Genomic DNA, 72089 nt, shown 5'->3' on the forward strand with positions numbered 1-72089 from the left:
TCGCTACCCCAGGGCGTGAATAAAATGGAGATTGAGTGTCTCATTCAGTGTCTGTGGCAGGAGGTGTGGAAACCTCCAGAGTGTTTGTGCTAAAGGACACTGACCGTGAGCGTGCGAACCCGCCATATTGTATGGATTATTTATTTTCTGTTTTGTTACACTGTGCTGGACAAGGCGGTCTTTTATTTACTTCTAAAAGTGCGGTTTATGAAGGCATAATAAACCGGCCTTGGAAGTTTTTAAAGAGACAGTATCCTCTGCCTACCTCTAACCCAGCTGAGTGAGTACCAAACCCTACACCCTTGTGTACCTGAAAAATTTGCAGCAAATACAATAATTACATTTTTACCACTAAAATGTTATATTTCCACGTCTTATAAATTTCTGTGAGGCACCTATGGGTTCAAAATACTCACTACACCCCTAGATGAATTCCTTATGCAGTGGAGTTTCAAATATGGGGTCACCAGGGTGGGTTTCTGCTGTTCTGGCACCTTAGGGGCTTAGCAAATGGAGCTCACAATCTATTCAAACGGAATCTTCATTCAAAAATTAGCGTTCCTTCCCATCTGATCCCTCCATGTGCTCAAACAGTAGTGTACATCCACATATGGGGTACTGCCACATTCGGGAGAAATTGTATAACAAATTGTTGGGTCCAATTTCTCCCATTACCCCTCGTGTAAATTATAAATTTGGTGCTAAAACAGTATTTTAGTGGACAAAAAATTTTTTTTTGTTCTCACATCTAAATGTTATAAAGTTTTGTGAATCACCTGTAGGTTAACAATGCTCAGGACACCCCTAAATGAATTCCTTGAGGGGTCTAGTTTCCAAAATAGGGTCACTTGTAGGGGGTTTCTGCTGTTTTCGCATTTCAGGGGCTCTCCAAATGTGACATGGCATTCACAATTTATTCTAGACAAATAGCGCTATTTCCTTTCCTCGCCTGCCATCTACACAAACAGAAGTTTTTGACCACATATGGGGTATCATCGCATTTGGGAGAAATTGCATAAAAAATGGGGTCCATTTTCACCTATAATCCATTGTGAAAATTACTAATTTGAGGCTAAAATAACATTTTCATGAAAAAAATGAAAATTTTCCATCTGAAGACCTAATGTTATCAAATTCTGTGTAGTACCTGTGGGTTCAAAATGCTCACTATACCCTTGGATAAAATCCTTGAGGGGTTTAGTTTCCAAAATGCGGTCACTTGTGGGGGGTTTCCACTGTTTAGGCACATCAGGGGCTCTCCAAACGCGACATGACACCCACACACCATTTCATCAAAATCTGTGTTCCTCACATCACTCCTTCCTTTTCGAACCCGGCCATACGCCCAAACAATAGCTACATATGGGGTATCGGCGTACTCAGGTGTAATTGAACAACAAATTTTGGGGTAAATTTTCTCCTGTTACCCTTGTGAAAGTAAAAAATTTGGGGCTAAAAGTACATTTTTGTGCAAACAATTTGAAATTTTTATTTTCATGGCTCTACGTAATAAACTTCTGTGAAGCAACTGGGGGTTCAAGGTTCTCACCAGACATCTATGTACATTCCTTGAGGTGTCTAGTTTCCAAAATGGGGTCACTTCTGGGGATTTTCACTGTTTAGGCACATAAGGGGCTCCTCAAACACGACGTGGCGTCCGCTAATTATTCAAGCAAATTATACATTCAAAAAGTCAAATAGCGCTCCTTCTCTTCCGAACCATGCCGTGTGCCCAAACAGTGGTTTTCCACCACACATGAGGTATCGGCTTACTCAGGAGAAATTGCACAACAAATGGTTTGGTGCAATTTATCCTGTTACCCCTATGAAAATGCAAAATTTGGGACTGAAAAACATTTTTGTGGAAAAAATGTGAAAATTTTATTATTACGGCTCAATGTTATAAGCTTCTGTGAAGTACCTGGGGGTTAAGGTGCTCACCACACATCTAGATCAGTTCCCTGAGGGGTCTAATTTCCAAATTGGTATCACTTTTGGGGGGTTTCCACTGTTCAGGCACATCAGAGGCTCCCCAAACGCGACATGGTGTCCACTGAGCAAATTTTACATTCAAAAAGTCAAATGGCGTTTCTTCCCTTCCGAACCATGCCGTGCACCCAAACAGTAGTTTTGCACCACATATGGGGTATCTGCGTGCTCAGGAGCAATTGCACAACAAATTTTGTGGTCCATTTTTCCTGTTACCATTGCGAAAATCAAAAAAATTTGGGTCTAAAGTAAAATTTTTGTGAAAAAAAAAGTTAAATGTTCATTGTTTTCTTCCACATTCCAAAATTTCCTGTGAAGCACCTGAAGGGTTAATAAACTTCTTGAATGTGGTTTTTAGCACCTTAAGGGGTGTAGTTTTTAGAATTGTGTCACTTTTGGGTATTTTCTGTCATAAAGGCCCTTCAAAGTGACTTCAAATGTGATGTGGTCCCTAAAAAAAATGGTTTTGTAAATTTTGTTGGAAAAATTAGAAATCGCTGGACAACTTTTAACCCTCATAACTTCCTAACAAAAAAAATGTTGGTTCCAAAATTATGCTGATGTAGAGTAGACATGTGGGAAATGTTATTTATTTTGTGTGACATATCTCTCTGATTTAAGGGCATGAAAATTGAAAGTTTGAATATTCCGAAATTTTCAAAATTTTGGCCAAATTTCTGATTTTTTCACAAAGTAACGCCAGTCATATCAAATAAATTTTACCACTATCATGAAGTACAATATGTCATGAAAAAAACAAACTCAGAATCAGTGGGATCTGTTGAAGCGTTCCAGAGTAATTACCCCATAAAGTGACACTAGTCAGAATTGTAAAAATTGGCCTGGTCATTAACGTGCAGACAGCCTTCGGGGGTAAAGGGGTTAATATAATATTGGGGTTTAGTTTTGCACACTTCACACTTTAGAATTTTTCTACTTCAGGCTTCTTATAAGAACTAACTGAAATTTTCATTAGGAAAAATAAAGTCAAGTGATACTTATTTCTGCCACAGCTACAACTGCTCAATTTTGGCCACATAACCTAAAACACAAATGGAAAGACACACATTTTTCTGGAAAGACAATTCGCAAATTAAAGAGAAGACAGAACTTACAAACATATTTATTGGAAATAATCTAAATAAGAATTTGAAAAAGCAGTTTTGTAAGCAGTTGTAGTTCCGAGCAATTTTATAAAGTCTCCAAGGTTATTTAGGGGCTTTAGTAAAGATTGATTTTGAACATAATTTTAAAACCATTCTGAAGAAGAACAGATATTTTTATTCCACTATTTTACAAACTACGAATATGTATCTGCACTACAATTAGGCAATTCTCAGCCCTGAGAGCACTTATGTATTAAGAGTAGGCCGTTTATTCTATCTGCATTAATTCAGTTAATTTGATAGGAGAACATTATATTTCTTTAGCCATTGAGACTAGAAGATGAGAGCAGTTAGTAATGAAAAGCAGAGCAATATGAGAAAAGAACTTACATTATATGGACAGGGAAAAAAAATGTATAAAAGAACTTCAAAACTCAATGACTGGTAATAATGTAGGAAATTTAATGGATCATATGTTTAAACCAGCATATGTAAAATTCTCCAATACAAATATTTATGTTGGAGGAGAATAAGGATAATTTATAGCTTTCAGTCTTAGTGATTGTCTCTTAGCTGTCTGTAACATCATGTCCTCTACTTATCTGAAACTGAATTTTTGAAATACTGAACTTCTTGCATTTCCACCTTATACCTTCCTAACTAAACCTGATATTTCCATTTCAGTGTGTTACTGCTATATCTACTAGTTAGCACACCCATAGTTTTCAGGTTATATTTGACTCAGATCTATTCTTTGATCCTAATACTGAATCACTGGCACATACAAGTTACCTGTAAACTCTTGTTAGGCTGCGTGCCCACTATGCGTTTTCAAGCGTTTTTGCTGCGGAATTTCCGGAGCGAAAATGCTTAAAAAACGCTTGGTAATACGTGCCCCATGGTCCCCAATGATAATTCACATGTGCTGTGCACATGCTGCGGAAATTTCCGCTGCGGATTATCATTGCGGAAAAATACGCAGAATGTCCATTAATTTTGCGGACACGCAGCGTAATCGCCACCATTGACTTGCATTGAAATGCTTGATATCCGCATCACTACATGTGCACATGCGGATATGAAGCGATTCAATGTGCGGATGGTACCCGGGTCTGGAGAAGAGGAGACTCTCCTTCAGACCCGGGTACCATGGTACCTGTAAAAAAAAGAATTAAAAATAAAAAAGATTATACTTACCTTCCGATGTCCCCCGGCCTCCTCAGCGATGCGTCTGGTGTGTTGGGCGTCATTTAGTCATGTGACAGGTCACGCGACCGCTGACGTCGGCGGTCGTGTGACCTGTCACATGACTCAATGACGTCATGCCAGGTCCTTTTACACAACCGCGAGACACCGGGGAGACCGGACGCATCGGAGAAGGAGACAGCGGGCCATCGGAAGGAAAGTATAATCTTAATTTTTTATTTTTTACCATTCTTATTCTTTCTTTTTTTAACTATTACTTGGTCACACTATATAAATCCATGCCGATTGCATGGATTTATATAGTGTGATCAAGTTGTCAAGCACTTTTCCAAGTGATGCTAAAATCGCTTGGAAAAGCGCTTGATAACCCGCATGCAGAAATGCATGCAAAAACGCTTGACAAACGCTTCTACCTGGCGGGAAAAACGCATGTAAAATCCGCATGCGTTTTTCCTGCCAGGGAGAAGCGAAAAAAATATGCAGCATTTCTGCATTGTGGGCACATAGCCTTAGCCTGATTCATTCTTGTCTTGATCACGGCAAGTCACTGCTAATCTGCCTTGTCCCCACTAAACTCTCCTCCCCAATTGATCATGAATGCAACAGCGAGGTTAGTATTTCTGTTCAGCCACAACACTGATGCCTCCACTATGTGACAGTCATTGCACCGGTTGCCCCTCCACTTCAGAATACAATGGTAAAATTATCACTCATCTGCCAGTGCAGGTAAAGCTGTCAGCTTTATATTGGCTGGTTATCAAAAATAAAGGGGTCCCCATGCCATATTTTTTAATTAAATGAATAATTTTAAAAAATGGTGTGGGGTCCTCCCATTTTTTGACAACCAGCCAAGCTAAAGCAGACAGCTGGGGGCTGGTATTCTCAGACAGGAAAGAGGCCATGGATATTGGCCCTCCCCAGCCTAAAAATAGCAGCTCGCAGCAGCCCCAGAAAAGGCGCATCTATTAGATGCACCAATTCTGGCGCTTTGTCCTGCTCTTCCCACTTGCCATGGTGGAGTAATACTTATGGGTTTGATGTCAGCTTTGTAATGTCAGCTGACATCATGCCCAGAGGTTGGTAATGGAGAGGCATCTATAAAACGCCCCCATTACTAACCCCAAAGTCAAATGTAATAAAAACACAGCCAGAGTAAAGTCCTTTATTTAAAATAAAAACACAGACTCCTTTATTTGAAAGAAACACTACCCACCCTCTTTCACCTATTTATTAATGTAAAATTAAAAATTATAAAACACCATGTTCCTCACCAATCCATATGTCCCACGATGTGGTCCAACTCAGCTACATCTGGATTTCATGGCTGAGCGGTGGCATGATGCGACCACTCAGCTGTGAATCCAGGAGACAATGAGATGAGCGTAAGAGCGCAGCTTCAATGACCTGCGGTGACGTCATTGAGGTTACCGCAGGCCACAAGCTGCGGTTCTCACATGCAGCTCAGTGTGAGAGGGCCGATAAAGTGTGGTGACCTCAGATCACCGCTAGCACAGTGAGAAATTTCACAGCCACCGGGTCTCCCATCAGCTTTGAGGCCTGGAAATCTCATGGGAAACTTTGAGGGACACTTTAAGATTATTTGTGTTTCCAGCTGCTGGAACACCTGGAGGTTATGAAGATTACCTTGGGTGTGTATTTTACTGTACTTGTTAATAAATAAAAAACTTAATGAGAAAACTGGCGCGAGATCCCCTGTATTTTTCATAACCAGCTGAGGGAAAGCCAACAGCTGCGGGGCTGATGTTAACCGCTTCCCGACCGCCCACTGTACATAAACGTCGACGCTGCCTAGGCTCTGTGCAGCGCTGACGTTTATGAACGGTCGGTGGTCCTGCAGCCCTCAGGACCCCCAGAGTCCTGCAAGTGCTGCGGTTGCGGTTCAGAGCAACAGCTCTGACAGGGGACATCATCGGGACCTGATTGGATCAGGTCCCAATGATGTTAACCCTTTGCTATCTTCTATATGCCACGATCTATAGTGATCGCGGCATATAGAAGATAGTGAGAGGAGAGGGGGTCGTCCACTTACCTCTCCGACGGCCCCCTGATGTCTTCCAGGACCTGCCGTTGTTATGGCAGCTGGAGGTTACATGACCGCCTCCAGATCTGCCATATATGTTGTCCTGCTGAGCTCAGCCTGCAGCTGAAGTCTAGCAGGAGACAGACAGTGTGAAACTGTCAGCAAAGTTCTTAAAAAATGCAATACATGTCTATTGCATTGCATGAGAACAGTGATTAGAAAAATAAAAATTAATGTCCCATACAGGGACTAAGTAAAAATGTAAAAAAAAAGTCTAAAAAATGTTTTCAAACTGTTAAAAAAAAATCACAAAATAAATAAAAATAAATAAATAAAATATTAAACCAATAAATCCGTATATTTATGTAAAAACAAAAAATGTACACATATTTGGTATCGCCGCGTCCGAAACAACCCGATCTATAAAACTGTCACACTAATTAACTCCTTCTGTGCACACCGTAATAAAAATAAATAAAAAACGGAGCAAAAAACGATGCTTTTTCATCATATCGCCAAACAAAAAATGGAAAAAAATGCGATCAAAAAGCAAAATGGAAATATAAATGGTACCGCTAAAAACGTCATCTTGTTCCGCAAAAAAAAGCCGCCATACAGCTCCATCAGCCGAAAAATAAAAAAGTTATAGCTCTCAGAATAAAGCGATGCAAAAAAAATATTTTTTCTATAAAATTATTTTATTGTGTAAAAGCGTCAAAACATAAACAAAATATACAGTAATTGTAGTATCGCTGTAAACGTACTGACCCGAAGAATAACGCTGCCTTATCACTTTTACCACACGCAGAACGGCATAAAAAAACCTCAAAAAACAATTTCTGAATTGTTGTTTTTTGTTAATTTTACCTCCCAAAAAACGGAATAGAAAGCGATCAAAAAATATCACGCACCCAAAAATGGTACCAATAAAAATGTCAACTCATCCCGCAAAAAACAAGCCATCACATGACTCTGTCGGCCGAAATATGGAAAAATTCTAGCTCTCAAAATATGGCGATGCAAAAACTAGATTTTGCAAAAAAAAAGCGTCTCTTAGTGTGTGACAGCTGTCAGTCATAAAAACCCGATATAAATCTGGTATCTCTGTAATCGCACAGATCCGAAGAATAAAGTAATCTCATCACTTATACCGCATGAGGAATGGCGTAAAAAATAAATAAAACCAATTCTTCACCTGCTGATTTGTTTATTATGTCTTCCAAAGATCGCAGTAAGGCTCTGCTCACATTTATCCTGCGCTCTGCGCTAAGCACTTACACCAGAGTTTCCGTGTAAATCTCTGAAATACGTGATTCAGACGGAACCCATAATGGAAGAGTCCCTGTAATGAGGCAGATATAGGCCACTGTGGACGCCGTCTAGCCTGGGATCCCACGGTGTCATTTGTTTTAGGCGTGCATAAAAGTGCGGTTGGCCACAGATTTGTGCACTTCTGGAAAAAAGGACACCGCTAAACAGAGGCCAGACGGAGTCCAGAGTAATTCTGCTGCCTCATTATAGTGAATGGATCCTGCAGGGGTTTCATCTGAATTACTACATCACTTGGAAATTTAGATGGAAACCCCAATGTAAGTGCTCAGCCTAGAGCGCCAGATAAATGTTACGTAAAATGTTTCTAATAAAAGCTTCAACTCAGTCCTCCAAAAAACCTAGTCCCCACTCAGGTCCGTCATCTGTTAAAAATACAAGGGACTTCGAGTTACTGGTAGCAGAAAAGCTCTGGAAAAGCGAAATGACCCTTGCACCCCAAAAGAAATTCAGAAAATGTTGTGCTCCCAAATCCAAATGCCTATTCTACAATAATTTGTTCTCCAATTGTCAAATAGCGCTCCGTCCCTCCCAGATCTCGCCGTATGGCTAAGCGGTACGATACAGCCACATATGGGGTATTGCCACTTTAAGAAGAAATTGTGTGACACATTTCGGCACCATTTTTACCCATTGCCCTGTGTGAAAATGTAAAATCTGAGGGTAAAACATTTTTTTGTGGTAAAAATACAATTATGTTTTCTTCACTGCCCAATGGTATAAATTTAAAAATAAAAAAATACTCACTACTTCCCTAGATGAATTCCTTGAGAGGTGTAGTTTACAAAATGGGGTCACTTGTGGGGGTTTCTGCTGTTTCGGCATGTCAGCGACTCTTCAAATGTGACATGGTGTCTGCAACCTATCCCAGCCAACATAGCGCTCCTTTCTCTTCCGAACCCTGCCGTACACCAAAGCAGTGGTTTTCCCTCACATATGGGGTATCGGCGTACTCAGGAGAAATTGCACAACAAATTTCATGGTGCAATTTCTCCTGTTATCCTTATGATAATGCAAAATTAGGGGATGAAAAACATTTTTTGTGGGAAAAATGTAAAAATTTTATTTTTACGGCTCAATATTATAAACGTCTGTGAAGCACCTTGGGGTTCAAGGTGCTCACCACACATCCAGATAAGTTCCCTAAGGGGTCTAGTTTCGAAAATGGTGTCACTTGTGGGGTTTTTTCACTGTTTAGGCACATTAGGGGCTCCCCACATGCAACATGGCGTCCGATAATTATTCAAACAAATTTTACATTCAAAAAGTCGAATGGCGCTCCTTCCCTTCCGAACCCTGCAGTGTACTCAAATAGTGTTTTTTCCCCACATATGGGGTATCGGCATACTCAGGAGAAATTGCACAGCAAATTTCATGGTGCAATTTCTCCTGTTACCCTTATGATAATGCAAAATTAGGGGATGAAAAACATTTTTTGTGGGAAAAATGTAAAAATTTTATTTTTACGGCTCAATATTATAAACTTCTGTGAAGCACCTGGGGGTGCAAGGTGCTCACCACACATCCAGATAAGTTCCCTAAGGGGTCTAGTTTCTTCGAAAATGGTGTCACTTGTGGGGTTTTTTCACTGTTTAGGCACATTAGGGGCTCCCCACATGCAACATGGCGTCCGATAATTATTCAAACTAATTTTACATTCAAAAAGTCGAATGGCGCTCCTTCCCTTCCGAACCCTGCAGTGTACCCAAATAGTGTTTTTTCCCCACATATGGGGTATCGGCATACTCAGGAGAAATTGCACAGCAAATTTCATGGTGCAATTTCTCCTGTTACCCTTATGATAATGCACAATTAGGGGATGAAAAACATTTTTTGTGGTAAAAATGTGACAATTTTATTTTTACGGCTCAATATTATAAACTTCTGTGAAGCACCTGGGGGTGCAAGGTGCTCACCACATATCTAGATAAGTTCCCTAAGGGGTCTAGTTTCCAAAATAGTGTCACTTGTGGGGGGTTTCCACTGTTTAGGCACATCAGGAGCTCTTCAAACGCAACATGGCATCTGCTAATTATTCAAACAAATTTTACATTCAAAAAGTCTAATGGCGCTCCTTCCCTTCCGAACCCTGCAGTGCGCCCAAACACTGGTTTTCCCCCACATATGGGGTATCAGCGCGCTAATGAGAAATTGCACTACAGATTGTGTATTCCATTTTTTCCTGTTACCCTTGTGAAAATAAAAAAATTGGGTCTAAATTAACATTTTTGTGAAAAAAAGTTAAATGTTCATTGTTTTCTTCCACATTCCAAAAATTCCCGTGAAACACCTGAAGGGTTAATAAACTTCTTGAATGTGGTTTTGAGCACCTTGTGGGGTGTCACTTTTGGTTATTTTGTGTCATAAAGGCCCCTCAAAGTCACTTCAAATAAGATGTGGTCCCTAAAAAAATGTTTTTGTAAATTTTGTTGGAAAAATGAGAAATCGCTGGTCAACTTTTAACCCTTATAGCTTCCTAATAAAGAAAAATTTTGGTTCCAAAATTGTGCTGATGTAAAGTAGACATGTGGGAAATGTTATTTATTATTTATTTATCTATTTTGTGTGACATAACTCTCTGATTTAAGAGCATTAAAATTCAAAGTTTGAAAATTGCAAAATTTTCAAAATTTTCGCCAAATTTCTGATTTTTTCACAAATAAACGCAAGTGATATCGAAGAAATTTTACCACTATCATGAAGTACAATATGTCACGAAAAAACATTCTCAGAATCAGGGGAATCCGTTGAAGCGTTCCAGAGTAATTACTTCATAAAGTGACAGTGGTCAGAATTGAAAAAATTGGCCTGGTCGCGAAGACAAAAACAGGCTCTGGCGAGAAGTGTTTAATATTCTGGGAAGGGGCCAATAGCCATAAAGGTTCCCAGGCTATTAAAGAGGTTGTCCACTACTATAGAACATGACCCCCATCGATGTAAATGGCAGATATAAGATTTTTAGCAAATACCTTGCACTGTCAATCTTGCCTGTGAGTGGCGCTATCGCTGACCATTCACAGACATCAAGTGAACCCGGCTGCAGCCGGCTCCGACATCTGCTGATGTCATGGCAAGTTCCGTCTGCAGCCGGGGTATGACACAGTGACACGCCCACCCACCGCGCTTTCCCTCTCCTGTATTAATTGGGAAAGCGTTCAGTGGATGCTGGGCTGTGACGGGAGGGGAAACCCCGTCCACAACCCATCAATTAGGGTGGGAGTGTGTCACTGTGTCATACCCCGGCTGCAGCCGGAACTTGATGTTACATCAGCGGTTGTCGGAGTCAGCTGCAGCCGGCGTCACATGATGCCTGTGAGCGGTCAGTGATAATGCCGCTCACAGGCAAGATTAACAGTGCAAGGTATTTGCTAAAAATCTTATTTCCACTGTTTACATCGATGGGGGGCATGTTCTAGAGTAGTTGACAACCTCTTTAATATCAGCTCACAGCCATTTGCTTAGCCTTAAGGGTATGTGCACACGATGCAGAAATGAAGCAGAAAATTTCTGCATCTCCCTGGCAGAAAAAACGCAGGCGGATTGTGCATGCGTTTTTCCTGCGGAATACATGCGGATTCACATGCGTTTCCACATGCGTTTCCGCATGTGGATTGACAAGCGCTTTCCAGGAGATTTTAGCATCACTTGGAAAATGCTTGACAACTAGGTCACACTATATAAATCCATGCAACCGGCATGGATTTATATAGTGTGACCCGAGAGAATGGTAAAAATAAAAAATACATGTATACTTTACCCTCTGATGGCCCGCGCTGTCCTGCTCACTCCGTTCTCCCGGCTGCCGGCAACTTTGAATTGAAAGACCTGCCGACGTCAGCGTCACGTGACCCGTCACATGACTCTGACGTCAGCACAGGTCCTTCAACTCACTGCAAGTGCCGGGAACCAAGCAGGAGCGCTGCGCGGGCCGACAGATGGTAAGTATATATATATTTTTTATTTTATTCTTGTTTTACAGCTTTTTTAATGGTACCTGGGTGTTGATGAGACTCTCCTCTCCTCCACACCCGGGTACCATCCGCACATTAGAACGCACCAATTACGCAAGCACAGATGCAGTCTTGCGGAATTGGCGCGTTCTAATGCAAGTCAATGGTGGCGAAAACGCAGCGTTTACGCAAAATTAATTGACATGCTGCGGATTTTTGAGCGCAGCATAAACGCTGCGGAAAAATCCGCATCATGGGCACAGCACATGCGGATTTCAATTGGGGAACATTGCTGCCCTTCTACCATGCGTTTTTAATGCGTTTCCACGGCGTTTATGCAACTGCAAAAACGCCGCGGAAACGCATTAAATACGCATCGTGTGAACTCAGCCTTACTGGTTATTATAGGGCAGACCCCCCCAAAAAAATTATCTGGGTCCCCCCCTATATTTACTAAGCAGTAAAGGCTATGCAGACAGCTGCGGACTGATATTAATAGCCTAGAAAGGGACCATGAATATTGGCCACATCCTAGACTAAGAACATCAGCCCTCAGCTGCCCCTAGAAATCCATAAGATGCGCCAATTCTGGTGCTTAGCCTCGCTCTTCCCACTTGCCCTGGTATAAGTTGTGTAATAGTGGGGCAGCACGGTGGCTCAGTGGTTAGCACTGCAGCCTTGCAGCGCTGGGGTCCTGGGTTCAAATCTCACCAAGGACAACATCTGCAAGGAGTTTGTATGTTCTCCCCGTTTTTGCGTGGGTTTCCTCTGGGTTCTCCGGTTTCCTCCCACACTCCAAAGACATACTGATAGGGAATGTAGATTGTGAGCCCCAATGGGGACAGTGATGATGAGGTCTGTAAAGCGCTGTGGCATTATTGGCACTATATAAGTGAAATAAATAAATAATAGTTGTGGGGTTGATGCCAGCTGTGTTATGGCCTCTGACATCAAGCCAACTGGTTGGCAATGCAGAGACATCTATCAGACGTCCCCATTACTAACCCCACAGTCAAATGTAATAAAAACAGAGACAGACTATAGTCCTGTATTTGAAATAAAAACTCCCCGACCTGACCAATATGCTGTCCAGTTCCGCACCCTGTCTTCCGAACTTGGCTGGAACGAGGTGCTGGTAGCTGCCTTTTGAGAGGGTTTGAGGGATTAAGGACAAACGGGCAGCTTTTGATGACCTTATTACCCTGACTATTTGGATTAATCTCAGCTTCCAGGAATGTTTCAGAGAGGCAATGCGTAAGAGGAAACCGAGGAGTCTGGCTCCTTCCAGAGACCGCTCATTCCCCAGCTTTCTGCAGTAGCTGACTCTACTGAATATATGCATGCAGGTCAACCGCTTTAAGCTGGCTCAGCAACTTGTGGGGGGTTTCCACTGTTTAGTCACATCAGGGACTCTCTAAACACAACAAAGCATCCACTCTCGATTCCAGACATTTTTGCGTTCAAAAAGTCAAACTGTGCTCCTTCCCTTACAAGCCCTGTCATGCGCCCAAACAGTAGCTTTCCCCAACATATGGGGTGTCTGCATACTTAGGAGAAATTGCACAACAAATTGCACAACAAATTTTGAGGTTAATTTTACCCTTGTGAAAATAATAAATTTGGTGCTAAAGAAAAATTTTTGTGAATAAAAGTAAAACGTTCATTATTTCCTTCCACATTGCATTAATTTCTGTCAAGCAGAAAAAAACACTTCTTGAATGTGGTTTTGAGCCCCTCGAGGGGTGCAGTTTCTTAGAATGGTGTCACTTTTGGGTATTTTTTGCCATATAGGCCCCCCCAAAGTCACTTCAAATGCGACGTGGTCCCTATAAAAATGGGCTTGTAAATTTTGCTGGAAAATTAGAAAATGCTGGTCAACTTTTAACCCGTCTAACTTCCTAACAAAAAAAAAATGTTCAAAAATTGTGCTGATGTAAAGTAGGCAACTCTCTGATTTAAGGGCATAAGAATTAAAGGTTTAAAAATTATTAAATTTTCAAAATTTTCATCAAATTTCGGATATTTTTACAAATAAACGCAGTCATATTGAACAAATTTTACCACTATAATGAAGTACAATATGTCACGAAAAAACTATCTCAGAATCAGTGGGGTCTGTTGAAGGGTTCCAGAGTTATTAACTCAAAAGTGTCCGATTTAAAAAAAGAGGCCCGATCATTAACCTACAAAGTGGCATAGTCCTTAAGTGGTTAAATAAAAAAAATCTATTTAAGTTTGGTATTGCTGTAATTGTACTGACCTGGAGAATCATATTTCCAAGTCATTTTGCTGCATAATGAATGCTCTAAAAACAAAACCTAAAAAAACTGTGGCAGAATTGCATTTTTTTCCACCATTTCATCCCACTTGGAATTTTTTCCCCACTTTTCAGTACATTGCATTGTACAATGAATGGTGTCATTCAAATGTACAACTTGGCCTGCAAAAAACGAGCCCTCACACGGTTATGGAGATAAAAAAAGTTATGGTTCTTGGAAGAAGGCGAGGAAAAACAAAGTGAAAAATATAATAAATTGGGGTTAAACAATAGAGAAAGCTATAAAATAATTAAAATAAATAAAACCTGTTATACTCCGGCTGCTTCAGTGGTTATATCACCAAAAATCCTCAAGATAGGTGATATAGCTGCAATCAATATTATTCAGCTGCTATTACAAATTTGGTTTATTAACAATTTTTCTGCTTTTTGGAATGAAAAAAGCACAATGTAAATAGCTGGTACAACTAATATAACAAGTGATTTCTCCAAAGTTAGCACAATGTGCCCCTTTTACTGACTGCTGCAGTCTCCAAATTATTCAGCCCTTTCACAACAAGCATCTTTAGTACTTAGTTGAGCCCCTCTAGCTGTTATAACCTGTTGCAAACATTATGCATAACTATACAAAAGCTTCTGGCAAAGTTCCTGAGGAATGCTTTAAGGCTTATTCCTATCTCTGCCTCCCATGACTGAGATGGGAATAGCTGCTTTTAGGTCCTGGCCACCAAAGGTGGGGTTAGGAAACAGCCAAGCACAGATGGACCTTCCATTGAAATGAAATGGAGTAAAGCAAAAAGCCTGATGAAGACCTCAAGCCTGAGGTTGAAAAGCATTGCTCAACAAAGTCATTATGACAGTCACAGGAGGATCCGTGATACCGAGGTCTCGCATACTGCACTATCTGTACAGTTCTACAGACTTTATCCATAATGCAAACAACATGACGCAGCTGCACTTTTCCGTTTCCATAACCCCATGTCTAGGACCTAGGAGCAGTTATTCCAGTCTTGACCATGAAAGGCAGAGATGAGAATAACCTTTTATAAGTTATTACGTTGTTACACACCCTGAGCTGTAAAAAAATACTTGGTGAGGAATATTTTGTTAGCCTCTGCATACAAATAGAAGTTTTCCATTCACTCGCAGCAAGACGAGATCTTGAGATTGAGGAACTGAATTCAATTTCACGTTAGAAACAGTGGCGTAACTAGAGTCCTGTGGACCTCGGTGCAAAATTTGGACCTGGGCCCCCACCTGCAAGTTGGTCAGATCTATGGGCTCCTGTTATAATGTCCTCCGTCCTGGCTCCTATTCTGTAATAATGTCCCCTTCCTATAATAATGTCTCCTATTTTGGGTCCCTTCCTGTAATAATGTCCCCGCTCCTGGGTCCCTTCCTGTAATTATGTCCTCAATCCTTTAATTATGTCCCCTGTCCAGGGTCTCTTCCTGCAATAATGTCCCTCGTCCGGGGTAGCTTCCTGCAATAATGGCCCTTGTTCTGGGTACCTTCCTGTAATAATGCCCCTTGTTCTGGGTCTCTGCCTGTAATAATGTCCTTCATCCTGTAACAATGGCTCCCGCCCTGGGTATCTTCCTGTAATAATGGTCCCCGTCCTGGTTCACCTCTTGTAGTAATGTCCTCCATCCTGTAATAATGCTCCCCATTCTTGGTCCCTTTCTGTGATAATGGCCCCTGCCATGGGTCCCTAGCTGTAATAAAGTCCTCTGTTCTGGGTACCTTTCTGTAATAATGTACTCTGTCCTCGGTCTCTTCCTGTAATAATGTCCTCCATCCAGTAATAATGTCCCCTGTCCTGGATATCTTCCTGTAATAATGTCATCCATCCTGTAATAATGGCCCCCATCCTGGTTCCCTTCCTGTAATAATGTCCTCCATCTTGTAATAATGGCTCCCGCCCTGGGTATCTTCCTGTAATAATGGTCCCCGTCCTGGTTCACCTCTTGTAGTAGTATCCTCCATCCTGTAATAATGTCCCCCATTCTGGGTCCCTTGCTGTAATAATGTCCTCTGTTCTGGGTACCTTCCTGTAATAATGACCCCTGTCCTCGGTCTCTTCCTGTAATAATGTCCTCCATTCTGCAATAATGGCTCCTATCCTGGGTACTTTCCTATAATAATATCTCCCTTCCTGTAATAATTAGTGATGAGCGAGCACTAAAATGCTCGGGTGCTCGATGTTCGGGTTGAGCACATTGGAATACTCGGGTGCTCGACCCGAGCAACGAGCCCAATGTAAGTCTATGGGAAACTCGAGCATTTTTCAGGCGGCTCCCCCCCGGCGGTCTGCAGAGGGCCTAAAAATTGACCAAATCGATGGGAACAGTGCTCAAATGACATGGGAACAGCATGGGGAAGACCCCTAGAAGCATCTCTGACTCCGAGGTCACTGCTGTCAACAACGTGGTCAGAGTATTACGCCACTTTTACGGACTCACAATAAAACATACAAAAACGAAACCAAAATGGATTTTCCTGGGAAATATGTTAAGGAACATCCTTTCCAGGGTAATGACTTGCATATAAGGCAAAATAAATAACCAAAAACAAAAATACTCTTTCACACCTTGGGCTATGTTCACACGTAGCGGTTTTGATGCGTTTTTGCACTTTGCATTGCTTTCAACCAAGACAAATGCATTCACTTTAACATTTTACAACCTTATCTGGCCATGTGGTGTGTGACACATCATCAGACACATGCATACAGTGCTGAAAAGACATGGGAACAGCATGGGGAAGACCTCTGGAAGCATCTCTGACTCCCAGGTCACTGCCTAAAAGTGTGCCCATCATAAGTGATTCTTGGCGCATGTGAAGATGCCTCCCGCCATGCACCTGTCGTTGCAGACTTGCAACAATCACTGTCCACCTCCTTGTCCCAGTGCAGCGTTCAGTTGTCCCTACCCCATTCCTTGGAATGCAAGCGCAAGTACGTAGCCAGCCACCCACCAACCCACAGGCTGCAATACTATACTGCCAAATTTTTGACAGCTGCTTGCACTTGAAATGTGGCCTTTTAGGCTCGTGGAGACGGAAGCTGTCCACAATCTTATGGCGGCGGCGACTGGGTATCCATACTTGGTCCCCAGCCGCCACTATTTGACCCGGTGTCGTCTCTGCCTTCCACAAGCACGGGTCCCACAACATTACCCGTGCCTTCCCCAGTGCACTTACTGGGAAGGACCGCCTAACCACAAACCCGTGGACAGGTGAATGTGGCCAGGGACGGTACAGAGCCAGTCCACAGCTTTTTTTGCTGAGTTGTATTTCACCACAGCCATATTCTTTAGCTTGGTGAAAGGACTTGGGAAACCATATCTACCCAGCTGTCATTTCTCCCAGGAAGTCCTCTAAAGCAGCTTGTTGCAGAAGCAATGGCAGAGCATCCAACATCAACTCGCACTTCTCGGTCATGCTTTGACACACAAACATCTTTCTTTGCGCATTTAATTTCATGACTACAGAGTTGGGCAATGGCCTGATCTGCAATGCGGTTTGAGAAATAATATGCATAAGCATGTCCGATCCACATTAAAAAAACAGCCATAGAGTGTCCGAGAACCTTCCCCCACACTTTTCTTAGCCAGGGCTGCTTCTCGGCAGGGTTGGACGGACCCACCAGAAAACCGGAGACTCCTTCGGTGGGCCCTGGCTCCTCCTTCAGGAGAGTTCATAATGCCGAGGTGAGGCAATTATGATGATAGAGGCCGCCATCTGCTTAGTTTTCTGTTACTTGGAATGCAAGCGCAAGTATGCAGACAGCCACCCACCAACAGGCTGCAATACTAAACTGCCAGATTTCTGGGCAGCTGCTTGCACTTGAAATGTGGCCTTTTAGGCTCATGGAGGCGGAAGCTTTTCACAACCTCATGCCTTATGTCCATACTCGGTCCCCAGCCGTCACTATTTCTCCCGGTGTTGTCTCCACCTTCTACAAACGTGGGTCCCTGAACATTACTGCTGGTACTTTTCTGTGGGAATTTGCTTGCCTCCTACCAGCCTGGAATATTTCCAGTAAACTATGGTACGACGCCATGGTATTAGTACTGCCCCCAGTAACAGTAGCGAAGCCATCCCCAATTTCCTTCTCAGGAATTTTATTTGGTAGACTGAGTGGCTGCTCAAATACATTAGTTTCTCACAAAGGAGCTGAAGATAGAGTGGCAGCAGGTGCAAGTTTCTCCAGCCTGTTAGATATTAGAGGGTGAACGGCAGCACATTGGATCAGTGGTTAGCACTGAAGACTTGCAGTGCTGGGATCCTGGGCTCAAATCCCAGCAAGGACAACATCTGCCAGGACTTTGTATGTTCTCCCCAAGTTTGCGTGGGTTTCCACCTCAGTAAAAAAGCAGCCATAGAGTGTCCGGGAACCTTCCCACTCAGTTTTCTTAGCCAGGACTGCTTCTCGGCAGGGTTGGACGGTCCCACCAGAGAATCCTCTGGTGTGCCCTGGCTTCTACATCAGGAGAGTTCATGATAGCGCTAACTTTGCAGCTGCTATGGGGCTCTTGAGCAGGGGGAAAGGTGAGCCCTCAGAATCAAATCCTCTGGTGGGCACAATGTTTTTCAAACTGAAACAGCTTCTCAGTGGGAGTTGTATTTCACCACAGCCATATTCTTTAGCTGGGTGAAAGGACTGGCATAGAGGGAAACCGTATCTACTCCGTCATTTCTCCATCACCAGGTTCCGCCCATTGGCAAACACGACCATACCTGGCTGTATGTTCAGCGGTGAGAGACACAGATCAAGCTGCTGTGTTACAGCTATCAACAAGTCTGCAGCGCTGGGCGGTTTGTCACCTAAGCATTAAGCATGTTATCTTCAGCACAGCTTGTTGCCGCTTGGCCAAGGCAGTGCTGCAGTGCTGTCAGCTTCTGACTGATGTGGTCATTTCGGAGATGGAGGAGGAGGTGCCGGAGCTGAACAATGTGATTACATTGAGGTTACATTGGCAACTCTGTAATTTATACTAAAGAAAGATTCTGTTTTTTTTTATGTTATTTTTTAAGGGAAATGTATTCACTGGAAAATGTAATTTTAACATTTTACAACCTTATCTGGCCATGTGGTGTGTGACACATCATCAGACACATCCTGTTTCATTGATGATGGAGGGACACTGAAAGACACATAGAGCAGGGCCACAGTAACGAGTACGACATTTTCCCATTAGAAAGGTGAGAGTTTGCTATACAGTTATAGGGTATGCAGTAAGTCCAACGGCTGACCAATTTTAGGAAGAAACACACTAAGAATTTAAAGACACACAGAGCAGGGCCACAGTAACGAAAAATTCCCATTAGAAAGGAGAGAGTCTGCTATACAGTTATAGGGTATGCAGTGAGTCCAACGGCTGACCAAATTTAGGAAAAGCCCCACTAAGAATTTAAAGACACATGGAGCAGGGCCACAGTAACAAGTAAGACATGTTCGCATTAGAAAGGAGAGGGTCTGCTATACAGTTATAGGGTATGCAGTGAGTCCAACGGCTGACCAAATTTAGGAAAAAACCCACTAACAATTTAAAGAGACATGGAGCAGGGCCACAGCAACGACAAATTCCCATTAGAAAGGAGATAGTCTCCCATAGTGTTGGCCTATGCAGTGAATGCAAGGGTTGCCAATGCCCCTTGGAAGAGACGTGGAGGAGGGCCTCATAATAAAATGTTCCCAGTAGAAAGGAGTGGGCCTCCTATACTTGTAATGCCCATGCACTAAGTGTATGGGCTGACAAACATTTACCCCTGGGGGGTATACATGAACATACTGTATAAAAAATTTTTTTACGGGCATCATAAACACCCTTTAAAAAAATTATGTGGGTGTTGCATCATGGACCACGGTCACCCTGGTGTTATGGTGGTGGAGGATGAGGAGAAGGAGGAGGACAAGAGCAAGTAGCCAAAATTAGGAAGCGTATACCCATGTCTGGGTGTGAAAGGGTGCATGGGAATACACCTCCCAAGAAAAGACACTGGATTTGAGTTTATGTTATGCTGCTATCATTCGGTAGTGTTAAGAAGTCTGGCCCAAAACAGCCCATGTTCATTTTTATAAGAGTCAGCCTGTCAGCATTTTCAGTTGACAGCTGGATGCGCTTATCAGTTATAATTCCACCAGCGGCACTAAAAACCCGCTCTGATAAAACGCTGGCGGCAGGGCAGGCCAGGACCTCCAAGGCATAGAGAGACAGTTCATTCCACGTATCAGGCTTGGATACCCAATAATTATAAGGCACAGAGGAATTATGGAGGACATTGGTACGGTCAGCATGGTACTCCCTCAGCATCTTCCCAAACTTTGCACTCCTTGTGAGAGTACCCCGCGCCTCAGGGCCCGTGCGATGGGAGGGGCTGAGAAAACTTTCCCAGAACTTTTACAGTGTTCCCCAGCCTCTGCTGGATTGAAGTTGTGTCTCTCTCGCCTATACTCCTTGGTTGTCCAACGAAGTGTGCCCTCTGCTGCCAGCGTTTTCAGATGGGAATTTTTTTAATAGTTCCGCAACAAGGGCCTTCTGGTACAGCCCCATTTTTGTAGACCTGTCCGCCTCAGGAATAAGAGATATAAAGTTCTCCTTGTAACATGGGTCTAGAAGTGTCACCAACCAGTAATGACTGTCACCCAAAATTTTGAGAATGCGAGGGTCATGGAAAAGGCAGCGTAACATAAACTCAGCCATGTGTGCCAGACTACTAACAGGCAAGACTTCGGTGTCCTCACCAAGAGGATGACTGACCATGCTCTCCTCCTCCTCTCTGTCCTCTGGCCATCCACGCTGAACAGACAGTATGACAGCTGTGCAGGTAGTAACGTCTATAGCGCATAAAACTAGCTCCTGTCCTTCCTCCTCCTCTTCCTCATTGTCACCCAATCCACGTTGGGATGAGATGAGGCTGGGCTGTGTGTAATCACCCTCTATGGTTCCTTGCTCCAGCTCATCGTGCTTCGCCTGCAATGCATCCTCTTTGACTGTGAGCAGAGAGCGTTTCAGAAGACAGAGAAGCGAGATGGTGACGCTAGTTATGGCGTCATCGCCGCTCACCATCTTGGTGGAGTCCTCAAAGTTTTGGAGGATGGAACACATGTCTGACATCCATGTCCACTCCTGAGGTCTTATGTGTGGAGTCTGAACTGAATACCAACGGCCTTGTTGTTGCTGGTACTCAACAGCTGCCCTCTTCTGCTCACAAATCCTTCCCAACATCGAAAGTGTAGAGTTCCAACGCGTGGGGACATCACACACCAGTCTGTGAGCCAGAAGCTGGAAACGCTGCTGAAACACAGCAAGGGCGGCGGAAGCTGTAGCTGACTTTCTAAAATGGGCACACAGGCGGCATACTTTAACAAGCAGATTCAGCAGCTCCAGGGAGGATTTGAGAAACCGCTGAACCACAAGGTTAAGCACATGGGCCAGGCATGGTACGCGTGTGACCGCCACCAGGTTCCGGCCATTGCCACACACGACCATGCTTGGCTGTAGGTTCAGCGGTGTGAGCCACAGATCAACCTGCTCTTTCAGAGCTGTCCACAACTCTTCAGCATTGTGCGGTTTGTCACCTAAGCATATTAGCTTCAGCACAGCCTGTTGCCGCTTGGCCGAGGCAGTGCTGCAGTGCTTCCAGCTTGTGACTGATGTGGTCATTTCGGAGATGGAGGCTGAAGAGGAGGACGAGGCTGAGGTGTAGGAGCTGTAGACCATGGGGGCAACCATGATTGACCTAAGGCCCGCAATCCTTGGCGTCGGGAGGACGTGTTCCGTCCCAAGGTCTGACTGGGTCCCGGCTTCCACTATGTTAACCCAGTGTGCCGTCAGCGAGATGTACCGTTCCTGCCCACAAGCACTTGTCCACGTGTCCGTGGTTAGGTGGACTTTCCCGGTAACTACGTTGTTGAAGGCACGGCTAATATTTTGGGACATGTGCTTGTGTAATGCGGAGACAGCACACCGGGAGAAATAGTGGCGGCTGGGGACCGAGTACCGAGGGACAGCCTCCGCCATCAGGTTGCGGAATGCTTCCGTCTCCACAAGCCTAAAAGGCAACATTTCGAGCCCAATCAGTCGTGAAATGTGAGAATTTAGTATTGTGGCCTGTGGGGCGTTGGCTGCTTATTTGTGCTTGGAAAAAGGACATGGACGTGCTTCCTGATGCTGCTACTTGAGAGTGTGCAACGACAGGTGCAGGGCAGGATGCATCTTCACATGCACCATGGACAGGGCATTGGCTTGAATGCACAACAGTGGAAGAAGCAAAGGTGTCACCTGCAGACGCTGTTCCTGGACCCTGGGGTTCGGCCCACAAAGTCGGGTGCTTAGCTGCCATGTGCCTGATCATGCTGGTCGTTTTGCCACGCCTGCTGATGCTGGCCAGGCAGGTGGTGCAAATGGCCTTTTTGGGGTTATCGGCAGATGCTTTAAAAAAACAACCAGACTCGGGAAGACCTAACAGTTGTACTGGCAACTTCCTTCGTGTTGGTGTTACGGGGAACGGTTGGCTGCCTTCTGTCTGCGGCCACCACACTGCTTCTTCCTGCCTGTTGGGGTGCTCTGCCTCCCCCCCAATGCGTGCTGCTGTCCTCCATCTGCATGTCCTCCTGCCAGGTTGGGTCAGTTACTATATCATCCACCACGTCTTCCACTTCCGCACCCTGGTCCTCCTCCTGACTTTCTGGCAATTGTGTCTCATCATCGTCCACCTCTTGTGACACTTTCCCACCGTCGCCTTTGTGTGACCGTTGCTGCTCAAATATTTGGGCATCGCTACATGCGATCTCCTCTTGCCCCGCTTCAAGTGGACCGGGCAAGAGGCCCGAATCTATAAATGGAAAAGTGAACAGCTCTTCAGAGTGTCCAAGTGTGGGATCAGTTGTCTCCGGGCACTCGGCATGGTGGGAGGAAGGAGGATCAGGGTGAGGAATATAAGGTCCAGACTCACGGCTACTGAGACTTGACCGTGTGGAAGACAGGGTGGTGGTGGTGGCTCAGTGACTGGAAGCATTATCCGCTATCCAACCAACAAACTTTTGACACTGCTCTGGGTTCAATAGTGGTGTGCTGCGGTCCCCGAGGAATTGGGACAGGAAGGTAGGGCGAGAAGATGTGGGTGTTTGTTGTGGCACAATTTCAGCTTGCCCACGGCCTTGTCCTCGGCCTCTGCATGCACCATCACAATCACGTCCAGTTCCCCGTCCCTTGCCACATGCCTTGCCCATTTTAAATGGAGGACAGTATCTTCCACGCTCACTACAAATGACGGAGTTTGGAGCGAACTTATATGTGATCCGTGTGACGGAGAAAACAGATTTTTAAATAGCTGGATTTCTAGCGCTGTAATATGGAAAGGACCTGGCTGTATACTGCAGTGCCAACAAGCAAATGGCGCAGAAAAACGGTGTTCTCTGGATTGCTTCTTAAGCAAATAATGTGGATGAAGATGCAAAAAAAAATATTCCTGGCCCCTGAGACCTGGGCCTTTGTATATAAATATATAACAGCAGCAGAAGGCAGAACTGGAATGGAGCCTCTTGTACTATATGCACTGCAGTCTGCTATATACCCTGCCTGCCTATATACACTGCCTGCCTGATATCTCTGCAGATGGATTAGTTAGTCCTCAAAAGGACTGTTTGTTAAGATGGATATGTGTAATGTACGTTTTTTCTCCCTACACTACCTAATACACAAGCAAATCTCTCCCTGACGAAGCAGCACCTCTTCCTACACTGTCTGATTCCGGAGTGACTGTGACGAGCATGGCGGTGCCAGGTCTGATATAGACCTGATGACGCTGTGCGGCCATCCAATCACTGTAATGCCACAACCACCATGGCTGCGGCATTACAGTGAGTGGCAGGCAATCCCTGCATGTTGATTGGCGCTCTAAAGAGCCCCAAACATGCAGGGAGGGGACCCGAGCTCCCGCCCGAGCAAGCCCGGAAATACTCGGCGAGCGCCGAGCAGTGAGATGCTCGGGCGAGCACCGAGCAGTAGAGAGAATGCTCGCTCATCACTAGTAATAATGTCTCCCTTCCTGTAATAATGTCCTCCATCCTGAGTCCCTTCCTGTAATAATGTCCTCCGTCCTGTAATAATGTCCCCTGTCCTGGGTACCTTCCTGTAATAATGTCCCCTGCCCTGGGTCCCTTCCTGTAATAATGTCCTCCAACCAGCAATAATAGCCCCATCCTGGGTCACTTCCTGTAATAATGTCCTCCATCCTGTAATAATTTCCTCAGTCCTGGGTCCCTTCCTGTAATAATGTCCTCCGTCCTGTAATAATGTCCCCTGTCCTGGGTACCTTCCTGTAATAATGTCCCCTGTCCTGGGTCCCTTCCTGTAATAGTGTCCTCCATCCTGTAATAATGTCCCCTGCCCTGGGTCTCTTCTTGTAATAATGTTCCCTGTCCTGGGTGCCTACCAGTAATAATGTCCGCCGTCCTCTAATAATTTACCCTGTCCTGGGTATGTTCCTATAATAATGTCCTCCATTCTGTAATAATTTCACAAGTCCTGGGTCTCTTCCTGTAATAATGTCCTCCAACCTGCAATAATTTCCCCCGTCCTGGGTCCCTTTCTGTAATAACATTCCTCATTCTGGCTCTCTCCTTAAAAATGGGAAGCCTTAGACTTCCAGTTTTTTTTTCTCTATTTTTTTTCCTATTTATTAGTTAATCTCTTAATTAATTCATTTATTCATTGTAAGTACCCCAAAACGGTACCGCTAAAAACTTAGTCATGCAAAGAAAAACAAAAAAAAAAAGTCTAAAAAATGATATAAAAAAAAATATATTTTTTTGGGGGGGGGGGGGACAGGACAGAATTTTTTTAACCCCTTTCTGACCTGGTCAGTAATAGTACGCACCAGGTCGGAAAGGCCTGTTCAGCGGGGGCTCCGGCGCTGAGCCCGCACTGAACCGGGCACATGTCAGCTGATTATTAAAGCTGACATGTGCCCGCAACAGCCGCGGGTGGAATCGCGATCCACCCGCGGCTGTTAACCAGTTAAATGCCGCTGTCAATCTCTGACAGCGACATTTAACTCGCGCTTTCAGGAAGCGAGTCCTAGGCCCCGCCCATCGGTGACCCCGTCACGTGATCGCGGGTCACCAATGGGTGGGCATGACAACCCAGGGTCTGCAGCAGACCCCTGTGGTTGTCATGTCCCAATTGCTATGAGCGCCACCTAGTGGTTGGCGCTCATAGCACTGGAGCATTTCTGCTGCATACAAGCGATCTGCTGTATGCAGTAGAAGCAATCAGACAACTGCTGCTTCTAGTCTCCTATGGAGACTATAGAAGCATGCAGTAAGTGTAAAAAAATGTTTTTAAAAATATTAAAAAAAATAAAAGTTTAAGTCACCCCCCTTTTGCCCCATTCAAAATAAAATAATTAAAAAAAACAAAACACATAGACATATTTGGTATCGCCGCGTTCAGAATCGCCCGATCTATCAATATAAAAAAAGAATTAATCCAATCGGTAAACAGCGTAACGAAAAAAAAATCTAAACGCCAGAATTACGTTTTTTGGTCGCCGCAACATTGCAATAAAATGCAATAACGGGCAATCAAAACATCGGATCTACCCCAAAATGTTATCAATAAAAACGTCAGCCCGGCGCGCAAAAAATAAGCCCTCACCGGGCCCAGATCACGAAAAATGGAGACGCTACGGGTCTTGGACAATGGCGCCATTTTTTTTTTTTAGCAAACTTTGGATTTTTTTTTCACCACTTAAATAAAAAAGAACCTATAAATGTTTGGCGTCTACAAACTCGTAATAACCTGGAGAATAATGATGTCAGGTCAATTTTAGCATTCAGTGAACGTGGTAAAAAAGGACCCAAAAAACAACTGTGGAATTGCATTTTTTTTGCAATTTCACCGCACTTGGAATATTTTTCCCGTTTTCCAGCACACGATATGGTAAAACCAGTAATGTCGTTCAAAAGTACAACTCATCCCACAAAAAATAAGCCCTCACACGGCCATATTGACGAAAAATAAAATAGTTATGGCTCTGGGAAGAAGGGGAGCAAAAAACGAAAAAACGCAAAAACGTAAAAACACAACGTCCTTAAGGGGTTAAAGTCCCAAAAAATCATCAAAAAAATAAATGTAAAAAAAAATTGTAATAAAAAATGTTGAAAGAAAACAAACAAAAAAAAAAGTTATGGCTTTTGAAAGAAGGGGAGGAAAATGGAAAAAATGACAATTGCCTCAGCCGAGAAGGGGTTAATGTCGTAGTTCTCAGGAGTGGATAAATCATGGATTTTCTTGCTCTGGCTGATAACAGCAGGCAGTAGTTCGCACCCAGCTTCCTCCCTGCCCCGCCTCAGCCTCCCTCCTGTCCGCATCCTCTCCCCTCACTCGCTGCAGGTTCCCTGAAAGGGGCGGGGCTAAGGGATGTCAATCAGCAGAGACGCCGCCGCTGATTGGTTGCTGCGACTAACAGGAAGTAGCCTCTAGCGTCAGCGTGTGATTGGGCGCGTCCATGCAGTCGGGGCTGTGGGCACTTCCGGTTCCCTGGGTGTCAGCTCTGCGGGAGGAGAGGTACAATGATGCGGGATGGGAGTTCCTGAGACGCTCTGACCCCGGGGGGAGAAGCGCTGGGAGTGCGGTGAGTGAGCGGAGCATAAGCGGCAGCGGACAGACTGAGGCCCCCGGGACTGCAGAAGTCCGGTAAGAGCCGCCCTCTCTGCGCTGAGAATACCCCCCTTCCAGTCGCCATAGTCCTGACCCAGTCACCTGACCATCAGCTGTTCTCTGGAGCATCAGCTTCTGGGATGTACCATGGTGGGAGAGAGAGGGGGGAGGACTGCTGGGAATTACCTGGCCAGCATGAGTGTTATATACATCTATATACATACAATGTGGCGCCTCTTATAGTACATGGTCTTCAGGGATTTGCATTGTTAGCAGTTGTCCCATACATCGGTGACCATCTGCATTCTGTATGGGGTAAAACAAGTGGCCCGATCTGTTATGTTAGTAGTGCAATTCCATAAGGTGCAGTCCAAGGAGGATCTATGACATCAGCAGAGAGGGAGAAGCTGCAGAGACTCTGAAGAAATGAATTATTTAAAGGGGTTGTCTACTACTGGACAAGCCCCAGGTTGCTGAATAAAGTAATACAGTAAAAAAAAAGTATAGTTGCTTCCCAGACCCACGCCGCTCTCCTGATGTAAACAATGTCACGTGATGGCTGCGGACACTGATCACCTGCAGCATTCATAGCGTTTTTTTTTCTCCAAGGCTGCAGCCGATCAGCCCTTTATAAAGGGATTGTCAGCCCAAAGGGACAGTATAAGCTCAGCACATAACCTTGTAGAGGATATCACACCTTTACTGTTCTAATTGAAACTGAAGATTATTAGATATGACAATTAGAGTGCTCAGTGTGGCCAAGAGGCTCAGTGCACCCATCTGCCCCCTGGCTTTCCATGTTGCCGCCTGCCTCATTGTTGATATTCTGCATTGGTTTGTCTGGAGCGACCGCTGTCTGTAGAGAGTTTTCAGGTAAGTGCCAAAGAGGGAGGTGGAGTATATAAACCAGTGGGCGGAACAATGCACTGAGCCTCTTGGCCACACCCAGGGTGCACTGAGAACCTAATTGACACATTTGAATAAACCTCAGTTTCTGCAGAATGGAGGCAGCGATTAGATCATTAAAGGTGCGGTTTTTATTTGGGCGATGTGCTTAGGCTGCCACAATCCTTTTAATTCAGTGGGGGTATTAGATGGCCAGATCTCCCCTCCAGAGAGGGCTCCACTATTGTTAAAGGTTTTGTCCACTACTCGAATAACCCATTTAAAAAAAAAAAAATAGATCCTTACTTATTGCATCAGTGCCATTTCAGCAATATTGGCGCTGTTTCTCCCGATGCACTTCTCCACTATGCAGGGGAACTGCAGCTAAGCTCTAGTTTGGTAAAGCTAGGGATACACAGTGACAAAGGTGTGGCCAAAGGTGACTTGCTGGTCACTTTCATTGAAGGGATTAGCCACTAATTTGATATTAGATCAGTTCGGTGGGGGTCCGTCACGTTCATCTGTCACCAGCAATAGCTCACTTCAATTCAATGGGATAAGAGCTGAGCTACAGGTTCTTGGCAGGTGTGAATGGAGCTGTGATGTTCCGTACACTGTTCACATCCGGAGATAGTAACTGCTGATCGGTGATGGTGCCGGATGTTGCCCACCGATCTGGAATTAATGATCTGTCCTAGGGATAAGGATAAGTTATCAATACCATAGTAGTGGAAAACCCCTTTAATCCCCTGGCGACATGTGCTTAGCTCAAATGTCTATGAATGTACAGCACAGGGATGTTACATGCCACGGGTGCCATTGTATTACAGCTGAAGCTTTACAGCAACAGCCGAGATTACGGATTACCTCTCAGAAGTTTAACCCCCTTTGATGCCTCTGTGGCCACTGTGACATCAAAGCGGTTAGTGCATGGATGTCAAATAGAGATGAGCGTTGTTCTACTCGAACTGTTCGCCAATCTCAAATTCGAGCTGTTTTGGGCGGTGTTCGAGCCGGTCGGCGAACACGAACAATTTGATAAAAATTCGGCTGTTCGAGGTTATGTTCGATAACTGTTCGTGCACCAAAATCATAACTGGATTTTTTCTCAGTAATGATGAAAATTAATGTTAATACGCAGTTTGAGTGTACAGCAGGGCGGGGGGAGGGGCAGGGGATGGATCTCTGCAGGAACAATGAAGATCTCCATTTTTTTTTCTCTTTCCCGCATTTGCAGTGGGGAGGTGCAATCTGTCAGCCTATCAGCAGCGCACACACGGAGCGAAGTGCTTTTTTTCACACAAGCAAGGGCATGTGTGATTGGCAGTGTATGTCACATGTCCTTGCCCTATAAGACCAAGCCATTTTCCCCGTCTCCACCATTTTCTCACTGCTGCAGCTGCGTGTTAGACGGCACCGCTGTTGCTGTGTGCGCTATACCTTGTTAATTTCAAGCCAATTTTCGCACAAATATACAGATAGCTTGGGAGTAGGGAATAGTTGTGATTGCAGTCCTTTTAAGGACTAGGTTACAGCATTTCCTACGACTTTTATCAGGCAGGTCTGTGCTCTTAAATAGATAGATTGTGGGAGTAAAGACTAATTGTAATTGGAGTCCTTTTCAGGACTAGGTTACATCAGTTCCTATCAGTTTTTGCCAGGCAGGTCTGTGCCAGTGCTGTGCAAGTTTTTTTCACAGCATTTGGCTGAATCTAGCAAAGCTAATCCTTTTTGGCCTATTGCAGAGTGTGTTAGTCAGTGGAGTAGCCTATCTGTGTTGCAAGATATACCACCTGTGTATAGAATACCAATTTTTTTACTGCACCTAGTGAAGTAAAATCTTTTGGGCATAGCATCATTCTATTAGTCCATCTATACTGATCTCCATCAGGTTGCAAATTAAAAATAATTTTTTTCTGCATCTAGCTCTGAAAAAATATTTGGGCTTCTAGCTGTGTGTGGGACTTGGTCTATTAGTCCATCTATACTGACCTCCATCAGGTTGCAAATTAAAAATTAATTTTTTTCTTAATTTAGCTCTGAAAAAATATTTGGGCTTCTAGCAGTGTGTGGGACTTGTTCTATTAGTCCTTCTATACTGACCTCCAGCAGGTTGCAAATTGAATATAATTTTTTTCTGCATCTAGCTCTGAAAAAATATTTGGGCTTCTAGCGGTGTGTGGGACTTGGTCTATTAGTCCATCTATACTGACCTCCATCAGGTTGCAAATTAAAAATAATTTTTTTCTGCATCTAGCTCTGAAAAAATATTTGGGCTTCTAGCAGTGTGTGGGACTTGATCTATTAGTCCATCTATACTGACCTCCAGCAGGTTGCAAATTGAATATAATTTTTTTCTGCATCTAGCTCTGAAAAAATATTTGGGCTTCTAGCGGTGTGTGGGACTTGGTCTATTAGTCCATCTATACTGACCTCCATCAGGTTGCAAATTAAAAATAATTTTTTTCTTCATTTATCTCTGAAAAAATATTTGGGCTTCTAGCAGCGTGTGGGACTTGTTCTATTAGTCCATCTATACTGACCTCCATCAGGTTGCAAATTAAAAATAATTTTTTTCTGCATCTAGCTCTGAAAAAATATTTGGGCTTCTAGCAGTGTGTGGGACTTGGTCTATTAGTCCATCTATACTGACCTCCATCAGGTTGCAAATTAAAAATAATTTTTTTCTGCATCTAACCCAGCCAATAGTTTTGGCCTAATACCACAGTTTGGCCACTCAGCTCTGCTCGGTTACCATCCATTGTTTTTTTGTGCAAACAACTCCAGAGTTGTGAATTAGTTAACCACCAAAATGAGTGGAAAAAGGCCTGCTGCTGGTGGAAAGGGGAATAGGCGTGTTGGGAAGGGGAAAAAAGGTTGTGTCTGTGGGGTAGGTGCAGAAGAAAGACCATCTTCCAGCCAAACTAAAATGTCTACTTCTTTTAGCGGACAATGTGATAAGATCCCTTTCTTACGGCCACGCCAATCGCTACAAATTCCAGATGAGGCACAAAAACAGCAGGTGCTTCAACGGATATCAAGTGCTCCTTTAAGTGGGCTCTCCTCCACATCAACTTCAACATCACAAATACTCCAGTCCTCAAAGGTGTCACCCAAATCGCACTTGCTTCCTCACAGCTCCCAAATCTCCAGCTGCCCGTCTTTGTATGAGGCAGAACAGATGGTTGAGTCTGCAGAGCTGTTTACTCATACTATAGCCTGGGAATCAGAGGTCGACTCCAGCGCTTCTGTGAATCCAGACGAGGAAATGATCTGCACTGATGCCCAGAATCTTTATGAGTCGGATCCAGGACCAGACGCAGAAGGTTCTGACCATAATGTAGACCCTCATTCCCAAACTGTAACTCCTGTTGGTGGAGACAATGAGGAAGACGATGATAAGACTCAAATACCTGATTGGAGCGACAACTTTAGTTTTTTGTCAGGGCAGGAACAGGTTGGCTCTGAGGACGACGGGTGTGATAACGCACAGGGTGATGATGATGAGGTCGGAGATCCCACTTACTGTCAACCCACAGTCAGCCAAGAGATGAGGTCAGCAGAGGAGGTGGAGGAAGATGCTAGTGACGACGAGGTCAGGTTGCGCCTTCCTGGACAGAGACGTAGTACTGGAAGCACGTCAACAACTGCATCCTCAAACACAACTCTGCCTCTCACCACAAGTCGTGGTGGCTCTTCAGGTCGCATGGGTGCTAAGCCTTGCATAGCCTGGGCATTTTTTCAGATCGATAAAGATGACCCAACTCGTGTTATCTGTAACATTTGTCAGCAAAAGCTAAGTAGAGGCCAAAAAATACATAGTTTGAGTACTTCATGCATGAACCGGCACATGGACATGAAGCATAAGTTGCAGTGGGAAGCTCAGTGTGCTACAATGCGGCCTAGCCGGCCGGGCCAACCGCCGTCTGCCATATCTTGTGCATCCGCGGCCTCTTCATCCTCTGTGACTGGGGGGACAGCAGTCACACCTGTTTTGGGGCGCAGACCTGCAACCTCTTTACCCGCAACAGCCAGCGTGATTGGCAGGTCATCATTTTCTTTGGAGGTGGTAACACCAGCTGGTCTTGAGCGCTGTCCGACATCGATAGCACCACCTTTGGATCAAGGCAACCTAACATGTCCGCCTGCATCTTCCTCACAGACCGGCAGTTTGCCGGGGACACTCTTATCAACCCCGTCTAAGCACAATAGCCAGCCCTCGGTCCCTCAGATGTGGACAAGTAAAAGACCATTTCCTCCTAGCCATGAGAAAGCTAAGAGGTTGAATTTCACCATCTGCAAGCTCTTGGCTACAGAAATGCTGCCTTTCCGCCTGGTGGACACAGAGGATTTTCGAGACCTTATGTCCGTCGCAGTGCCCCAGTACCAGATTCCCAGTCGGCACTACTTCTCAAAGAAAGGTGTGCCTGCGCTCCACCAGCATGTCGCACACAACATCACCGCTTCTTTGAGAAACTCTGTGTGTGACAGGGTGCATTTCACCACAGACACTTGGACGAGTAGGCATGGACAGGGGCGTTACATGTCGCTGACTGGGCACTGGGTAACTATGGTGACAGCAGGACAAGGGGCTGCTGTCCAAGTCTTGCCGTCCCCACGAGTTGTGCGTCAATCCTCTTTATGTCAAAGTTCCTCCACTGCTTCTGCCTCCTCAACCTCCTCTCGGTCTTCCACCTGCACCCAAAGCCTGTCTGGTCATGCCACAAGCTTTCTAACTGCGCAGAAGGGATCCTGCACACCTCCTTACTATGCTGGCAGTAGGGCTCAACGTCATCAGGCGGTTTTTACATTGAAATGTCTGGGAAATGTGAGTCACACAGCTGAGGAGTTGTGATCAGCTCTGGAGAACCAATTTCATGAATGGTTGTCTCCACTGGACCTGAAACCAGGGAAGGCCGTGTGCGACAATGCTGCAAACCTGGGTGCGGCCCTTCGCCGGGGCAATGTCACACACGTGCCTTGTATGGCTCACGTGTTGAACCTGGTTGTCCAGCAATTTTTAGCCCACTATCCCAGACTAGATGGCCTTCTGCAGAGGGCACGGTCGCTGTGTGCTCACTTCCGCCGTTCGCATCCCGCAGCTCAGCGACTTACATCTCTACAGAAGTCGTTGGGCCTGCCACTTCACCGGCTAAAATGCGATGTGCCTACCCGGTGGAATTCAACTCTGCACATGTTGCAGCGACTGTGGCAGCACCGACAAGCCCTGGTGCAATACGTTCTGACGTATAGCCTGGGCCAACGAGATTCAGAGGTGGGGCAAATCACGCTGGAGGAGTGGTCTCAGATCAGGGACCTATGCACCCTTCTGCACAGTTTTGAAATGGCGACGAAGATGTTTAGTGCTAACGATGCCATTATCAGCATGACTATTCCGGTGATTTACATGCTGGAGCACATGTTAAACAGAATTCGGAGTCAGGTGGTGGCACAAGAGGAGGTGGAGGAAGTAGAGGAGGAGGAGTTGTATGCGGAAGGGCTAACATCTGCAAGGTCCAGACGGTCGGCAACACCAAGGCGGCAGGCATGTGAGGGTGGGGGAGATGATTTTACCAGGGCGCATGGTAGCAGCCAAACTAGTGAGGAAGGTGCAGGAGCCCAGGAAGAAGTGGAGGACGAACTGATGGAAGACTCATCAGATGAGGGAGACCTTGATCACATTTCTGTTGTGCGAGGTTGGGGGGAGAGGACAGAGGAAGGAAGCATGATTGTTACCTCGCCACCAACACAACAGGGACTTGGTGCTCCTGGATGCGCAACACACATGAGTGCCTTCTTGCTGCACTACCTGCAACATGACCCTCGAATTGTGAGAATTAGAAATAATCCTGACTACTGGGTTGCCACACTGTTAGATCCCCGGTACAAAAGTAAATTTGCAGAAATTATTCCTGCCATAGAAAGGGATGCACGCATGCAGGAGTATCAGCAGAGACTGTTGCAGAATCTTACATGTGCTTTTCCACAAAATACCAGTGGTGCACGTAGTGAATCTCACAGTTCCAACTTGCCAACCGTGGGACCGTCAAGTGTTCAGCACTCAAACCGTAACAGAACCACAGTATCTGCTGGTAACATCAATTTTGCGGAATCATTTCACCACTTTTTTAGCCCATCCTTTGCAAGGCCACAGGAGACAAGAAGTCTGACACATAGTCAACGCCTAGAGACGATGGTACAGGAGTATCTCCAAGTAAACATTGAAGCCACGACTGTGTCACTGGACCCTTGCTCTTTTTGGGCTTCCAATCTGGATAAATGGCCGGAGCTAGCCACTTACGCCTTGGAGATCTTGTCATGCCCCGCAGCCAGCGTTCTGTCTGAACGTGTGTTCAGCGCTGCTGGTGGTGTGCTGACAGATAAGCGCACGCGGCTCTCCACTGATAATGTAGACAGACTCACGTTCATAAAGATGAACAAATCATGGATCCGAAACGACTTTTCTACCCCTGTGTCATCCTGGGGAGAGTAAAAGCTTGATGATTGGTTAAAATCACCCTACCAACCGTTTTAAGCTTTCAAATTACTAATCATGTTTATCTGTATCTTGACTGGAAAATAATTTGGGCTTTGTAGCAGTGTGCAGCACTGATCCTATTAGGCCATCTATAATAAGCTTCACCAGATTTAAAATTAAAAATAATTTTTAGCTGCATCTAGCCCGGAAAATAATTTTGGGGCTCCGAGATGCGCAAGACACATAAGTGCCTTCTTGCTGCACTACCTGCAGCATGACCCTCATATTGTCAGAATTCGAAGTAATCATGACTACTGGGTTGCCACACTCTTAGATCCCCCAAACTTTTCGATCAACCTTTTCATTTTAATAAAGACCAAAAAAATGGTCATTTTTGAAATTATAAGCATTAGCAGGTTGTTAGAAACTGAAATCAAACAGTTTTCAACTCAAAACTTTATTCTAGGTGATGTTACATTTTCACATAGGACCCCTTGTTCGAAAGGAGCTTCTGAACTCTCTCGTCCATTGAATTTGTCAGGTTTTGGATGGTTTCTGCTTCAATTGTTTTGCATGAGGACAGAATACCCTCCCAGAGCTGTTGCTTAGATGTGAACTGCCTCCCGCCATCATAGACACTCCTTTTAATGATGCTCCAAAGGTTCTGAATGGGGTAGAGGTCAGGGGAGCATGGGGGTCACACCATAAGTTTGTCCCCTTTTATGCCCATATCAGCCAGAGATGCAGATGTTTTATGTGCAGCATGAGATGGTGCATTATCATGCAGAAAAATGATCTTGCTGTGAAATACACGGTTCTTCTTCTTGAACCATGGCAGGAAGTGCTGTTTGAGAAAATCCACATACATTATGGAGTTCATCTTTAGCGCCTTCAGGGATCCTAAAGGGGCCGACAATCTCTCTCCCCATGATTCCAGCCCAAAACATTACTCCACCTCCTCCTTGTTGGCGCTGTAGCCGTGTTTGCGTGGGGTGTCCATCAACCAGCCATCCTCCACTCCATTCATCTGGACCATCGAGCGCTGCACGGCACTCATCCGTGAACAAAACAGTTTTGAAATCAGTCTTCATGTAATGTTTGGCCCACTGGAGCCGTTTCTGCTTGTGTGAAGTGGATAGAGGAGGTCGACAGGATGGCGTATGCACAGCTGCAAACCTCTGAAGGACCCTGCATCTTGTTGTTCGGGGGACGTTGGAGGCACAAGCAGCTTCAAAAACTTGTCTGCTGCTATGACAAGGCTTTTTTGCCGCTGCTCTTTCAACCTGACGTAATTGCCTGTAGGAAAGAGTCCTCAATTTGCCCTTATCAGCACGCACACGTGTGTACTGTGAATCAGCTACATACTTCTTGATTGCCAAGACACTTCATCCTGATCATCGCACAATGTTGATTGTAGTCATGCCTTGACCTAAACACTCCACAATTTGTTGCTTCTCAGCAGCCGACACATCCTTTTTCTTTCCCATTTTGGCAGAAAATGTAGGCTGCTTAATAATGTGAGAGAGCCTTCTTAAGTAGTCTTGCCTTTCATTGGACACACCTGCCAAACTAATTAGCACAGGTGTCTGCAATTGCTTACAGTGATATAAAGAGCCCTGACACACATCACCATCAATGAGTTTAACTGACAAACAAACAAATTCTTCCCTTATCACTCCTAAACACTTTTTGCATAATAATTTGGAACGCAGTGTACATGTGCTTTTCCACAAAACACCAGTGGTTCACGTAGTGAATCTTACAGTTCTAACTTGCCAACCGTGGTCTGTATGGAATTGTTCAATAAAGGGCCCAAAATTAAGATAACATAGATGGGAGAGGTCTCTATGAATAGGAATTCCTAAGTATTTGATACCCTGTGAGGGCCAGGCAAAGGGAAAGTTGGACTGGATGGAATCCTATATGGATTTAGGGAGGGAGACATCGAGGGCCTCAGACTTCGCTGCATTGATTTTAAAATTTTACCATGTAACAAAGTGATCTATTTCAGCCATAACAGCAGGGATGGATATATGTGATTGAGTGATATATACTAGGACATCATCAGCAAATAGAGAGCACTTGTATTCGGTGCCTCCCACCTCAATCCACCTAATATTGGGGTTATGGCGAATTGATGAGAGCAGGTGCTCCGTCACTAGGATGTATAAGAGAGGGGACAGAGGACATCACTGCCTTGTCCCATTGGTGATTGTGAAAGGTGATGAAAATGTTCTGACGCACCCCCTGGGCCTTGGGACACCCGGAGCCGGACCCTTTTTGGTGGATGCTGGTGGTTGTAGTCTTCGTGGCGGCGATCCGGTTCCGTGGCTCAGGGCGGTCAAACCAGTGGCGGAACTATTTATGTGGTTTTGATGTTTAAATGTCCGGCTACGCCACCCGTGGATTGCGGTCAGAGTGAACCGCCGCTACAGGGCAGACCGCTAAGGCTGGTGTTGTGGGTGCAGCAGAGCGTAGCATAACTCCCCACGGGAGGAGTATAGCCTCAGGGCAGTGTTTGCGGAGGATGGGGGTGATGGTGCAGGGCAGCAGCAGTAACGACACGGAGTCAGTGATGCAGTTCAGGGCCTTTACTCACAGTTCTTATTATCCAGACCACGTCTGCAGGTAACGGCTGCCCACGTCGTACTGTGCTCACCAGGTGAGGGGCTCAGACAACTCCCAGATAACTTTGGAGCGCTTCACAGGACCCCCTTTGTATGTCCTTTGTCTGGCCTTTCTTACCAACACTTCTGTCCGGCTGCCTCGGGCCTCCTCTTGGTAAACTTGGCGCCAGTTTCCCTGACCCTATGTGGTGCCTTCCTAGCGGGTGGAGCAAGGGGCTGCGCCACATAAAATGTCAGAGCCTCCGGTTTCTAGCTGAGGGTCGTTTCCTGCCTCCACTAGTTCGGGGACCGGTCTCCCCCTTTGGCCTGACCCCTCCACGCAGGTGGATTCGGGCGTGCGGTGGCGACTCGCCCGTCCGCACCCCTGGGATCCCTTCATTCCTCGTTCCTGGAGCCTTCTCCGCTCCTCTTCCTTCCTTCTCCCTCTTGCAGGCCTGGGCCTCTGTTACTAGGCCCGCCTCCGGAGCAGAGCTCATGCAGAGCCCCTGCTCCCTGCCACTTCTGCTCAGACTTCTCTGCACTGAACTAAGATGGTGCCCACCTTTTGTACTCCCTTCTCAATGCACCCAGGAACTGCTTCCTCCCTGCTCCTGCACTGCAGGGTTCCCCTTCCTCAGTGTTCCCTCCCCCCACTCCAGCCAGGGACAGGGACTGTCGTGCCCATCTCAGGGGCATATTGGTCGCCCTGCCCCACGGCAATGTGGTGTAATGCATGCAGGTGTCGGGTCCTGATCCACACTCCATCCTTATCTGAGAGTGAGATATCACACCTCTGGGTGAGGTGCAATACGTCTGTAGCAACCGAGCCCTCGGTGCTACAGTTCCATTTATCTTCAGCCTAGGTGACGTATTGTGATACAGGGCCGTGATTTTGGCTATAAAAGGGTCCCCTAGACCCCTACCCCAAGCTTTTTAAGAGAATCATATATGGTGTGCCAGGAGACTCTATGGAATGCTTTCTCAGCATCCAACGAGAGTATCTACTTACAAATTTTTAACTGCATCTAGCCCAGGAAATACTTTGTGCCTAGTAGCAGTGTCTGCTAGTCAGCGGATTATCCCGGCTGTTAAGCAAGCTACACCACCTGTAGTTTGGACACTTAATTTTTTCAAAAGAAATGCTTCGGGACCACGGGATACTTAGTGAAGAGCATCAGGAGGCACCCCAAGGCATAGGGGCTGGGACTGGCAGTAGGATGCCTTGCGGTGGACAGCCGAGCTCGATCCTTATAAAAGCTTTTTAACTGCAGCAGCTTTAGTGGACGCTACTGGAGCTGGAATTACGCGGCTGCTGGCATGAGACTTGCCCTCCAATAGATCCTTGTAAATGGATTTAAAGTGTATTCATTCAAATTAGAGGGACAATTTAAATTAAAAAGCTTAGAGCTGCCTCCACCACAGGGGGGCTCTCTCGACCCACCAGCGGACAGGCACCAGTATTGGGAGAGGGGGGCTGGCCGTCAGGGTTCACCGCGGCTCTGGCACAAACCCGGCGACACGGAGGTGGCACGGGCAGGAGCGGACTGGCCGTCTCGGCTTCTCACTTTTTGGATTTTAGAAGGGCATGACATGCCTATATCTGTGTCTCCCCCTCCTTTTACTCCTCCATCTCTTTTCTTTTCGCATGACTATATGTACTTGTCACTTTTCCATGTGTTAGTTGTGTCTTCTGAGCAGTTTGTCAGCTTTTGGACACCTTTGAAGGTGTTTTCTATGTGTTTCTATGTGTTTTTGTTTGCCTGCCATTGGTTTTAACGGTGTTCGAAGGTGTTCGACGAACAGTTCGACGAACAGTTCGGCGAACACACGGGTGTTCGACGAACCGAACCGAACTCGAACACTACGGGGGTGGCTCAACACTAATGTCAAACTCTAAATACACAGAGGGCCAAAATTAAAAACTTGGGCAAAGTCACGGGTCAACCTTGATATTTATTAAAAAAAAAATGTCTACAGTTAAGTAAGTTTTTTCCTTCTCGTCAAATATAATAATGATGAAACTTTTCATATGGAGACAAACTTTGTTGGTCCTACAGAGAAATTACTTTATAATTAATAGATCTTAGAATAAAATTCGCACATACCAACAATTGGGGCATACTGGAATAATATATGTAAGAGCAGTAAAAAAACATATAACCTAGTTTAAATATGTAATAACAAAGGATAAAAAAAAGTGAATTAATAAATAGTACAGATAGTAAAGTATGATGCCAACAAAAGTGCTCCCCCAAACACAGTATGATACCCCCACCGTGAATTCCTCCACACGCTCGGTATGATAACTCTACTGTACCCATCTCCAGCAAAGTATAGTGACCCATCACAGTATGATGCCCCAACTGTGATCCTTTACACAGTATAATGGCCCCACACATAAACCTCCATACAGTATAATGGCCCCACATAGTCCTCCGTGCAGAATTATTGTTTGCCCACATAGTCCTCCAGACAGAATAATGGGCCCCACATAGTCCTCCAGACAGAATAATGGGCCCCACATAGTCCTCCAGACAGAATAATGGGCCCCACATAGTCCTCCAGACAGTATAATGGGCCCCACATAGTCCTCCAGACAGTATAATGGGCCCCACATAGTCCTCCAGACAGTATAATGGGCCCCACATAGTCCTCCAGACAGTATAATGGGCCCCAGATAGTCCTCCAGACAGTATAATGGGCCCCACATAGTCCTCCAGACAGTATAATGGGCCCCACATAGTCCTCCAGACAGTGTAATGGGCCCCACATAGTCCTCCAGACAGTGTAATGGGCCCCACATAGTCCTCCAGACAGTATAATGGGCCCCACATAGTCCTCCAGACAGTATAATGGGCCCCACATAGTCCTCCAGACAGTATAATGGGCCCCACATAGTCCTCCGTGCGGGATAACGCCCCCCCCCCCCACGTAGCGGTCCGTGCGGAATAACGCCCCCCCCACGTAGTCCTTGGCTTCGCGGGCCGAATATAATCAGATTTTGCCCACAGGCCAGAGTTTGACGTGTGGGTTAGATAGATGGAGGGGCCTCCATCTGTCACCACTTCAGTCACTGCTGATTTCCACAACAGCTGGAGGCGCAATGAAGCTCTCTAGTTATGCCGTCTGTGTTTGCCTATTAGACCACGGCCCCACTATCAGTATTTGGTCAGTATTTTTTCTCAGGAGTGGGAGCCAAAACCAGGAGTGGGTGATAAATGCAGAATTGGTGGCTTGTTTCTATTCTACCTTTTCTCTGATTGTTCCTCACCTGGTTTTGGCTCCCACTCCTGAGAAAAAATACTGACCAAATACTGATAATGGGGCCGTGGCCTTAGTTTTGCACCGACAGACACAAACACTCTGCATACAGTAGTATGTCATTGTCAATTACCCCAGCAGGACATAAAAAGGTTAAAAAAAATAAAAAAAAATTCAAATGGAATTTTTCCCTTGCAACATTATGATGAAATATAAGAGAACATAAAGTGTGCATAATTATTGCTACAACTGTCATAGTCCATGCCATAAAACTATGTATCGCTTTGTCATCTGGCTGTAGTTTTGGAATGTCATTTCCTTCGAAAATAAGCGTAAGGCTGTGTGCCCACATAGCGTTTTTCAAGCGTTTATGCTGTGTAATTTCCGCAGCGTAAACGCTTGTGAAACGCTAGGTAATCCGCACCCCATGGTCCCCAAGGGGATTCCGCATGTTCTATGCACATGCTGCGGATTTTTCCGCTGCGTACAAAAATCCTCAGCATGTTCATTAATTTTGCGGAAGCGCAGCGGAACTCCCGCCATTGACTTGCATTGAGACGCATAGAAACCGTGTCTGTACATTTGACAAGCGGCTTCTATGCGTCTCTATGTGCTTATGGTACCCAGTTCTGGAGGAGAGAAGACTCTCATCCAGACCTGGGTACCATTGTACCTGTAAAAAAAAGAATAAAATAAAAAATAAAGTTTATATTCACCTGTCCGGCGGCTTCTCTCTGCATGCCGGCAGCGCTGAAGGACCTTCGGTGACGTCACAGTCATGTGACCGCAGGCCCTTCACCGCTCTGTCTCGCGATATGCCGGCAGCGAGGAACCAGCGAGGAACGAGCGCTGCTGCCACGCCGGGGCCTCGGGGGTGAGTATAGCTTTATTTTTTTATTTTTACGGTCACACTATATAAATCTATGCCGTTTGCATGGATTTATACAGTGTGACCTAGTTGTCAAGCACTTTCCAAGTGATGCTATCGCCTGGAAAGCGCTTGTCAATCTGCATGCGTTTTTTCTGCCAGGGAGATGCAGAAATTTTCTGCTTCATTTCTGCATCGTGGGCACATAGCCTAACAACTATGACTTGTCTGGCGAAAGTAAAACTATGGCCTCTATAGCTCCATCCACAGAAAAATAGAAAAACATAGATTGCTGAATGTGACGACACACAAACATGATTTTTTTTAAGGGAATCCGTAAACAGGTGCTTGTTATGTAATCTGATATCAGCGTAATGTAGGGACAGAGACTCTGATTCCAGTGATGTGTTACTCGCTGTGTGGTGGTGTCTTAATATATAATCAGTGTTTTATCAGAAGGAGATTATCGATGCCACACTAGGTGTCTTGTGCCTCCTTGTCAGGATTCCTGTTGTCCTTCTACAGTTTGTCCACTAGTGGCTGCTATTGTTCACCTTAATAATTGTGCTGCAATTCCACTCCTTACCACTGGCGGCTGCGGCTGCTTTCTGAAATTGCCCTTTACTAAGATGGCAGATTCTGAACCTGTGGAATCTATCTTGTTTCCTGTTTGGGCCTACTTAAAGCCGCATGGAACTCTTACTCATTGCTTGAGTATTGTGTCTAGCTGTTAGTTCCAGTCTCCAGCTCCCGAACATTATTACCCACACTGTTCTCACATCTATGGATTGTTTCCTACAATTCCTTTTGCTTACTCCAAAAACTTCTACTACCATTTGCTGTTCCTGCTCGTGCTCCTTCTGCCACTGGATTCCAGCAGTGCTACGCCATTATCGTAACACTCCTAGTGCACTGCTGTGTGTAGATTGGCAGCTTGCTCACAGTGTACACAGGAAGCTGCCAGTCGGCTGTGGACGAAGTTATACACAGCTCAGCATTCTGAGCTCTGCTACAACTATAGCAGAGTAAACAGATTCTATCAAAACTGCACCAAGCAGCCCAGTAAGTGATACATAGCTGGAATCAGGGTCTCTGTTCCTACATCGTGCTGCTCTGATTATATAGCAAAAACCTGCTGATAGATTCTCTTTAAAGTGTTATTGTACTCAGCCCATCTTTGTCCTGTGTCAGAAGTGGCCGGTTGGATGCTCGAATGCCGCTTTATTCTCTCTCTACAGAGCTTCTGAGCGCTGAGGTCAGCTGTTTTTCAGCAGCCCCATAGAGAATGAATCGGTTTGCTTTCGGGCATCCAATATGCCACTCCATTCTAAAGGGGATCACAATTCTCAATTTTGCCTATCAGCACAGGTCCCTCAACGATTAATTATGGACAGATATTGAATTGTTTTCGCTGGACAACCCCCCATCTAGTCCGTGTAGTGCAAAATAAAGAAAAAAGGTAAGGAAAGTTAATGGGTACACCGCCGTTTTCTTTTACAATGGAAATGTATGGTTGATGGACACTACAGTACAGTGATCTTGGATTGACGTATATATCAGCAGGCCATACATGTGATGTAAACAAGACGTTAAACTGTATATCTTGAATGAGGCGGACTCAGACAGTAGAGGTCCCCTGACCCAATAGCACATGATCATGTCAAATGAAGGTTGAAGTGGACCTCTTTACCATTTAGGCCCCTCTTCCGTTGCACCAATGGTGTGTTTGCCCCTGATCTTGGTCTCCATTTTTCATAACTCACACCTGTTCATCTTTCTTTGTTTGTTTCCCAGGCAGGATCTGTGGAAGTGAAATGACTGAATATAAGCTTGTTGTGGTCGGTGCTGGAGGCGTGGGCAAGAGCGCTCTGACCATCCAACTCATCCAGAACCACTTTGTTGACGAGTACGATCCCACCATTGAGGTACGTAGCATGTTAAGTGGCTGTTACATCAGGGTTTATTAAAAGGACACCTTGGCCTTCCCATAATGCCCTCCTTATTTCGTAGCCTTGCAAATAGATGGCTTTTGTCAGAAGACCTCACTATCTTTTCGAATCAACAACTATCTTTTGATACTGGGGGTCGTTGCTTGCTATCTGCTGTCCGAGAAAGAGTTGAGGATAAATTGGGACAGGTTCAATTTTATGTGGTCTCCTGAGAAGTGCTGACATCACCTCCCTCCAGCTGCTGTAGGAACTTAAGGGGGTTGTCTCTTCAAGATGTCCTTTCAGGACCCTCTATAAGCCAAAACAGAGAGTCTCCCAGCAAACTTCAGGGCAAGTGAGAGGGCAGGCTGGTGTCCCTGCCCATAACAGCTGGGAGTTAAAGAAGCCAGACATCTGTCAGTCTTGATAAAATATTTTATGTAACAATTTGGCTTAGAGGGGTTCTCTTAACATTGTGGTAAAAATGACTTCAGTGACATATTTCCAACTGCAGCCTATCAGAACAGGTTGCGACTGAATACCACTTGAGACTAGTGTCTTACTGACAGAGGAGCAGCATCGTAAATATGCATAGCTCACTCAGCCTCTGGAGCAGGCTGGGACATGAGAAGAAATAAGTCGTCTTTGGGGGTTTTTTTTTTTCCCCATCATCCATCTGACTATTTGTGTACTCATTCTGCTCAGTCCGTCTCTGTACCCTGCTATAAATCTGTCAGACTGACAGAGCAGAACATATACACGGATAAGCATAGTGGAGAATGAGGAAGCTGGAGAAAAGAAACTCTGCTCAGTCAGCGAGGAGAAGATTTATTTCTTCTCGTGTCACAGCCCTGCTCTGAAAGCAGAGTGAGTTGTATGTTTTGCGATACTGCTCCTCTGTCAGTTGAGACAGATGTCTCAAGCTGCATTTCTTCAGTCTGCAACCCATCCTGATGCAAGACTAGGATGGATTGTAATTCAAAATATGTCTTGGGGGCCATTTGTATCACTCTAAGTTGAGCATCATTTATTTAAAGAAAAATCAAGGTTTGACTCTGTTTATCTTGTGATTTTTTATTTATTTATTTTTTTTGAGCGGAGACAGCGGTCACCGCTTTTGTTAGGAGGGAATAGAGTAGGGTCAGTCTTGTAGCCACCATGTTTATACTTTTTTTTAAAAATATATACAGTACGGACCAAAAGTTTGGACACACCTTCTCATTTAAAGATTTTTCTGTATTTTCATGACTATGAAAATTGTACATTCACACTGAAGGCATCAAAACTATGAATTAACACATGTGGAATTATATACTTAGCCAAAAAAGTGTGAAACAACTGAAAATATGTCTTATATTCTAGGTTCTTCAAAGTAGCCACCTTTTGCTTTGATGACTGCTTTGCACACTCTTGGCATTCTCTTGATGAGCTTCAAGAGGTAGTCATCGGAAATGGTCTTCCAACAATCTTGAAGGAGTTCCCAGAGATGCTTGGCACTTGTTGGCCCTTTTGCCTTCACTCTGCGGTCCAGCTCACCCCAAACCATCTCGATTGGGTTCAGGTCTGGTGACTGTGCAGGCCAGGTCATCTGGCGTAGCACCCCATCACTCTCCTCCTTGGTCAAATAGCCCTTACACAGCCTGGAGGTGTGTTTGGGGTCATTGACCGGTTGAAAAATAAATGATGGTCCAACTAAACGCAAACCGGATGGAATAGCATGCCGCTGCAAGATGCTGTGGTAGCCATGCTGGTTCAGTATGCCTTCAATTTTGAATAAATCCCCAACAGTGTCACCAGCAAAGCACCCCCACACCATCACACCTCCTCCTCCATGCTCCACGGTGGGAACCAGGCATGTAGAGTCCATCCGTTCACCTTTTCTGCATCGCACAAAGACACGGTGGTTGGAACCAAAGATCTCAAATTTGGACTCATCAGACCAAAGCACAGATTTCCCCTGGTCTAATGTCCATTCCTTGTGTTCTTTAGCCCAAACAAGTTTCTTCTGCTTGTTGCCTGTCCTTAGCAGTGGTTTCCTAGCAGCTATTTTACCATGAAGGCCTGCTGCACAAAGTCTCCTCTTAACAGTTGTTGTAGAGATGTGTCTGCTGCTAGAACTCTGTGTGGCATTGACCTGGTCTCTAATCTGAGCTGCTGTTAACCTGCGATTTCTGAGGCTGGTGACTCGGATAAACTTATCCTCAGAAGCAGAGGTGACTCTTGGTCTTCCTTTCCTGGGGCGGGCCTCATGTGAGCCAGTTTCTTTGTAGCGCTTGATGGTTTTTGCAACTGCACTTGGGGACACTTTCAAAGTTTGCCCAATTTTTCGGACTGACTGACCTTCATTTCTTAAAGTAATGATGGCCACTCCTTTTTCTTTACTTAGCTGCTTTTTTCTTGCCATAATACAAATTCTAACAGTCTATTCAGTAGGGCTATCAGCTGTGTATCCACCTGACTTCTGCACAATACAACTGATGGTCCCAACCCCATTTATAAGGCAAGAAATCCCACTTATTAAACCGGACAGGGCGCACCTGTGAAGTGAAAACAATTTCCGGTGACTACCTCTTGAAGCTCATCAAGAGAATGCCAAGAGTGTGCAAAGCAGTCATCAAAGCAAAAGGTGGCTACTTTGAAGAACCTAGAATATAAGACATATTTTCAGTTGTTTCACACTTTTTTGTTAAGTATATAATTCCACATGTGTTAATTCATAGTTTTGATGCCTTCAGTGTGAATGTGCAATTTTCATAGTCATGAAAATACAGAAAAATCTTTAAATGAGAAGGTGTGTCCAAACTTTTGGTCTGTACTGTATATATATTTTTAGCAATTTTCTTAAGCTTTTTTTTTTTCACTTTTAAAAAAAAAATAATTATTATACAGTGAATAAAATGCTAGCATTTATTTTTAGGTGAAAACATCGAGTAGATGCTATAAAGATACCTAGGCATCTTCTTTTTTTTTTTTTTTTTTCTTCCCATTGATTTGCATTATAAAGTGTGGAGTGTCTTCATAGTGGAAATTTGAAGAATGGTGACATCACTTCTTTTAAATGCTTTGCGTTTTTGGAAAGCCGAAAAGGTTTAAAAGAAGAACAAAAAATCTTCCTATTAATTTCTATAAAAAAAAATTGTTGTTTAAGTGTTTTCCAAATGGACCTGCTAAAAAATCTGCCTGGAAAAAAAACAAAAAAAGCGCAGTGTACCTATACCACAGTACCGCAACTAATTAACTCTGTGCTGATCTATAGGTTGCTTTTTTGGGGCCTTAAAAAGCATCACAGACAAGGAATAAGGGTTATTATGGTTTCTTATATCAGTGCTCAGCAGTTTAGTGCTTTATTGTTTTTAATTTGGCCAAAAAGCAGGTAACTCCTTTAATGCAGAAGTGCAGTATAAGGGCGCGCTCACATCTGCGTATATAAAGTAGCTGAGAGTCTCAGCCAAAAAAGTTGAAGTGTCATGCTTTTTTGTGTTTTTTCCTCATATAGCATCTGTATGCTATGCGAGTGTGCGGTAATTCCCCACCTAGCATCCGTCTGACATGTGTATGCAATGCGTTTTTAACATCAGCTTATACAGTAATTCTGTCATTTGAAGCTACCATAGTTTTCTAACTAATAAAACAATCATATATATAGATGATAGATGTCAGTGAAATATATAATCAGTGCTTTGCGTGTGTAGTTTTCTGTACTTGTATTTAGCTTCTAAATAAAAGAAAAAATGGCGTGGGGTCCCCCTTATTTTTATTAACCAGCTGAGGGAAAGCAGACAGCTGAGAGCTGGTTTTAATACTCTGGGAAGGGGGCAATAAACATGGAGCTTCCAAGGCTATTAATATCACCTCACAGCGGTCTGCGTAGCCTTTACTTGTTATTAAAAAGGGGAGAACCCCACCCTCCCCCAAAAAAATGATGTGGTGTCCCCTATTTTTAATCAGCAAAGGCTAAACAGACAGCTGCGAGCTGATATTTATAGCCTGGGAAGGGGCCATGTATATTGGCCCCCTCTCAGACGAATATCACCAGCCCTTAGCCACTCCTGGAATGGCACATCCATTAGATGTGCCAATTCTGCCGCTTAGCCTTGGCTCTTCCCACTTGTCCTGGTGTGTTGGCAATTGGGGTAATAGTTTTGGGGTTGATGTCTGCTGACACCAAGCCCAGGGGTTAGTAATGGAGACACGTGTATAAGACATCCCCATTACTAACCAGGGCTGTGGAGTCAGTAAGCCAAACCTCCAACTCCTCAATTTCCATGACAACAACTCTGACTCCCTCATACATGGCTCATGTTTAAAGTAGCACAGATTCATCTCCGCTACAAGTCTAGACCCTTAGATCAGGAATAGGACAGACATTTATAGGACATTTCATAACTTTCCCAAATTCTTATTAAAAAAAATATTTTCCACAAACTGCATTGAACTACTGTACCCAATTTATTATATATTTTAGGAGACGGTCCATTTTATACCAACTCCACCAAAATGGGCTTACTCTCCGACTCCACAGCCGTTACTAACCCGCAGTCAGAAGTAATAGACACACTGAGAAGTCCTTTAATTGAAAAAAAAAAAAAAAACTCCCAAGACACTTTTTTTTTTTTTTTTTTTTTTTTTTTTTAGCCATTTATTCCCAAACAAAAACAAAGTTATACTCATCTGTCCTCCGTAATTCTATAATAAGGAGGTCCCATGACGATCCCCATCTCTGCTACATCCGGACGGTGTGTTGAGCGGTGACATGATGCAACCACTCAGCACACCAGCTGGAACACACAGTAGCGTGAGAACGTGCCTGCAGTAATGAGCGCTGATGCGAGTAAGGTGACCGAAGTTCATAGCCGATAAACTCCGGTCACTTTACTGACGTCAATACTCGCAGTGTGGAATTACGGTGGACAGGTGAGTATAACTTTGTTTTCTTTGGGAATAAATGGCTAAAAGAGAGTCGGAGTTTTGTTGTTTTTTTTTTTTGTTTAAGAACTTTTCTCAGTGTCCCTTTATTACTTTTGACTACGGGGTTAGTAATGGGGGTATCCATCTAATGGATGCGCCATTTCTGGGGTGGCTGAGGACTGTTGTTTAGGCTAGGAGGGGAAAATATCCATGGCCCCTTCCCAGGCTATAAATATCATCCCTCAGCTGTCGGTTTGGCCTTTGCTGGATGTTAAAAAATAGGGGGGGTCCCCACGTAATTTTTTTGGCGGGTCCCCCTTCCTTTTTAATATTTAGTAGAGGCTACGCAGACAGCTGTGAGGTGATATTAATAGCCTGGGAAACTCCATGTTTTTGCCCCCTTCCCAGACTATTTATTAAGACCAGCTGTCTGCTTTCCCTAAGCTGGTTAATAAAAATAAGGGGAACCCCACGCCATTTTTATCTTTTGTTTAACTAAATAAGAGTACAAGTTTGTTTTTTTTTCCCCTCATTTTCCCACACTCCAATTCCTGGTGAGGAAAACTCACAGATGAACACTGCCTAATTGAATAACATTGTGGCGAGTGCAATGCTATTTATTTTTTTAATCTATACATTATCTGTATTATACACTCGTCTTCTGAGGGCTCATTCACACATCCGATTTTTCAACGTACAAGACAGTCTGAATATTGTGGTCTGAGTGTCGGGGTCCCGTTTTTCTCATACCTGGAGAAATGAAAAAATGTTTCTCTGCCTTCTTTATTCTGACAGTCCGTGAAAATCAGACTGATGTACACGCCGATATTTTCACGAACCCATAGACTTGCATTACCAATTTTCATCCTACCCTCGGATCAAAATCTGACATGTCTCCAGTGTTTTCCGCGGACCTCTCAGTCTGCGTAATATCTGTAAAAACTATGAATAGCACTCATAGGAGAAAATCGAAGGTGTGAATGAGGCCTAAGTCTGTGCAGTTTAGGTCAGTATGGCATGTGCCCTGTAGGAATTGCGGACAGGGTACGCCTGGGTATCTCAGTATTTCTCATAAATGACGTATCAACGTGTACTTTGTGTTGATCTTTCCCGTTATTACAGGACTCGTACAGGAAGCAGGTTGTCATAGATGGTGAAACATGTCTCTTGGACATTCTCGACACTGCAGGTCAAGAGGAGTATAGTGCTATGAGGGATCAGTACATGCGGACCGGAGAAGGATTTCTGTGTGTTTTTGCTATTAATAATACAAAATCCTTTGAGGATGTCCACCATTACAGGTCAGAGGCCTTATTAATGCAAGCCTGTGTCTAACATGCTTAATTATACATTTCTTAAATGGAGCTGTGCTGCCGTACCAGACAAAGCCTGTGGACCAAAGTGGCGCTGTTTTGGGAAATCTTTTCTTTTAATCCCCCTTGGTGTTATTTGCCACACATTTACTGGAGCTGATGCTATATAGTGCGTACAAAGCACCATAAGTGTAGAGCATAGGATGAAATAAGGGCTATAAAACAGCAATACAGGAGTAGTACAGTGAATCATGTGAGTGATAAGATCGCACTGTCAAATCCCCCCAAAAAATTAAGAATTTTATTTTTCCCCATTAAAATCTCCACTTAGTGCAAAAGTCTTAAAGATTATTTATGGCACATAGCGAAAAATGATCCCAAAAAACAATAGAGGAAAACTTGTGTACCCCAAAATGGTTGAAAAGTATAGCAACAAGCTACAGTTGAAACCAGAAGTTTCCATACACTATATAAAAAGACACATCTGCATGTTTTTCTCAATATCTGACATGAAATCAGAATAAACCTTTCCTGGTTTAGGGCAATTAGGATTACCATAGTTTTTAATATTTGCCAAATGCCAGAATAATGAGAGAGAGAGAGAGAGAATGTTTTAAGGCATTTTTATTACTTACTGCAAAGTCAAAAGTTTACATACATTTGATTAGTATTTGGTACCATTGCCCTTAAACCAAATGACTTGAGTCAGACGTTTGGGATATCCTTCCACAAGCTTCTCACAATAGTTGGTCGGAATTTGGGCCCATTCCTCCTGACAAAACTGGTGTAACTGATCCAGGTTTGTAGGTCGCCTTGCTCGCACCTGCCTTTTCAGCTTTGCCCATAAATTTTCAATAGGATTGAGATCAGGGCTTTGTAGTGGCCACTCCAAAACATTGACTTTGTTATCCTTAAGCCAATTTGTTACCATTTTGGCAGTATGCTTCGGGTCATTGTCCATTTGGAAGACCCATTTCTGCCCAAGCTTTAACTTCTTGGCTGATGTCTTGAGATGTTGCTTCAGTATTGCCACATAATCTTCTTTTCTCATGATGCCATCTATTTTGTGAAGTGCACCAGTCCCTCCTGCAGCAAAATAACCCCACAACATGATGCTGCCACCGCCGTGTTTCACAGTTGGGATGGTGTTCTTAGGCTTCCAAGCTTTTCCTCCAAACTTAACAATGGTTATTATGCCCCAAAAGTTCAATTTTAGTGTCATCAGGCCACAGGACATGTCTCCAAAAATGAAGGTCTTTGTTCTTGTGTGCATTTGCAAACATTAATCTGTCTTTTTTGTGTTTCTTTTGGAGTAATGGCTTCTTCCTGGCAGAGTGGTCTTTCAGCCCATGTTGATACAGTACTTCTTTCACTGTGGATATTGACACAATCTTACCAGCTTCTGCCATCATCTTCACAAGGTCTTTTGCTTTTGTCCTTGGGTTGATATGCACATGTCGGACCAAAGTACGTTCATCTCTGGGACACAGAACCCGTCTCCTTCCTGAGCGGTATGATGGCTGGACATCCCCCATCTTGTTTGTACTTGCGTATAATTGTTTGTACAGATGAACGAGGCACCTTCAGGTATCTTGAAATTGTACCCAAGGATGAACCAGACTTGTGCTCAATTCTCTTCTTGATATCTTGGCTGATTTCTTCAGACTTTCCCATGATGCTACACAAAGAAGCAGTGTGTTTCAGGTGTGCATTCAAATACATCCACAGGTGGATCTCTAATTAACTCAGATGTTTCCAAAAACCCTATCAAACGCTTCCAAACACATGACATCATATGGGCAGTTCAGAATTGTTTAAAGGGCATAGTAATCTTAGTGTATGTAAATTTCTGGTTTCAACTGTATGTGGACAAAGATAAATCTATGCCTTCCGTGCCCTTTTTTTCTCAATAAAGAAATATCTTCTAAAGGCAAAAAAAACAATAAATGTTATTTATACCTTACTCGAAGTGGCTTAAAAAAGGTGGATTTTTTTTTCTGTCTTCACATCACCCAAAAATGACATCAAAATGGTACAAATTGAATAAAAAACTTGACCCTTTAAAAAAAAACAAGCCCCCTAATGGCTATGTCAACATCAAAGGTAAAGGTATAACTCTCTGATATTGAAGATCCAAAAAGAATTGTTCCTCATGTTCCAGATTCCTCCACCCCTTTCAATGTACAAATTGCTTCCCAGAGTTTGACGTTCTGGATTTCGTTGCATGTGACATTGTAATAATTGCAGTTCGGTTTTACTGCAGCAGTCATTTGAAACATTGAAATTGCAACACCGAGAAGGAAAAATGTGAAATTATGGAAATCACAGGATGGATAGACATGTTACAGGTGGAGAAATTGGAAACATTTTCCAAACATCCCCGCACTTACAGCCTTGGGGTTATTAATGGTCATCTAAGGAAGGTTCTCCCGTGCACTTGAGCTAATCATCAAGATCCGCTGCTGGCTGCTCCTGTGTAATCACTGACCAATGACGTCCTAAATGTGCTCGATGGGAGACAAGTTTGGAGACGCTGCAGCCATGGGAGCAGGTTCAGGCCACGCAGGCTGCTCATAGTAATGCTAGCAACATGTAACATAATGTAGTGTTGAAAAATGGCTCCTGTGACACTTTTGAGAAATATCCACACCACGGGTTCCACAGCCAAATCAATGTAACACCAATCTGTTAGTGGAATGAAGACTGGAGGGGTTCGGCTACCGTACATTATACCACCCCACACCATAATCCTGAGAGTAGGAACAGTGTGTCAACTTTTTCTTTTTGATGCTGCAACATCAATGTTAAGGAGTGTTTGTGTGTATATATATTTATCAAAAGTCGCGTGTCTTTTTTTATTTCTCCAGAGAACAGATCAACAGGGTAAAGGATTCGGATGATGTCCCCATGGTTTTAGTTGGTAACAAATGTGACCTCCCTTCACGAACAGTGGACACAAAGCAGGCCCAGGATCTAGCAAAGAGTTATGGGATTCCCTTCATAGAAACTTCTGCCAAAACAAGACAGGTAAGCCTGCGTGCAGACGTGTAGTGTGGAAGTAATGTTTTATATTCGTATTTAGAGGAACAGCTAGGATTTACGCTTGCCGTCCTCCTGTACACATGTAATATGGAACGTATGAAGGCGTATTACCTGGTTTTCTGGATTGGGAGCATTGAGCTGCTTTGTCCTCATTTTACCATACACTTCTCCTAACGTTAGTGGATTGAATTTCACTGTACTGTCACGGCAACTTTATGACAATTAACCGTTCTCTGGATGTTTTAGAACTTGAGTAGATATTTGTACTTGGGGCACAAGTAGATCCTACACTAATTAAGTTCAGGGCCCAAATGTTGAGAGCCTATGAAATTGGGGGGGAACATTCTGATTTGATCCTACAACCAATTTTTTTTTTTTTTTCGCTTGATCATATGAGGCATTGTGGTGTTTATTTGCCACTGCTTACAGGGTTATTCCAACCTATGCCTTTTATGGCTGAGACAGGAATTTAGCTGGGGCTACGCGGCCACTTTCAGTGGCCTAACTAGAGTCTGATGTGTCCCGTTGCAAAATTTGGACCTGGGCCCCCCACCTACATATTGGTCAGATGTATGGGCCCTTGTAGCGTTCTAGATCCAATAAAGACGTGTTCGCCCCTATGCAATAATATCAGCATCTTGGCACCTTCCAGTAATAATGCCCCTCATCCTGGGCCCCATGCTATAATAATGTCACCCTCCTAATCCCATTCTTGGTATAATATTCCCCATCATGTAATATTTTTGTCGTCCTGGCCCAGTTCTGCTCTTCTCCAGCACAAACGATTCTTCACACCTTCACAACATGCGGCGTCCTCTATAGCTGGCCAGCAGCTGACTTCGGCTGGCCAGCATGACGTCACGGGAAAGCTGAAGTTTGCTGCTAACTTCTGATTGGCCGGTGGTGGGTCTCAGCGTCACAATATATTTCAGCTGAATGTGCATCCAAGGACGCACATCCAGTCGGAGTTGGCGGTATCGTTGGACAGTCTCCCGCACAGGCCCGGTCATGGTTACACCCCTGGCCGCTTTGTCCAGAACATGGGCTACGCTGCCAAAGGGCTGTACTACATTGCAGCATAATGCAAGTGAATGCGGTCTCAATGAAATCTGGAAAGTTCCTTGACATGCAATTTGCAAAATATTGGATTTTTTGTGACTTGCATATCGTGGTAGCTTACAAATTGCAATGCGACCCCATTCACTTGCACTTTGCTGCAATGTATCAGCAGCATTCAGTTATTTTTCCCAACACAACCTAAGCCACCGTGTGGCCCCAGCCGAAGATTGGCGAGACCATAGAAGCTGTCAAGTATATAAACTGTACATTTTCACTTTTTGTTATATAATTTGTATGAACGGTGTAAGCTGAGCTATATTGTTCCCCCTGATCTATTTGCATCGTGCCAGGGTCACATTAGCATTGTGCAAGAATGCTACAAGGAGTGAGGAATGGCTCCGCATTGTTTGGTGTCTTCAAGTGTTTATAGAAAGGGAAAGGATTGTTATAAGCAGAGATGACTTTCCCATCCTGTTACTGCAGTCAGGGATGTAGTCTGAGAAGGGAATTCCTATCCATGGTTAACCTGCTTCTCATTCTGCTGCTTTCCTCCATTCTTTTTCTTTTTTATATACCAAGGGCGTTGAAGACGCATTCTACACCCTCGTCCGTGAAATCCGCAAGCACAAAGAGAAGATTAACAACGGGAAAAAGAAGAAATCCTCCAAAAGGAAGTGTGTAATTCTTTAAGACAAGTGCCATCCTTCCCGAGGAACGCCAACGAAGCCACAGCCTGTGTGCCAACTCAAACCCAGCAGATTGTGTGGACTTTAGTATTGCAGTGGAAGGGAAACTATCTCCAGGAAATTCCAAAATTCCCTTCGTAAACTTGTCTTTTTATTATAGGAAATACATAAACGCCAATTTTTTGGAGCGGGAGGGGGACGACGATCTTCAAAGATACTTTTCGAAGCCCGCTCTCTTGTATAGGAATTAAATGAAAAAAACCTTAAACTTTAAATGAAAAGACTATTGCGGCACCCACAGGAATCTCCACCACCAAGGACCTCTGCCTCCAGATTCTCATTTTTTCTTTTTTTTTTTTTTTACCCCCTGGGAGAAGTTAGTGTGTCAGATCTGCCTTGGCTTTGAGAGTAAAGCAGTTAGTAAAGCCGCTCAGTATTGTAAACGGAGGAAACCTAGGAATTTACTATGAGGAGTGAAGCCTTAGTTGTGAACATAGTCTGACAATGGGGAAACATGCTAGAATGAAATAAAGGAAAAAAACGTCTTTCAAAACTGAGGTGTGCGTTTTTATTTTGGCTTTTACTGTAGTTATGAAGGTAGCATTGGATTTAATGAGCTTTCTACACCTTGTAATGTTTAAGGGGTTTTCCGGTTTTGGAAAACCCCTGACTTAGTTTAACCCCTTCCCGACATGACGTACCGGTACATCATATGTCTGGTGTCCTTCTCAGCAGCTGAGTTTACATTTTTCCCGGCAGATGATGGCTGTTATTCAGCCATCATCTGCCTTTTAACAGCCGCGAGTGGAGTGGAGCGCCGCCTGCTGTTGTTGACCTCTTAAATGCTGCTGTCAATCTCTTAACAGTGGCGTTTATGCCATGTGGTGCCTTTCTAAGTATGTATCAAGCACAACACCATCGCGGGGCGCTGATGGGGTACAATGACAGCTGGGGGTCTGCAGAAGACCCCAGTGTCTGTCATGACGGTGCCTTTGACTGGCAGTGATAAGAGACTAGGATATTTGCAATATATATAGAAATAATTGCTTTATATCAGGAAACTACAAAATGCAATAAAAAAAAAAAATGAATCACCCTTCTTTTCCTCCTTTAAAAATAAAGGAATAATGTAAATAAAATATGCCTGAGTCCATAAAAGTCCAATCTATCAAAATATAAAATCTAAATATAAAATAAAAAATATAAAAATCTATAAAACTAGCCCAATTGGTAAACTGCGTAATGAGAAAAAATAAAAATGCCAGAATTCCATTGCCGCAAAAGAAAATCTAACAAGAAGCGATCAAAACGTCGTATCAATAAAAATGACAGCTAATGGAGCAAAAAAAAAAAACACACCCTCGCACAGCTCCATCTACCGAAAAATTAAAATGGTACATTTCTTGGAAAATGACAATTTTTATTTTATTTATTTTTTTTTTTTTTTACAAATTTTCTTTTAATCTTTTTTTTTTAACCACTTAATAGCAAAACGAATGCTTGTTTGGTATCGCTGTAATTGCACTGACCTGGAGAATCATATCGCCGAGTAATTTTTACTGTATAGTGAATGCCGTAAAATCAAAAAACAATTGCGGAATTGAGCTTTTTTTGTTTTTTTTCCTGGAATTTCACTGCATTTGGAATTTTTTTTTCTCTGTTTTTCCAGTACACATGATTAAATAAATGGAGTCAGTTGAAGCTTCCACTCGCAATGCAAAAAAACAAGCCCTCACACGGCTATGTGGAGGGGAAAAATAAAGTTATGGCTCTTGGAGGAAGGGGAGGAAAAAACTAGAGCGCAAAAACAAAATGTTTTGTTGGGAAGGTACGTGGTCTACGGGCCACGGACAGACTGAAAATATATTGGTGTGAACGTAGCCTAACTTGGTTAATAAAAAAAAGTAATCTTTATCATGTTCTGGTCCCATGTTTACCCTGGGGACTTTGAATCCTCGAAGATTTAGTTTCACTGAAAGTTCCTCTCTCCCTATGAACAAAAAAATTCAGAGACCAAATAAATATGTTTTACATAATTTTGCAGAGTATTTTTGCAGCAGACTACTCTTGCAGTATATTTAGTGCTACACCAAAATACATCTGAAGGATCATTAATCCAATTGCAGAATATTCCACGTTTTCCCTTCCATAAATAACAACATTTTTGCTTGACTTTTACTGATGTTGTAATATACAGGTATTTCTTACCTAAGCTGGGCACCCAAGACTGGATATTTCCAGAAAGATCCCCAGCGCACTGTCAATGCTGAGTGTGTAAGTTGCCATAATTTAAAAAAAAAAAAGGGAATTCATATCACTGTTGTAATGACATTGGAAACTCCCAAAAAGATTTGAAACCTAATGTAGTATTAAAGTAAAAAAGACATCTGACCATCCCCAAACAGGTTTGTATGTTCTCCGGAGTGCTGATCCTTCTAAATGTATCAATTGGGCTCACCATTCTATCAAATCTAATTATTATATACAGTGGGTACAGAAAGTATTCAGATCCCTTTAAATTTTTCACTCTTTGTTTCATTGCAGCCATTTGGGAAACTCTAAAAAGTTCATTTTTTCTCATTAACCCCTTTACAACCCAAGGTGGTTTGCACGTTATTGACCAGGCCAATTTTTACAATTCTGACTACTGTCACTTGGAGGTAATTACTCTGGAACGCTTCAACGGTTCCCCCTGATCTGAGATTGTTTTTTCGTGACATATGGTACTTCATGATTGTGGTAAAATTTCTTCGATATCACTTGCGTTTATTTGTCCAAAAAACGGAAATTTGGTGAAAATTTAGCAATTTTCAAAATTTGAATTTTCATGCCCTTAAATCAGAGAGATCTGTCACACAAAAGAGTTAATAAATAACATTTCCAACATGTCTACTTTACATCCGCACAATTTTGGAATCAAAATTTTTTTTATTGGGGAGCTATAAGGGTTAAAAGTTGACCAGCGATTTCTCATTTTTCCAACAAAATTTACAAAACCATTTTTTTAGGGACCACATCATATTTGAAGTCACTTTGAGGGGTCTTTATGACAGAAAATACCCAAAAGTGACACCATTCTAAAACCTGCACCCCTCAAGGTGCTCAAAACCACATTCAAGAAGTTTATTAACCCTTCAGGTGCTTCACAGGAATTTTTGGAATGTGGAAGGAAAAAATTGACATTTAACTTTTTTTCACAAAAATGTTAGTTTAGACCCAATTTTTTTTATTTTCTCAGGGGTAGCAGGAAAAAATGGACCCCAAAATTTGTTGTGCAATTTCCCTTGGGCACGCAGATACCCCATATGTGGGGGAAAACCACTGTTTGGGCGCACGGCAGGGTTCGGAAGGGAAGGAGCGCCATTCGACTTTTTAAATGTAAAATTTGCTTGAATAATTAGCGGATGCCATGTTGCGTTTGGAGAGCCCCTGATGTGCCTAAACAGTGGAAACCCCACACAAGTGACACATTTTGGAAACTAGACCCCTCAGGGAACTTATCTAGATGTGTGGTGAGCACCTTGAACCCCCAAGTCCTTTACAGAAGTTTATAACATGGAGCTGTGAAAATAAAAAATTCAAACTTTTTCCATAAAAATTGTTTTAGCCCCAATTTTTTTATTTTCACAAGGGTAAGAGGAGAAATGGACCCCAAAAACTTTTGTGCAATTTCTCCTGAATATGCCAATACCCCATATGTGGGGAAAATATAGTGTTTGGGCGCACGGCAGAGTTCAGAAGGGAAGGAGGACTGTGTGACTTTTTGAACGCAAAATCGTCTGGAATCGAGAGTGGATGCCATGTCGCGTTTGGAGAGCCCCTGATGTGCCTAAATAGTGGAAAACCCCCACAAGTGACCCCATTTTGGAAACTACACCCCTCAAGGGGTATAGTGAACATTTTGAACCCAGAAGTACGACACAGAATTTGAGAACATTAGGTCATCATATTGAATAAGTTGTCAATAGTCTTGAGTGCAAGTGCTCGCTACTTGAGTTTGCATCGGGTACTCAGGTATGCACCATGTATCACGGGTGCTCGAGTCCCCGCCCGCATGTTTCACGGTTATTAGACACCCCAAAAAAAACATGCGGGGATCGCTCGTTCATGGCAGGCAAACCCCGCGAGGTTTTTTGGCCGCGAAGCATATGGGGGGGAGACTCGAGCACCCACGATACTCAATGCATACCCAAGCACCCGATGCAAACTCAAAAAAAAAAAAACAACTCTAACCCTAGCACAACCCTAACACCAACCCCAGCCTTAGCGTTTATTTTTTACGCCGTTCCTAGTGCGGTATAAGTGATTAGACGACTTTATTCTTTGAGTCGGTGCGACTACAGAGATACCAGAATCATATTGGGTTTTTATGATTGACAGCTGTCACACACTAAAAGATGCTTTTTCTTGTAAAATCTAGTTTTGGCATCGCCATATTTTGAGAGCTAGAATTTTTCCAGATTTTGGCCGACAGAGTCATGTGACGGGTTGTTTTTTGCGGGATGAGTTGACGTTTTTATTGGTACCATTTTCAGGCACGTGACATTTTTTGATCGCTTTCTATTCCGATTTTTGTTTCATTGCAGCCATTTGGTAAATTCTAAAAAGTTCTTTTTTTTTCTCATTAAAGTACACTCTGCACCTCATCTTGACTGAAAAAAACTGAAATGTAGAAATTTTTGCAAATTTATTAAAGAAAAACTGAAATATCACATGGTCATAAGAATTCAGACCCTTTGCTCAGTATTGAGTAGAAGCACCCTTTTGAGCTAGTACAGCCATGAGTCTTCTTGGGAATGATGCAACTAGTTTTTCACACCTGGATTTTGGGATCCTCTGCCATTCTTCCTTGCAGATCCTCTCCAGTTCCGTACGGTTGGATGACGAACGTTGGTGGATAGCCATTTTCAGGTCTCTCCAGAGATGCTCAATTGGGTTTAGGTCAGGGATCTGGCTGGGCCAGTGAAGAATGGTCACAGAGTTGTTCTGAATCCACTCCTTTGTTATTTTAGATGTGTGCTTAGGCTCATTGTCTTGTTGGAAGTTGAACCTTCGGCCAAGTCTGAGGTCCAGAGCACTCTGGAAGAGGTTTTCATCCAGGATATCTCTGTACTTGGCCGCATTCATGTTTCCTTCAATTGCAACCAGCCGTCCTGTCCCTCCAGCTGAAAAATCCCCCCATAGCATGATGCTGCCACCACCATGTTTCACTGTTGGGATTGTATTGGGCAGGTGATGAACAGTGCCTGGTTTTCTCCACACAACTCTTAGAATTATCACCAAAAATTTCTATCTTCGTCTCATCAGACCAAAGAATCTTATTTCTCATAGTCTGGGAGTCCTTCATGTGTTTTTGAGCAAACTCTATGGGGGCTTTCATATGTCTTGCTCTGAGGAGAGGCTTCCGTCGGGCCACTCTGCCATAAAGGCCCGACTGGTGGAGGGCTGCAGTAATAGTTGACTTTGTGGAACTTTCTCCCATCTCCCTACTGCATCTCTGGAGCTCAGCCACAGTGATCTTGGGGTTCTTCTTTACCTCTCTCGCCAAGGCTCTTCTCCCACGATTGCTCAGTTTGGCTGGACGGCCAGGTCTAGGAAGACTTCTGGTGGTCTCAAACTTCTTCCATTTAAGGATTATGGAGGCCACTGTGCTCTTAGGAACCTTGAGTAATGCAGAAATTCTTTTGTAACCTCGGCCAGATCTGTGCCTTGCCACAATTCTGTCTCCGAGCTCCTTGGGCCGTTCCTTTTGAGCTCATGATTCTCATTTGCTCTGACATGCACTGTGAGCTGTGAGGTCTTATATAGACAGGTGTGTGACTTTCCAAATCAAGTCCTATCAGTTTAATTAAACACAGTGGACTCCAATGAAGGGGTAGTATCATCTCAAGGAGGATCACAAGGAAATGGACAGCATCTCACTTATATATGAGCGTCTGAGTAAAGGGTCTGAATACTTAAAACCATGTGATATTTCAGTTTTTCTTTTTTAATAAATTTGCAAAAATTTCTGCATTTCTGTTTTTTTTCAGTCAAGATGGGGTGCAGAGTGTACTTTAATGAGAAAAAAAAATGAACTTTTTAGAATTTACCAAATGTCTGCAATGAAACAAAGAGTGAAAAATTTAAAGGGGTCTGAATACTTTCTGCAGCCACTGTATGTAGTGAGGGATAGCGGAGTATTTACAGCTTGGAAGCCCCTTCTTCTGCACAGCACTCCTTGCTGCACTTATATTACAGCTTTCTGATGAGTTTTCTGATGAGTTTTCTGGGTTGGATATGATTTTTTTTTTTACTTTGAAGACGTAGTCCCTGAACAATGTACTGTGCAACCTCTGTGGCTGCACTGATTTCTAGGAGCTACGTAATAAGTTCTATACATTGTGCTGTTAGACGTGCATGGGTAAAGAATGAGCACACAGGATTCGGACTGTCCTCAGCATGCTCCCGCTCTGATGCTTACCAGGTGCCTGCTGGTCACAGCACACCAGAAGTTTAAATGTCCCCTCACCCTGGTTGAGGTTTATCACCACTGTGGACAGTAACTCTTGAAGCACAGACCGTTGTTGACGAAGATTGGTGCGGGATCTAAGTTTTTTGTCTTTTTTTTTTAAAGCAGTCTGAACCCTTTTAAAGTGGTCTTCCACTAAATTGAGACCAAAGTTGGCCTGAGGGGGTGTATAAAGTTTAAAAAAAAAACCTGTACTCCTTCCTTCCTGAGGAGCGCCACTGGACTGTCGGCATCGAAATTGGAGGGAGGTGACACGTGACCAATGCAGCCATAGCCTTTTCAGACATTTGTCAAAATTCTTGAGGGTATGTGTGCGGAATTTTTGGGAGCTGGTCTCAAAAATCGCAAAAAAAATGCTTTTAAACCACTTTGCCGTTTATACTGTATGACTGTATGTTAAATCTTTTGAGCATTTTTTTTTTCTTCTAAAAGTTTTGAAAAATTACAGCTGGTAATAAAGAACGTGCATGTTACTACTTTGAAATAGATTCCGATAGAATCTGCTCCTCACCAGAAGGCTTCAAAAAAATGCTCCAGGAGAAACAGAAAACTCTCCAAAAACACCTGAGTAACTGTAAAAACTCCCCCAACAACACCCTAAAAGAAGGTGTTTCCACTAGAAAATGTCATTTTTTACCGCCTCAAAAAAAAAAAAACTGTACATTCGCTGATTACTGTTGTCATGTGATGCCTGTCACCAGATATTGATGCTGAGTGGCGCTCCTTACGGATGCGAGTACAAGTTTTTTGTTTTTTTTTTTCATTTTATTACACCCTTTAAGTTAAAATGTAGTGCAGTAAACCCCTTTAACAATAATTGACATGCTCTGGAAAGTCTCTTTAAAGGATTTGACATTAAAGGGGTTGTCCACTAGTTGGACAACCCCTTCTCAATTGCTATATTCCCCATTAAAAAAGAACTGCCTCTACTCACCTCCCGTGCTGATGCCGTTCCAGCTATGTTGGCATCTGGTTCCCTAGGGCTTGCATGACATCATTATGTCATGTGAGCCCTGCAGCCGATCAGCAGTTGCTTCACTCTCCCTTCGGACAAGACTAACAACCGGAAGAAGTGAGAGCTGCTGCTTTTCTATGACTTGGTGAGAGAGAAGCGGCCGCTGATTAACTGCTGGGTCATAAAAAATAAAAAAAACTCCCATGTGAACATAACCTAATTGGTATTTGTTGAAATCTCCAGTCTGTTAACATTGGGAAAATTTCAAATCCAAAAGTGTGACAGAGTAAATTAAGAAATTACCAGAGATTACACATTAAAGGCTATGGAACAGGAATGGGAATATATTTAAACAACATCATATCCAACATTTTTTAGTTTACCGTCTACCATTTATGATCTAAGTGCAGTACAGCAGTACAGTAGTGATAGGGATTGTCCTCGAATAAACAATTGTATGATAGGTTATCGCTATGAGATCGTTGGCAGTCACTGATAAACAATGTACAGAGCTGCGGTGTAGATTTCAGCTCCGGTGGTGGTACTGGGTGTCAGATCCCCACTGATCTCATATTGATGACCTATCGTACTGTTCAGTTTCTTCAGCCCCGGAGAAACCCTTTTATAGTATTTGTTATCCCTCTTCTTACAATCCAGAGCAAGACTCTACAGTGGTGGAAACTCCAGATGTAGCAGTTTGTGGTTACGCCATAGAGTCGCTGATACGAAAGTGCAGATGTTTTCTCCAGACCACATGAAAACGATCAAGATGTAGAGAGGAATCGTCAGGAGAAGTTTCCGAGTGGAGCAGTGAGATCTTAACTTTCTCAAGAGTGGAGCCAACAAGCCGCCTATCTCTGGAAATAACCTGAATGTAATGGCATAAGGGAAAAAAAGATGAGAACCTGGGTAAAGTCGTCCACTACAATAATTAATGGTATAGGTATGAGGAAGGGTGCAGCTAGATGGCCGTTAAATCATACTGAGATCGGAACGCAGTGCTGACTGGCCGGCGGCTCTCCCCACCCAAGCATGACAACTTCATATATCAGCTGTCCAGTCTGAGCGTTGCGTTTTGATCTTGGCCCAATTTGTATGGCTGTCTGACTGCACCTTAAGGATGTATTGGAGAGCCACGTGCAGTCATAGGACACATCACAGGATTTATTGTTAATGTGTTTGTATTGGTATAGCACATGATGACAGTGGGACAAATTTACCAAAACTGTCTTGAAGGCCATGGACACCTTTCCATGAAAACATATGTTAGTGTTTGCCTTAGGTTAATGAAATTTCATTAAGTTTCAATCTGCAATGTTCATTCTGTGAATTGATTTTTTTTTTATGCAGTTTGCACCCAGATCTAAGTTTCAATTTTTTCTCTTGTGGGAGTGTCTCTCTCAGTAATATAGGCTGGATGTGCTCTCTGTATGTACACAGAGTACTGCTGTCTCTATTAGCTGCTATATCAGCTCAGCATTTTAAGTGAATACACATTCAATTCTATGTGTGATAAATGATTGGGAGATGACTAACCACTAGGATGCCCACCCTTTTAGCCTGGACCACCATTTTGGGAACACAGTTGACTATGTTGGATTAAAATTGACCATTGAAGTATTTTGAAGAGTAAAAGTGCCCATCATGTGAGAAAATCTCTAACTGGATACTTATAGTTCATGTAGCGTATAACAGAGATATGGAGAGAAAGCTATGAAATACTGAATAAATATTACAGATAGTGTGTGACAGCACAGCAATGAAGAAGCTGTACCTTCCATTGACCCATAGCCATATATGTTGGTGTCACTTTCATGGGCTTAAAATTAGCTTTTCTGGTTAACTTGGACACCTGCGATTTGACGAAAATCACATTTTTCAGCAAAATAATCTAGCGAATATGAATTTTTAAAGATTCGCTCCTCTCTAGTAGTCAGACCTGGACTCAGTCATTTCATTCAGTGTCTACGGGGCTGATAGAAATACTAGTGTGCAGCACTCGGCTATCTGCGTCATTGGTATAGACATTGAATGGAGCAGCAGGGTGAGACCTCAGAAAACAGAAATATGTCCCCTATCCTGTGGAAAGTTTGTTATGGGATAACTCCTTCAGGATGCACTTCAATTAATCATTAAAAACTGCAACTAAGATTGTAAAGTGTTTTCCAAAAAAAAAACCCAGTGAGTAAAAATAAGAAAAACCTCAATCCCTCCATCGAAGCTGACGTATAAGATCCCTGAATGTAAACTTTCACTTACCAGGTGATACAGTCTCCAGATGACATGGCATCTCGTATTCTCTGCCACCATCTCTGGTGCACAGCAAGTAGGTTGCTCACAGACAGCAATGACCACTTGGTAGACAATCTGTTAATAGTTAATGGTTTACTGCATGTCATACACTTTTTCCTTTAAAGATGCATACTGATGATACCATTTTAGTGTGAAGGTACAATGGAGGCCATATATCGGCCCTAGTACTGCTCCATACAAAAGGCCTAAAGGTTCTGGAACTAGATTTATTGTAGGGTACCTACCAGTTCACACATTTCCTAGGTGATTTTTTTTACTGCTCGTACTGTAGTGATAATCTCCTTCTGATAAAACACTGATTTTATTGAAACAACAACATACAGCCCAGTAAGTGACATATCACTGGAATAAGGTTCTCTGCCCCTACATAATGGTGCTCTCAGGTTATTCAGCAAAAAACTGTTAACAGATTTGCTTTACTGTAGAGATGATCAAATTTATTTGAGTGGAATTAACTTCTACTCAAATAATCAAAAATTAATGGTATCCTATAGAGATTGGGTAAAGGAACAATGTACTGCAAGGTGATACCATATATAGAGGGCTTGAGAGCAGAGGAGTGATCTACTGCAGGATGGTACAGTATGGAAAGATACTGAGAGGAACAATGTCCTCCAGGATGGCACTGTATATAGAGGGGCAGAGATAAGCAATGTGCTGCAGGATGATACCCTACACAGAGGGTCTGAGAGGAGCAATGTACTGCAAGATGGTATAGTATATAGAGGGTCTGAGAGGAGCACTGTACTGCAAGATGGTACAGTATATAGAGGGTCTGAGAGGAGCAATGTACTGCAAGATGGTACAGTATATAGAGGGTCTGAGGAGCAATGTACTGGAAAATGGTACAGTATATAGAGGGTCTGAGAGAAGTAATGTACTGCAAGATGGTATAGTATATAGAGGGTCTGAGAGGAGCACTGTACTGCAAGATGGTACAGTATATAGAGGGTCTGAGAGGAGCAATGTACTGCAAGATGGTACAGTATATAGAGGGTCTGAGAGGAGCAATGTACTGCAAGATGGTATAGTATATAGAGGGTCTGAGAGGAGCACTGTACTGCAAGATGGTACAGTATATAGAGGGTCTGAGAGGAGCAATGTACTGCAAGATGGTACAGTATATAGAGGGTCTGAGAGGAGCAATGTACTGCAAGATGGTATAGTATATAGAGGGTCTGAGAGGAGCACTGTACTGCAAGATGGTACAGTATATAGAGGGTCTGAGAGGAGCAATGTACTGCAAGATGGTACAGTATATAGAGGGTCTGAGAGGAGCAATGTACTGCAAGATGGTATAGTATATAGAGGGTCTGAGAGGAGCACTGTACTGCAAGATGGTACAGTATATAGAGGGTCTGAGAGGAGCAATGTACTGCAAGATGGTACAGTATATAGAGGGTCTGAGAGGAGCAATGTACTGCAAGATGGTATAGTATATAGAGGGTCTGAGAGGAGCACTGTACTGCAAGACGGTACAGTATATAGAGAGTCTGAAGAGCAATGTACTGCAAGATGGTACAGTATATAGAGGGTCTGAGAGGAGCAATGTACTGCAAGATGGTATAGTATATAGAGGGTCTGAGAGGAGCAATGTACTTCAAGATGGTACAGTATATAGAGGGTCTGAGGAGCGATGTACTGCAAGATGGTACAGTATATAGAGGGTCTGAGAGGAGCAATGTACTGCAAGATGGTAGAGTATATAGAGGGTCGGAGAGGAGCAATGTACTGCAAGATGATACAGTATATAGAGGGTCTGAAAGGAGCAATGTACTGCAAGATGGTACAGTATATAGAGGGTCGTAGAGGAGCAATGTACTGCAAGATGGTACAGTATATAGAGGGTCTGAGAGGAGCAATGTACTGCAAGATGGTACAGTATATAGAGGGTCTGAGAGGAGTAATGTACTGCAAGATGGTACAGTATATAGAGGGTCTGAGAGGAGCAATGTACTGCAAGATGGTACAGTATATAGAGGGTCTGAGAGGAGCAATGTACTGCAAGATGGTACAGTATATAGAGGGTCGGAGAGGAGCAATGTACTGCAAGATGCTACAGTATATAGAGGGTCGGAGAGGAGCAATGTACTGCAAGATGGTACAGTATATAGAGGGTCTGAGAGGAGCAATGTACTGCAAGGTGGTACAGTATATAGAGGGTCTGAGGAGCAATGTACTGCAAGATGGTACAGTATATAGAGGGTCTGAGTGGAGTAATGTACTGCAAGATGGAACAGTATATAGAGGGTGTGAGGAGCAATGTACCGCAAGATTGTACAGTATATAGAGGGTCTGAGAAGCAATGTACTGCAAGATGGTACAGTATATAGAGGGTCTGAGTGGAGTAATGTACTGCAAGATGGAACAGTATATAGAGGGTCTGAGAGGAGTAACGTACTGCAAGATGGTACAGTATATAGAGGGTCTGAGAGGAGCAATGTACTGCAAGATGGTACAATATATAGAGGGTCTGAGAGGAGCAATGTACTGCAAGATGGTACAGTATATAGAGGGTCTGAGAGGAGCAATGTACTTCAAGATGGTACAGTATATAGAGGGTCTGAGAGGAGCAATGTACTGCAAGATGGTACAGTATATAGAGGGTCTGAGAGGAGCAATGTACTGCAAGATGGTACAGTATATAGAGGGTCTGAGGAGCAATGTACTGCAAGATGGTACAGTATATAGAGGGTCTGAGTGGAGTAATGTACTGCAAGATGGAACAGTATATAGAGAGTCTGAAGAGCAATGTACTGCAAGATGGAACAGTATATAGAGGGTCTGAGGAGCAATCTACTGCAAGATGGTACAGTATATAGAGGGTCTGAGAGGAGCAATGTACTGCAAGATGGTACAGTATATAGAGGGTCTAAGAGGAGCAATGTACTGCAAGATGGTACAGTATATAGAGGGTCTGAGGAGCAATGTACTGCAAGATGGAACAGTATATAGAGGGTCTGAGAGGAGTAATGTACTGCAAGATGGTACAAGTATATAGAGGGTCTGAGGAGCAATGTACTGCAAGATGGTACAGTATATAGACGGTCTGAGAGGAGCAATGTACTGCAAGATGGTACAGTATATAGAGGGTCTGAGGAGCAATGTACTGCAAGATGGTACAGTATATAGAGGGTCTGAGAGAAGCAATGTACTTCAAGGTGGTACAGTATATAGAGGGTCTAAGAGGAGCAATGTACTTCAAGATGGTACAGTATATAGAGGGTCTGAGAGGAGCAATGTACTGCAAGATGGTACAGTATATAGAGGGTCTGAGAGGAGCAATGTACTGCAAGATGGTACAGTATATAGAGGGTCTGAGGAGCAATGTACTGCAAGATGGTACAGTATATAGAGGGTCTGAGTGGACTAATGTACTGCAAGATGGAACAGTATATAGAGGGTCTGAGGAGCAATGTACCGCAAGATTGTACAGTATATAGAGGGTCTGAGAGGAGTAATGTACTGCAAGATGGTACAGTATATAGAGGGTCTGAGGAGCAATGTACTGCAAGATGGTACAGTATATAGAGGGTCTGAGAGGAGTAATGTACTGCAAGATGGTACAATATATAGAGGGTCTGAGAGGAGCAATGTACTGCAAGATGGTACAGTATATAGAGGGTCTGAGAGGAGCAATGTACTTCAAGATGGTACAGTATATAGAGGGTCTGAGAGGAGCAATGTACTGCAAGATGGTACAGTATATAGAGGGTCTGAGAGGAGCAATGTACTGCAAGATGGTACAGTATATAGAGGGTCTGAGGAGCAATGTACTGCAGGATGGTACAGTATATAGAGGGTTTGAGTGGAGTAATGTACTGCAAGATGGAACAGTATATAGAGAGTCTGAAGAGCAATGTACTGCAAGATGGAACAGTATATAGAGGGTCTGAGGAGCAATGTACTGCAAGATGGTACAGTATATAGAGGGTCTGAGAGGAGCAATGTACTGCAAGATGGTACAGTATATAGAGGGTCTAAGAGGAGCAATGTACTGCAAGATGGTACAGTATATAGAGGGTCTGAGGAGCAATGTACTGCAAGATGGAACAGTATATAGAGGGTCTGAGAGGAGTAATGTACTGCAAGATGGTACAGTATATAGAGGGTCTGAGGAGCAATGTACTGCAAGATGGTACAGTATATAGACAGTCTGAGAGGAGCAATGTACTGCAAGATGGTACAGTATATAGAGGGTCTGAGGAGCAATGTACTGCAAGAAAGTACAGTATATAGGGGGTCTGAGTGGAGTAATGTACTGCAAGATGGAACAGTATATAGAGAGTCTGAAGAGCAATGTACTGCAAGATGGAACAGTATATAGAGGGTCTGAGGAGCAATGTACTGCAAGATGGTACAGTATATAGAGGGTCTGAGAGGAGCAATGTACTGCAAGATGGTACAGTATATAGAGGGTCTGAGGAGCAATGTACTGCAAGATGGAACAGTATATAGAGGGTCTGAGAGGAGTAATGTACTGCAAGATGGTACAAGTATATAGAGGGTCTGAGGAGCAATGTACTGCAAGATGGTACAGTATATAGACGGTCTGAGAGGAGCAATGTACTGCAAGATGGTACAGTATATAGAGGGTCTGAGGAGCAATGTACTGCAAGATGGTACAGTATATAGAGGGTCTGAGAGAAGCAATGTACTTCAAGGTGGTACAGTATATAGAGGGTCTGAGAGGAGCAATGTACTTCAAGATGGTACAGTATATAGAGGGTCTGAGAGGAGCAATGTACTGCAAGATGGTACAGTATATAGAGGGTCTGAGAGAAGCAATGTACTGCAAGATGGTACAGTATATAGAGGGTCTGAGGAGCAATGTACTGCAAGATGGTACAGTATATAGAAGGTCTGAGTGGACTAATGTACTGCAAGATGGAACAGTATATAGAGGGTCTGAGGAGCAATGTACCGCAAGATTGTACAGTATATAGAGGGTCTGAGAGGAGTAATGTACTGCAAGATGGTACAGTATATAGAGGGTCTGAGGAGCAATGTACTGCAAGATGGTACAGTATATAGAGGGTCTGAGAGGAATAATGTACTACAAGATGGTACAGTATATAGAGGGTCTGAGAGGAGCAATGTACTGCAAAATGGTACAATATATAGAGGGTCTGAGAGGAGCAATGTACTGCAAGATGTTACAGTATATAGAGGGTCTGAGAGGAGCAATGTACTTCAAGATGGTACAGTATATAGAGGGTCTGAGAGGAGCAATGTACTGCAAGATGGTACAGTATATAGAGGGTCTGAGAGGAGCAATGTACTGCAAGATGGAACAGTATATAGAGGGTCTGAGAGGAGTAATGTACTGCAAGATGGTACAGTATATAGAGGGTCTGAGGAGCAATGTACTGCAAGATGGTACAGTATATAGACAGTCTGAGAGGAGCAATGTACTGCAAGATGGTACAGTATATAGAGGGTCTGAGGAGCAATGTACTGCAAGATGGTACAGTATATAGAGTGTCTGAGAGAAGCAATGTACTTCAAGGTGGTACAGTATATAGAGGGTCTGAGAGGAGCAATGTACTGCAAGATGGTACAGTATATAGAGGGTCTGAGAGGAGCAATGTACTGCAAGATGGTACAGTATATAGACGGTCTGAGGAGCAATGTACTGCAAGATGGTACAGTATATAGAGGGTCTGAGTGGAGTAATGTACTGCAAGATGGAACAGTATATAGAGAGTCTGAAGAGCAATGTACTGCAAGATGGTACAGTATATAGAGGGTCTGAGAGGAGCAATGTACTGCAAGATGGTACAGTATATAGAGGGTCTAAGAGGAGCATTGTACTGCAAGATGGTACAGTATATAGAGGGTCTGAGGAGCAATGTACTGCAAGATGGTACAGTATATAGAGGGTCTGAGAGGAGCAATGTACTGCAAGATGGTACAGTATATAGAGGGTCTGAGAGGAGCAATGTACTGCAAGATAGTACAGTATATAGAGGGTCTGAGGAGCAATGTACTGCAAGATGGTACAGTATATAGAGGGTCTGAGTGGAGTAATGTACTGCAAGATGGAACAGTATATAGAGAGTCTGAGAGGAGCAATGTACTGCAAGATGGTACAGTATATAGAGGGTCTGAGAGGAGCAATGTACTGCAAGATGGTACAGTATATAGAGGGTCTAAGAGGAGCAATGTACTGCAAGATGGTACAGTATATAGGGGGTCTGAGTGGAGTAATGTACTGCAAGATGGAACAGTATATAGAGAGTCTGAAGAGCAATGTACTGCAAGATGGAACAGTATATAGAGGGTCTGAGGAGCAATGTACTGCAAGATGGTACAGTATATAGAGGGTCTGAGAGGAGCAATGTACTGCAAGATGGTACAGTATATAGAGGGTCTGAGGAGCAATGTACTGCAAGATGGAACAGTATATAGAGGGTCTGAGAGGAGTAATGTACTGCAAGATGGTACAAGTATATAGAGGGTCTGAGGAGCAATGTACTGCAAGATGGTACAGTATATAGACGGTCTGAGAGGAGCAATGTACTGCAAGATGGTACAGTATATAGAGGGTCTGAGGAGCAATGTACTGCAAGATGGTACAGTATATAGAGGGTCTGAGAGAAGCAATGTACTTCAAGGTGGTACAGTATATAGAGGGTCTGAGAGGAGCAATGTACTTCAAGATGGTACAGTATATAGAGGGTCTGAGAGGAGCAATGTACTGCAAGATGGTACAGTATATAGAGGGTCTGAGAGGAGCAATGTACTGCAAGATGGTACAGTATATAGAGGGTCTGAGAAGCAATGTACTGCAAGATGGTACAGTATATAGAGGGTCTGAGTGGACTAATGTACTGCTAGATGGAACAGTATATAGAGGGTCTGAGGAGCAATGTACCGCAAGGTTGTACAGTATATAGAGGGTCTGAGAGGAGTAATGTACTGCAAGATGGTACAGTATATAGAGGGTCTGAGGAGCAATGTACTGCAAGATGGTACAGTATATAGAGGGTCTGAGAGGAATAATGTACTGCAAGATGGTACAGTATATAGAGGGTCTGAGAGGAGCAATGTACTGCAAAATGGTACAATATATAGAGGGTCTGAGAGGAGCAATGTACTGCAAGATGTTACAGTATATAGAGGGTCTGAGAGGAGCAATGTACTTCAAGATGGTACAGTATATAGAGGGTCTGAGAGGAGCAATGTACTGCAAGATGGTACAGTATATAGAGGGTCTGAGAGGAGCAATGTACTGCAAGATGGAACAGTATATAGAGGGTCTGAGAGGAGCAATGTACTGCAAGATGGTATAGTATATAGAGGGTCTGAGAGGAGCACTGTACTGCAAGACGGTACAGTATATAGAGAGTCTGAAGAGCAATGTACTGCAAGATGGTACAGTATATAGAGGGTCTGAGAGGAGCAATGTACTGCAAGATGGTATAGTATATAGAGGGTCTGAGAGGAGCAATGTACTTCAAGATGGTACAGTATATAGAGGGTCTGAGGAGCGATGTACTGCAAGATGGTACAGTATATAGAGGGTCTGAGAGGAGCAATGTACTGCAAGATGGTAGAGTATATAGAGGGTCAGAGAGGAGCAATGTACTGCAAGATGGTAGAGTATATAGAGGGTCTGAAAGGAGCAATGTACTGCAAGATGGTACAGTATATAGAGGGTCGTAGAGGAGCAATGTACTGCAAGATGGTACAGTATATAGAGGGTCAGAGAGGAGCAATGTACTGCAAGATGGTACAGTATATAGAGGGTCTGAGAGGAGTAATGTACTGCAAGATGGTACAGTATATAGAGTGTCTGAGAGGAGCAATGTACTGCAAGATGGTACAGTATATAGAGGGTCTGAGAGGAGCAATGTACTGCAAGATGGTACAGTATATAGAGGGTCGGAGAGGAGCAATGTACTGCAAGATGCTACAGTATATAGAGGGTCGGAGAGGAGCAATGTACTGCAAGATGGTACAGTATATAGAGGGTCTGAGAGAAGCAATGTACTGCAAGGTGGTACAGTATATAGAGGGTCTGAGGAGCAATGTACTGCAAGATGGTACAGTATATAGAGGGTCTGAGTGGAGTAATGTACTGCAAGATGGAACAGTATATAGAGGGTGTGAGGAGCAATGTACCGCAAGATTGTACAGTATATAGAGGGTCTGAGAAGCAATGTACTGCAAGATGGTACAGTATATAGAGGGTCTGAGTGGAGTAATGTACTGCAAGATGGAACAGTATATAGAGGGTCTGAGAGGAGTAATGTACTGCAAGATGGTACAGTATATAGAGGGTCTGAGAGGAGCAATGTACTGCAAGATGGTACAATATATAGAGGGTCTGAGAGGAGCAATGTACTGCAAGATGGTACAGTATATAGAGGGTCTGAGAGGAGCAATGTACTTCAAGATGGTACAGTATATAGAGGGTCTGAGAGGAGCAATGTACTGCAAGATGGTACAGTATATAGAGGGTCTGAGAGGAGCAATGTACTGCAAGATGGTACAGTATATAGAGGGTCTGAGGAGCAATGTACTGCAAGATGGTACAGTATATAGAGGGTCTGAGTGGAGTAATGTACTGCAAGATGGAACAGTATATAGAGAGTCTGAAGAGCAATGTACTGCAAGATGGAACAGTATATAGAGGGTCTGAGGAGCAATCTACTGCAAGATGGTACAGTATATAGAGGGTCTGAGAGGAGCAATGTACTG

At 43.7% G+C, this 72089-nt stretch overlaps 1 protein-coding gene across 2 annotated transcripts; it reads left to right on the forward strand.

Moving 5' to 3' along the window:
• The first annotated feature begins 26380 nt into the window (after positions 1–26380).
• Positions 26381–54161, forward strand: LOC141172354 (GTPase KRas-like). Of its 2 annotated transcripts, none has more exons than XM_073656470.1 (5): positions 26381–26606; positions 42463–42593; positions 48627–48805; positions 51685–51844; positions 53498–54161. In XM_073656470.1, the coding sequence occupies exons 2-5, from the start codon at positions 42483–42485 to the stop codon at positions 53606–53608; spliced, it is 561 nt and encodes a 186-aa protein (XP_073512571.1). In that variant the 5' UTR covers positions 26381–26606; positions 42463–42482; the 3' UTR covers positions 53609–54161. The 2 variants fall into 2 exon arrangements, with proteins under 2 accessions (XP_073512571.1, XP_073512572.1); XM_073656471.1 differs by having other exon boundaries at positions 26389–26544.
• Positions 54162–72089: the final 17928 nt, after the last annotated feature.

The sequence above is a fragment of the Phyllobates terribilis genome, unplaced genomic scaffold (genome assembly GCF_046119375.1).
Source record: "Phyllobates terribilis strain yellow unplaced genomic scaffold, ASM4611937v1 Scaffold_12__6_contigs__length_324123572, whole genome shotgun sequence".
Classification (NCBI taxonomy): Eukaryota; Metazoa; Chordata; class Amphibia; order Anura; family Dendrobatidae; genus Phyllobates; species Phyllobates terribilis.

Coding starts and splice junctions, on each gene's coding strand:
- LOC141172354 (XM_073656470.1), top strand. CDS start 42,483: ATGACTGAATATAAGCTTGTTGTGGTCGGTGCTGGAGGCGTGGGCAAG. Junction 42,594..48,626: donor AGTACGATCCCACCATTGAG/GTACGTAGCATG, acceptor CCGTTATTACAG/GACTCGTACAGGAAGCAGGT. Junction 48,806..51,684: donor GAGGATGTCCACCATTACAG/GTCAGAGGCCTT, acceptor TTATTTCTCCAG/AGAACAGATCAACAGGGTAA.